Raw genomic sequence first — 71,577 nt, forward strand, 5'->3', positions numbered from 1 at the left:
GCGTAAAATGTATCAAGATCAATTGGGAGGAGAGAGTTTTGAATGGTCGATTTGAAGGAATTGTAAGTCGGAGGTAATCCGTTAAGGATATGAAGCATGAAGTCTTCCGATTCAATCTTAGATCCGGACGCCGAAATGTTGTCCACAAGAGTCTTGATACGAGTGAGGTACTGTTGAACAGTGAGTTCTTTCATTTGAGTTCTGTATAGCTCATTTTTGAGCTGGATCACACGGGAGCGACTGGTAGGTTGAAGACGACGTTCGAGAACGGTCCAGGCCTCATGAGCGGTGGAGGCAGTGAGGATATACGGTAATATGCTTTGAGATACCGTCGAGAAGAGGGCAGCGAGGAGATTGCTGTCGATGACAAGCCATTGCGCGTAGGCGGTTGAGTTGATGTCCGGAGGGGCGGAAATGGTGCCAAGAAGATGGCCAGCAAAGCCATTCACCGTGAAATGTTGTAGCAGTTGGACACGCCAAATGTGGTAGTTGTCCGAGGTGAGTTGATGAGGAGCAAGGTTCTTGAGATTTGATACAAGAAACTTGAGGGCTGGCGGAATGGTGGTGGCCGAACTGACGGTGATGGTTTGGGTGGAGGAGGAGGAGGAGGAAGGTAATGAGTCCATTGGATCTTAAGCTTCCCTAATGGCTCTTGATACCATGAAAGCTTTTCATAGAAGAACAAGAAAGGTAAAGAAGAAAGAGGAGTCAGAGAAAAGAAGAAAAGATATTGTATTACAAAACGTTAATAAAGTGTACAGAGGAAGGACTATAAATAAAACTAATGTTAGGTAAAGCGGTAAATACAGAGAAAGAACATAGGGGTACAGCTTATAGTTGCTAATAGTTCGTTTGTTCATATTTTGAAACAACATTAAAAAATATGTTAAGAATTTTTTATTTTTTTTGGATAGTTAAGCCAATTAAGACAGACTCACACACACATCACATATAGAAGACCTCTTAGTTGGTAACCGAAGCACTCAACCAACAGACCAAGATGAATTGTGTAAATATGTTATGAATGAGTATAGGATACAAGAACACATTATTAGAATTAAATACATATTAATTTATTAGCGATCGAGACTCTATAAATATTAAATAAAAGGATTGTTAAATAGAATCCCTTGAAACCAATTTTCAGCTAACCTTATACTCTAAGGCTTACATTTTATGAAGCCAAATTGAATATAAATAAGGAGGAAAATGTCTCAAATACTCTTGATATAAAATTTATCAAAACACATTCACCCTTACACCCTCTCAATAAGTTTGTAGAAGAAGAGATTGAGTTTCGTTAAACAATGGGGGCAAAGAAAAGTAAATAGTATTGGTTATTAACTAGCAATCTCACCAATGAATGACAATGGTTTGCCTTCAACCTCATAAAAAGAATAATTAAACTGAATTAATTTTCTAATTTACTAAAGATATTTCGCACTATAGACAGAATGTTATTCATAGCCATTAAAATCATACCCTAAGAAGAAAAAAAATTGAAGTATATGAAAAAGACGGTAAAAATAAAAATTCATCAAATTTCACTGCAACATAAATGTTAATATTCAAAGCATAAAATTTAAAACTTCGTTTTCTTTGGTAAAATCCAAATTATATATATGATTCAAAATTAATATTCTAAATTTTCCTTAGTGATCTAATGGGAATGTTGGAAATGGATTTAGAGAGTTTTCTTTTATGATGTAATGATGTGATATAATTGTGAGGTGGTGAGGTTTATTCAGTGGGATGGAGTTAGTTCCATCAAGATTAGGCCAAAGTGAACCAAGTGTGGCCTTTTTCCTTCATATAATCATAAAACTGTTTGTGCAAAGGTTGAAAGTATAGATGATGATTATAAATGATGTTAAGAGGATTTTAAAAGAGAAGAACAAGTTGTCTTAAGTGTTGGTAATAACGAAAAGAAATTTGTAAGGATTTAACTACCAAGCTCTAAAATCATATGTGTAAACAAAATTAATTTAACAAAATATAAGCGATATTTCATTATAGAAAATTGGATATTTTAAGCAATATAATAATACCTAAAATAAAAGTGATTTAAATATAAAACGGAGGTGGGTAGCCATATTATTTGGAAGCAATAAATAATATACCATAATATTTCACACAAGACTACATTTTCTAATGCAAATTCACCCACTTCCCAAGTAATACGTAAACCCCCTTGTATTCAATGTTTAAAATATTCAAAAGAATATAGTTTCAAGAAAAAAAAATACAATAAATCACAAAATGGCTCTTTATGAGTAACGAGCTTAATATCCTTCTTTCCTTAATTATCTTGGGATTTGGTTTAAGATCTAGTATATGATCTATATGGGCATCTTTTTTGCTCCCTTGGGTCCACTCAATCATAATCTTACATGTAACATCCAAAACTCTTAATTATCAAGGTTTTTTTTTACTTTGGCCTAATGGCCTCACAAATTTCTCAAGATGATATTATTCAATGACTCAACTGACATGAAACCTGAGTTCACTTTCTTATCCATGAACAACACCAGCACCACGAGGATGACATGCGATGGTTTGGTGAGAAATTTTCCTCGATCAATCATCACTTTGCCTCTATCCATCAGTTCTTTCAGCCATCACCACCTAATCAGGATCCATCATTTGACTAGTCTTTTTTGTACTATTTATTTGATTATGGGATACACCTCTTTTTGGTGATGTCAAAAGTGGGAGAAGTTATATGTCCTTAGTTGATATCTTTTCAGTTTTATATTATGTTTCTTAAATTCTGTTTTTAGTTTGTGGACTAAAATGAAATATATGTTTTTGTTCATATTTTTATGTTCTTCTTTTTATTTGAAGAAAAAAAAAGAAAAAAAAAATTATCAACGTTCCTATCAACTAACATTATTTGACATCATCAAAAAGGAGAGAGATTGTTGCAATCTGGGATTCCTAGTATGTGATTTTGATGATGCAAAATAATGTTGATTAAATTATTTTATTCTTCATTAAATATTTTGAATGTTTCTCCTAGCTGTGAGTACTAATATTTTAAGGAGATTACACACTACTCATGATAATGGAAGAATCAAGACTAGGTAGAATAGGATATGAAGGAGTCTTTAATTTTTATTTTATTTATTTTTTGTTTCTTGAGTTTGGCCACAAAATAATGTATGCAGATTGAGTAACCATGAACACTCACGGGGGGAGAGTTTTTTTTAAGAAAAAAAATTATTTTTTATATAGATCATACTATATGATTGTAAATCATATTGTATGATATATTGTAGCTTAACAGCTAACTTTTTGTGAATTAATCATACTGTACGATTTGTTTTTAACCCTAAACCCTAGCCACTAGATTAATTTAAGCAAGACTTTAAGATTTCAATTTTGAACACATCGTATTGTACAATGCAAATCGTACTGTATGATGATTTAAAAACTTACTAAAATTAACCCTCATGACTAATCAATTAAATCAATGTACAAATTAATGATTGATAGTTGTATTGTACAAATTGGATAATATCATATGATGAACTAAGGTGGTTGTTGGTTGTACCAAAGATTGTACCATATGAAATCTTAATTTTTTAACTAATTGTATTGTATGATTTATACATCGTGCAAGATGACCTGAATAATCTTAACTGATCGTAATGTACGAATAGAAACATACCGGACGATGAATAGAGATAATTTTTTGTCGTCTCATCATTCATCATATACGAACAAAAGAAGTAAAGTATATCATACTAGACAATATTTGTATCATAATGTATGATGTACTGAAAAATTATTACATGTTCTTACTCCTTTGTACCAGGACGAAAGCTATTTGAACTGATCATATTGTATGATTTGTGATCGTACTATACAAACATAAATGACTAATTTAAATTTTTAGGGTGAAGCCTATTATATACACAATGTTATTATTCATTAAAAATAAGAGAGGAATGTGGTAGCTGAAGGAACTCTAGAGAAGGAGCTTCTTGAAGAGATTCAAGGTTTGTGAGAGAAGGTGAGCTTATGCATGAGGGAGAAGTAGTGTGCGGGGATCATATAGTTTCTCCGAACTAGCTGCACACTTACTCCTGTGGCCTGGGTGAGCCTTGTGGAATCTATCTAGGGGGAGAAGCTTCAAGGTCAAAGTCCTCGAGGATTCTCTACCGTCTCTAGGAGGGAGAAAAATGAGAAGGTACGCAGCTATCACTAGGAGGGTGACATAGCGTCCGACACTCCTCCATACTGGGGTAGGTGAAAGTGAGTTTTTGTAAAGGCTTTTGTGTCTTGCTGTGGGAGTAGAAGGAGAGTTAATTTTGAATAGTGCAAATCTCAGAGTGGAGGACTCCAGGGAGTGGTTGAAGGTCAAGGTTGACCCAACCACTATAAAAAATTTTAGTGTGCTTTTTCCATTTTTCGCATTTTACTTTTTTTGAATTTAACTTTGCTATAACTGCTTGGTGAAAATCTATTTTTAGTATTCCATTATGCGTTTTAAAATTTCATCACCATTATTGCAATTATTATCAAATCATTAGCTTCTAAATTTGATTAGTTAAGTTATCTTAATAAAATAAATAAATTCAAAAAATAAAACTCCTATTTAGGATTTATTTTTAAAATATCAATTCACACCACCCCTCTTGGCGCATCTCGTAATTCACAAATCTCAAAGCTAATCCTAGCAAGGAGAAAGTTGAGGAGAAAATTAATGTTATGAAGGTCAAGAAAAGACTGCAGAGAGCTTTTCGGGTTGACTCAGCTTCAGATTCCTTAAATATATAAGCAGAAGAGAAACTCACAAACATGTGCTAATGGCAAGCAAACTTGATCATTTAGATCAAGAGGAGCTATATGATTTATTCTATGATGAATTATTTAAAATTTCTAAGAAAATACGTACTGCATATAAAAAACTTAAAAACTACATGCTAAATTGAACTTAGAATATTTAAAATTATAAAAAGAACATGAAATCCTTAGGAATGATCATGCATCTTTAGATAACAACCACATGGTATTGTTGGACAAATTTGATAATTTGAATAAGAAATGTGATTTATTGAAAATATCATATACTGATCTTGAGAATGAATGTAAGGTATTTATAGCTGAAGTGGATCAAAGAGTACATGAGTTGAAAATTAAGTACGCAGTTAAAGAAAGTGCAAACTCATATCTTAAACAAAATATGAAAGCTTTTAAGGAAAGTAAGACAACCCTTACACTTGAATAAATTTATATTCCTGATTAGAAGCGTACAATTTCAAAAATTAAGAAAAGACATTATAACTCACATAGATTGGTAAATCTTTTTTCTGGTGTTAAATATTTTTCATGTGGAATGATAGGACATATTTCTCACACTTGTATAATTCATAGTGGAACACATCTAGTATGGAGACCTAAGATGTATAAATCAAAGCATATCAAGCATGCATCTAATTTTTCATTGCCAAGCAGTGAGCCCAAATTTATTTGGGTTACCAAGTCTAAAGTTTGCTAATTTTATAAAATTTCTCTCATATAAGCCCTCGCGATAGAATTTGGTACCTGCACAATAGATGTTCAAAGCATATGACTGGAGATACAACTCAATTCATATCATTGGAAGCCATGAATGGAGGTAAAGTGACACTAGGAGATAATACCACTAGGAGAGTGGTGGGTACATATATGATTGGAAACAAGAATAGTTTCTTTATTAAGAATGTATTATTGGTTGAAGGCTTAAAATATAACTTGTTAAGTATTAGTCAGCTTTATGATAAGGACTTTAACTAAAGAACTTTGGTAGTTGAGGAGACCACACATATAGTTTTTGATGAATTGGGTATTTCTAAAGAGCTAAGATTAGATGAAGAACATATTGAAGAGATCTCTCAAGGAATTGAAAAATAAAATCCTGAAGAGAATGTTCGAACATAAAATATATTGCCTAGGGAATTAAAATATTCTAAAAATCATCATAAAGAATTAATTTTAGGTGAACCAAGTGAATGTGATAAAACTAAGCATGGATTTAACAAAGAAGTGAACCACTTGGCTTTTATTTCAATGATTGAACCCACTAGTATAAGTCAAGTTTTTTTTTTATAAATTTTTTATTTTGGCCATGCAAGAAGAATTGAATCAATTTGTTAGAAATAATATTTGGGGATTGATCAAAAGGCCTAAAAATCAAAGTGTTGTTGGAACTAAGTGGGTGTTCAAAAATAAAATAAATGATTCAGGTGTAGTAGTTAGAAATAAGGTAAGATTGGTGGTCAAAATGCATATTAAAATAGAAGAAATTAATTTTGAAGAAACTTTTATCCTAGTAGAAAGACTTGAAGTGATAAGGGTGCTACTTTCCTTTAGCTATTTTAAAGGTTTTAAATTATTTCAAATAGATGTTAAGAGTGGCTTTCTTAATAGGGTGATATAAGAGGAACTTTATGTTGAGCAATCAAGAAGTTTTGAAAACTCAAAATTCTCTGATCATGTGTTTAAATTAAAAAAGGCTTTGTATAGATTAAAATAGGCACATAGGACTTGGTATGAGAGGCTAAGCACATTCCTACTAGAAAGATCAGTTGTTTAAGAAAGTGTGGACACTACTCTCTTCATAAAATAGGTAGGAGATGATATACTCATTATTCAAATATATGTTGATGATATCTTATTTGAATACACCAATAAAAATATTTATAATAATTTTCTAAAAATAATGAGTAGTGAATTTGAAATGAACTTGATGGGAGATTTGGGTTACTTTCTTAGTTTAGCATAAAACAGAAAGTGGATGGAACATTTCTTAGCCAATCGAAGTATATTAAGAACATCATCAAGAAATATAAAATAGATAAAGCTAAACCAATGAGTACACCAATGAGTTCCTCGATGTAGTTAAATAAGGACTCTAAGAGAAAATTTGTTGATCAAAAGAAATTTAGAGGAATAATTAGATCATTACTTTACTTAATTGCTAGCAGACTAGATATCAAATTTAGTATTTATTTGTGTGATAGATTTCAAGCTAATCCAAAGGAATCACATTTAACTATTGTTAAAAAAATTCTGAGATATCTTTTGGGAACTTAAAACATAAGGATATGGTATCCTAGGCATAGCTCTTCTTTTGAAATTATTAGATATTCTGATTCAGATTTTATAAGATATAGTGTTGATCATAAAAGTACTTCTGAAACTTGTCAATTCATTAAAAATTCTTTAGTTTCCTGGTCTAGTTGAAAATAGAATTAAGTATCACTTTCTACTACTGAAGCAGAATACATAGCATTAAGTAGTTGTGTGACACTGGTTCATTGGTTAAAATAACAATATACTAATTTAGAATTTTTAATTGGTACTATTCCAATTTTCTATGATAATATAAGTGTCATATATATTTCAAAGAATCCTATTCAACACTCCAGAACCAAGCATATAGACATAAGACATAACTTCATTAGAGACCATGTCACTAAAGGAGAAATTAAGCTACTAATTATCAACTTGCATATATTTTTACAAAACCAACTTGACTTTTTAAATGTTTAGCACCTTAAGAACTAGATTAGGTGAGATTGATAGTCATGCTTAATAATTATAATTCTATAAATTGCATTTGTAATGTATTTCGTGTATGTTGCTATATATGGTTTGTTCTTTGTTTGTATTTTGTGAATGGTTGATTTTTCCTCTATGTTGTGTTTATTTTTTATTAGTATTATTTTTGTTTTCATTTTTGCATCACACTGATCTTAGGTGATTTATTTTTGGAAAAGAGTTTTGTTTACCATATCTTAAGTTACTTTTTCATTCGTACTATACGATCCACTTTCATTTTATACAATATTCAATAGACTGCACATAATATTTTTCCTGAGTTGAGTAGATGAATATGATATTTTTGTAAGCAAATCGTATTATATAATGACATCATCATATGTACGATCTATTAATTTTTTCTTTGAACGAATGGGATAAGTTTTCCAATGACAATTTTTTTCAAAGATCGTACGTACGAAATTATATTTTATCTGTATAATCAAGTTGTCAGTTGTCATGAGCATGATCTCAACCATTTGGCATGAAAATTATTACTAATCATCCCGGATGGACACATGTTTGTTTGTACGAATTATTTGGTCAAAAAGTCATATGATATGACTCCTCAAGAATTTTGTATTACGAAAAGTTATTTCATCACATTAACTATTTTGACTATTTCTATTTGTATGTACAAAAAAATTTTCATCCAGTATGAACTTATAATCGTATATATGAACCTTATGTCATATTATACGAATGTTCTCGATTTTATTAAATTGAAGGCCACTCTTTGAATTTTTCATCATCCCTTCACTTTCAAACTTTCTTATGCTCGATCTTTCAAAAAATGACAAGCGGTAGCAAGCGGATAGACATTCTAGGGGTTCTTCATCTCGGTCCAATCAACCATATAAAAATTTTCTTTCTAGAGAGAATGAATAAGCATACCAACATTTCTTCGAAGCAAAGATTATTCTATCTCATCTTTTTATTCAATAATACATCAACTTTTCCATAATGCCCCTTTTTATTTATACCCAATTGTCTTTCATTCTCACTTTGATCCATGCCTTTCATTCTAATACCTTCTATTACTTTCTTGCTAATCTTAGAATGTGATAGGAACACACAATCATGTCTTCTTTTGTTCTTCACCAAAGGATAGAGATAACTCAGACATATTTAGGCATATATTTACACCTTAGAACTGAGGGTATAAGGGCACACACTATGACATCAAGAGATGATTTTGACTTGTCTACCACAAATCAAACCCTTTGAGGTGTACCTTCAATTAATCACTTATCTAGTGTGCACACTTTAAATTAAATGCAAAGATCATCCAGCATGTGCTGAGAACTTCAATTATTTCTAAAGCTCGTGATTATATAAATCTTACTCCTTTGCTTTATATAGTCATTTATCTTATTATGTCGAACACTCCAATTAATGAAGCCCAATTAATTCTGGACAACATCAATAAACCAACGGACATTAGACTATCTTCCACTAGAAGGAAGAAGAATGTGGCTTTAGGACATCTAATTACATATATCCTTGAGAAGAAGTACAATATGATTCATCTTGAACCCCCAAACAATTTGCCAATCTACTTTACTGATGCTTCTTTCCATGCTCTTTCATTGAGACTAAGAGGATGAGGGAGATGAGATAGGAGGAGAAGAAGATGCTTTTGCACCTGCACCTTCTCTTGGACCTAAGCAGCCTTTCTATCAAAAAATGGTCTAGAGATTTGCTCGACTTGAGTCTTACTTTGTTCAACAATTTGATCTTAATGAGACTTGCCTAGACCAGCTGGATGCTAGATATAATGAAGATATGAGCTGGATCAAAGGATATTTTGACTCAATCAGCACTCAAGTAACTTCCATCTATTATTATTTTAGATGTATTTGCATTTGTATCTTGAATTGTTAAAAAAAAAAGTGGAATGATATTTGTTTTATTTTGAGGTTAATCTTCTTGAATTGTTTTATGTTTTTATAGACTAATAAAATATAGTTGATCTATGGAATGAAATTTTAAAATATTTTTCTCTATAACTTAATTTCCTTATGAAATTTAATTTCTCAAAATTTTAAATTAAATTATGATTAAATGTAGATTAGAAGATCACTTTATGTTTATATAGACAAATATTATTTAATTATAATTGTTGCAAAAGTGATGTTTGATTTTTTTAAATTTCTTGTTCAATGTGATTATTTTTGTTAATTATTGGATTTTATTTTAAGATTTATTGATATCGGAAAGACCAAAAATATAAAAGGATACCCAAAGTGTGTCAAGCTTGAAAAGGTGCATAAAATATGCCACAAGTTAAAAGATGTGCAATGTTTGCCAAAAATGAAAAAAGTCACAAAATTAGTCTAAACTAAAAAGATGCATAAAGTGTGCCAAAACTTAAAAAGATGTGCAATGTCACCAATCGAAAGTATCATACAGTTCTTTCCTTTAATTATCTATTTCTTACACAAATCTATTCAATTAAACTAATTGATCTTTATTTCTTCATTTTGCAATAATTATTTTATTTAATAGGTCTAGAATGAATAGTCAACCTGGCCGACTTTTCTTATCTTTATTATTCTTGGATTTAAGATATGAAACTTTCATTTTTCGAATAAGGAAGTTAATGTTGTCTTTAAAAATAGTTTAAAATCCTCTTCTTCATCATCTATTAGATTTGTCAATAGAAACTTTTTCAAGAGGAGCTTTCCTTTTTGATGTTATCAAAAGGGGGAGTCATTGTGTATTATTTATTTGTTTGATTGAATTAATCGTGTGTGTTTGTTGTGTTTGTTGGGTGTGTGATTTATTTTTGAATTCGTGTGTTTGCTATGTTTGTTGTATATGTGTTTTATATTTTTTTAATTCATTTTGGTCTTGTTTTTTTCAGTAATCCCTTATTTTTAATTGAGCATTTATTGATGGGGAGCTTAGGAGAAAAAGGACTTTTAATGTTAATTCAAATAATAATTATTTTTGCCATCATCAAAAAGTGAGAGATTATTACAACTTAGAAATCAAGATTGAGTTTTGTGTAATGTGAATTTTTTATGATAATAAAATATTATTGTTATTATATTATTACTATTTTTCCTAATATATATTGGATATATATCTATTTATTTTTATGTGTACTAATATTTTAGAGAAATCATACTCAAGATTGCTGAAGACTTCAAGACAGAGTAGAATATGATTTCATGTAATGAAGTTAGTAATTCTTTATTTTCTTGAGTCTGAGAGAGTGTGATTGTAATTGAGTAATTATGCACACACATACTTAGGAAGAGAGTTAAAATTGAAATTAAATTTTTTTTTACCTTATTTGTACTGTATGATGTTAGTTCATATAAACGACTAATAGTGTACGAAATAAGCTTCATACCAAATCTTCCAAAACAATTTTAACTATTCCCACAAATAATTTAAATATCATATAGATGACTGATACTGTATGAAATTCATACCAGAGCATCCAGTCAAATTTTAACTATTCGTACATAAGATCTAAATATTGTACATATGACTAACAGTGTATCAAATAAGCTTCATACTAGATCATCCTGATAAACTTTAACTATTCGTATAGACGATCTATAAATCATATAGATGATTGACAGTGTATGAAATAGTGTTCGTACCAAATGATCCAATGATTTTTAAATTTTTCGTACAGACAATCCTCAATTGTACTGTATGATCTTACTCATTTTCACTTTGAAAATTCAATTTATGAATGGTTTTTTATATGTTTTCTATATAATGAGTCCTATAAATTGACCTAGGGATTTATTTACTATGAATTTTTCTTGAGAGTAAAAAAAGATAGTGATTTGAAAAAGTGTTTGGGAGCAGAGAGTGAGAGATATTACGAGAGGAAATTATGGGGATTCACAAGTTTGCCCAAAGGTGAGGATCTCTTAGTTGTTTTTCAAAACTTTGTCCTACTTCTTTGAAGACTCTTGAGAGTAGATCTCCAGAGTAGATCGGGTACTCTGCCTTAACTATGAGGGTGAAAAAGGATGATGGTACTCTGCCTTTACTAGGAGGGTGAAAAAGGATGACGGTACTCTGCATTCACTAGGAGGATGAAAAAGGATGATAGTTCTCTATCTCACCAGGTTAGTGGAAGAGAGGTTTTGTTAGTGCTTGTTCGCCTTGTTGTGAGAGAAAAAGGGGAGTCACTTGTGTTTATAGCAATACCTAGAGAATGAGTCTCCAAAGAGTAGACGTAGGTCTAGTTGGACCAAACCTATATAAAATTTGGTGTTCTTATGTTCGTTTACTTTTTACTACATTTTTATTTTATGCATTTTATATTATTGTGGTTGAAAAATATTTTGTGAAAATCTATTTCTTCAAACCACTGCATACTTCAGGAACATTAAGTAAAATTTCTTAAAATGGTTTTTTTAAATTACCAATTCACCCCCTCTTGGTTAGCAATGGGACAGTTTTATTAGGTCTAACAATATGCTCGAACTTTCAAACCATAGAGGCTATTTAGTAATTTGGTTACCCATTGTCAACTAAGCTTAACTTAGGTATTCCCCTAAGTGTCTTTAAAATAGATAAAAGTCACTTATGATCAAAATTATGGTCAAAGTAATGAGTTTAGATGCTTAATGATCAAAAATTGTGTTTTAAGTTTTTTGGATAAATTATGGGTTGACTATGGTCAAAGGGCTTAAAGTATGGGTTAAGTATATTTAGACTTAATTCCCAAGTTAAATATAGGTTAAGAAGATGCACTCTTTTGGCCATAAGTTAGCCCCAAGTCAATAAATTTTAATATGGGTTAAGAACATTTGGACTTAATTCCCATGTAAAATAAACATGATTAAGTGTTTTTATTAAGTTTTTTTGTTAAGGATTTATTTAGGCCAAATCCCTTTTATTCAAGACTTCTTCAACTATGGGTGAGTCCAAAAGAGCACAATCTCTCTAAGATGAACCATAGGGTTACCTATGGGTAAAACCCAGGGCTTAGTGTATTAAGGTAATTTTAGGCATTTTTGGGTTTAACATAGGGTTGATGACTTAGTGGAGTACCACTACCTAGATAGGGTCACTTAGGAGTATCGTAAGGTCCATAAGAGGCTCTTTTATCAGGTATGGGTTGATTGGGGCTATGAGTGGACTAATCAAACCTATGAGAACCACCTATGTGCATAGTTGAATTTTAAGCTTTGGATTGGCTTCAATCATTCATAAAAAGGCTTGTAAATGATTTGAAGTACTTTCAAAATGACTTTAAGGGTAATCTTTTACACCTCGGGGAAGCTAGGATTCTCCTAACTTAATACCTCTAATGGGTCTTTTAAGGAGGAATAGGTTAGGATTTTGAGTTTGCTAAAATTGGTCAAAGCTAAGTCCTTAGGAATTCACCTAAGAGGGCCACCCTACAAGAGAGGTCTTGCACATACCTTAGTGTTAAGGCTAAGCTCAAGAGGATGAAGTTAATCTCATTAAAAAATGATGTCCATAATTGAACCCCTAGTAAGTTTCATGGACCTACAAAAGTACATCATATGTATGTGTGTTGACCAAAGCAATCAGAAAAATCTAAAATAGATAATCTGATGATGTGGGTCTCTAAAAGGATTCTGCTCACGGAGAATAAAATGCAAAGAGTACAACCGCACTATCCCATGGGACAAAATGATCACAGACCTTTGCATTCTATGCAAAAAGGCCAGAGTAGATGTAGTCATACATATGATTAGCCATGGAAGATAGTGGCTTCCGCCTACACACCTCGATGGATAATAATATGTATAACCTAAAATATCACGAGATTTCTCTCATTCGATACATCAGCTCAAATGAGATTTATTTGATATGGGGATCAGTTTCCCATATATGCAAGCCTCCATGGTTAATTACATCTTAGGCCTCAGCCTAAGAAAACTCTTGATTAAAGATGATATATTATTTTCTTCTTAATTTGGTGCATAAAGAAAGTTCTTAACTTCTATTCTAAAGAGGATAAACTATTCTCTTTATCCTTAGTGATGAATAAATCTTTTTAAAAATATAAAGATGTGATTAAAATTTTGAGTTTAAAAGATCAAAGATGAAATTCACTATTTTAGGAGAAATGACGGATTCAAAATCTATCAGAAGTGGAAAGAGACATACTGAGGGGTATACAATCTGGGCTTATGCTTACCTAGAGTGAGCCGCCGGCTAACATCCTAAACACAATCAATCGTCATATATATATATATGCATGATAAGAAGGCTCTATTCTAAGAAATTAATGATTTTTAGTTCTGAGGTTTAAATCAGCGATACATAAAATATATAAATAAATTTATCTAATGCCATGTATGATGCATGAAACGGATGCACAAATAAAAATATTATTAGGTCAGCTGAAAGAAAAGGTGGTCAAGCTCCACAACAACATGCTTGGATTTCTACACCTATAAATGGAACAGGCTTAAATGTGGCTATTTGTTATCTTCTAGCTCCAAGTCTATATTATAGAATTCTAAAAGAGAATATCTTCCAAAGAAGGAAGGATTATCTTTTGGAGTCCTATACATGTGCATAAATACTCACATTTAACCTTTTACAAGTCTTTGAAACTAAAATATACATAAATACGATGAATACTTCACATGAAGTCCTAGATATATTCTACATTGAATCTTCACTTTTATAAGCAACCTAGATACATTCTACTTTAGCATTTTTACTTGACAAATGCTGATATAATGCATGTATGTAGACAGGGTGCACTGTGAAGTAATTGTATAAAAATGCATGCATGACATCTAAAGTATAGAAAGTAATTGAACACACCAAGGGTACCCTCCAAGCAAGGTATTCGCATCACACCAAAATAGAAAACCATCATAACGGTGCCCGGCCACTTCATATGGGAAAGCAGTGATGTATATGGCACAAATAGGTGGCCTACACTATAGGCCTAAAATAACCCTAATAGTCTCTAAGGCTCACAGAAGGGGGCATATCACACCCAAAATAGAAAAAGGGAACATCTTAATGGTACCCACTTAATATGGGAAAACTGCAATGCACATAGCACTAGTAGGTGGGCCTACACTACATGCATAAGGTGACCATAAGAGTCTCTAGGGCTCGCAGAAGGGGGAAAGCCTTGACCCATAAGGTCAAGGCTTCGTTAGTGCACTAATCTATGACCAACTAACTAAACATTCTAGAATATATATTAAATTAAAAGCGGTTAACAAAGTGTGTGTAATATATAACCATTTCGACATACAATACAGGGATTTTACAAGTAGCAAGGATTATACTTGACTATGGCGTGCCCTCTCAATAGCTCCCAAGCAAATGATCCCATTGATTCACCTATATAGGATATATTGTACCTCGTAAATAATAAAGTAAGAGCAAACATAGGGTGAGCGTAGATGCCATTCAGAAAGAAATATAGTTAAGTAAGAATTAACTTAAAACAATTAGAATTTATAATTTTGAAAGTCATCTAAAGCATATGGAAAGAGAGCATGTACAAGTGAATGGGGCAAACAAGTAATAATAATAACATATAAAATTCCACACGTTTAGATTAGTGCGTATGAAAGCTCACTAACATGAGTAAAAAAAATCATATGTGAAACATGTGACAATTTCCAAACATAAAACATACACCCATACATGGAACACTTAAGGACTTGTTAATATATGTATCAATCTCCATACAATGTAATTTCAGGTACGCATGAGAAATTAACCAACAAATTTACAAGTTCTATTAAATCTAGATGACCACATAACATTCAAGTTTAATCTTACAAATAGAAATTAATTTAGCATACTTGACATCAACATGATGAATAATGAGCAAACACATGATTTGATCAAATACAGAATGATTATTAACATAACCTACACATAAAGTTCCAACAAATACAAAAAGAAAGAAACAAATTTAGAAGAAAAATATGTAAGCATCTCGTTGCTAGGTATGCCTTTTCAAAGCTAGACATGCCTTCGAAACATCCTTCGCTCCCATTTGACGTTTAAGCCAAATGTATGTGAGAGGAAGGGGGTTTTGATGCTAATTATTGTTCCCATGTTTCAAGAAAGTGCTCGAAATATTTGACACAACTACTCACATCAATCTCCACATAAAACTCAAAGTAGCGAAGAAGAAACAAGTCCCGAAACTAAAACCCAAACAAGTTCTTCCACTCTCAACCCAAATACACTTCTACTCTCCAATTTTTTAAAACTCATCTCTAGAATCAAGTGCAAATAAGAAAAAGAAAATCATCCGTGAAAAGAGAACTAAAAGAGTCTTTCAACATCAAGCTTCCAAATTATAAAGCTATTCATACAATCCTCATTCCCCAAAACAACTTATAGGACCTCTCAAATGAAGCGACACATAAAACCTTTCTCACATGACATCTACTATAAATCTTTCCGACGCAGAACGAATGACAAACCTCATCAACGTGGGATAAATTCATGAAAATCCTTTCAACAAGAAAGTTTCGTAAAGCCTTTCGCCATAAAACATTCGCACAACATATAGTATAATTTTTTGAGGCAAAATGATTCACGAAGCTTTTCCAACACAAAAATCATTCATGAAACCTTTTAACGTAAAATAGCTCATAAATCCTTCCAATCATAAAGCAAATCATGAATCTATCTGACATGAGGCAAGTCATAATTCTTTTTCAACATAAAAAAACCAAAGATCTTTCAAACATAAACCAAGCCACAAATCATGAAATTATATAACGAAAGGTATGCAACGTTGCAATTGAATTATAAAACAGATGAATTCATCTATGTGATTATAAGCCCATTCCTCATGTGATGTCAAATATGCTTCTAAGTATTTCTCATAAAACAGTAGTATAATGCTAACAAATGACTTTCAACATAAACAATTTCTCCTCCATCAAACTTATTTTGTATATATCATGAAGAAAATGATAGTAGTAAACAGACAAAAGACGAGAATAATCACATTATGTATGTATTTTTATTTCACATTTAAAGTCAAAGCTCTTTTGCTGACATTACTTTAAATGGAGAATATCTCCCGTGCTTAAACAACCAAAAAGCTTCCCAACACTTCCCCAAAGCGTTTCAAACCACTATTCTTTTTCATCCATGCAAAGAGATGATCCAACTTTCAAAAGAAATATGCAAATCAAATCACTTTACTCCATAAAGTCAATCGCTTTATTTTACTTTTTCTTATATAATACTTTCCAACATAAACCCTCCATAGCTGTCTTTCACAAATGCACACATCTTTCCAACATGCTTAAATTTTACTTCTTCAAATCACACACATAACATCTTCCAAACCATACATATAACACTTTTCCTCATCATACACATGCTAGTGCAAAACATTTTCTCCAAACTCTAAAATCATAAAATAACTAAAGCAGTATAAGAAAAGAAACTTTCAGAAGTTATGAAGGAAGTTACAAAACATATGCCAAATCATCTTTCATATTTCCACTAAAGCCATCACAATAAAACCATATACATTTGATAATGGAAGAAACTACACTTTCATATCAAGCCATCCAATTAACATTGAAATACAACAAAGCCGCTAAGCCACAAAACATGACTCCAATTTTTATTTCTCGAGATGATTTTTAATTATTTGGTTGATACTTTTTTAGATAATATTTGTTGTTAATAAAATCATGCCAAATATTAATAATAATTATTTTAATCATGTACTTATATTAACAATATATAATATTTAAAAATAAATGTGTCCCATAAGTTAGAAGAGTAGTGTTTGATCATTGTTGAAGCCTTATAGAATTCTCTTTGAAGATTTCAGCGGAGTGAATATGAAGCTCAAAGTGTATGCCAATCGACTATCGCAGCCGTCACGAGCAGTCATAATCTTGTGCAAGTATGTATTCGAACCCTAACAGATTACTTATTTTATGCGATCGAACTTCTACCACGAATGAGTTTTTATTTTATATTATTTTACATATTTCTTTTCAGTTGGTTATTTTCAGGGTAAATGGAATTGATTTTGAGGAGGTGCGGATAGATCTCATTAAGGGCGAGCATCAGTCACAGAAATACAGAGGTTCCTCTTCAGAAACTAAATTTGCGCACAACTGTATAGTATGAAGTAGAATTAACAGAATTAGTAAATAAGAAATTAGATATTGGCTGTAAACATTGTTTAAAATTAGAAATTATACATTTTTCAAGGGTATATTTGCTGTAAACGACGTTTATGAAGTATATGTTGCTGTGAGTATTCAGTGAAGAGTTCTATTTGTTTTGGTGAGATGTAGGAAAGCTAAAAAAAAATTTTGTGAAAGATTTTTCTGCAATGATAAACTCCTGATTAGTACAACCAAAGTTATCAGTAACTTGGTATACATTTTAATTTCATTTACGGATTATATTCTTTGACACTTTGTTGTTGATTCAAATTCAAAAGAAAAAAAATTGAGTGAAGATGTCCTGAAGCAAATCACATTAGGATGCGCTTGGAAGCCTTCCATTACGTGTTGAGATTAGTGCAACATATACGCTCATCTCAGCACAAAATGGATGGCATTAATCAAACTCATTTTGACATAATTTGTTTGTGTCAGGACATCCTAGCACATTTTTTTATTATATTTCAAATGCTTTGTAAACTTAAGGCATTTTCTCCATTTTTTTGGTATGTCTGATTTTAAAGCATATATATATATATATAAATTCTTGAATGAGAATAAGATTCAAGATGGGCTATTGGCAACATGCTAAATAAATAGATCAATCTTTATATATCTTTTTTTAGGAAAGCTTCTATCATAATATTAAAATGATTCACCAGATTCCTCGGAAGGAGATCTTTTCAAGACTACCTACATTGAACCTGAAACTTGAGGAAATAAAAAGATTACCTGATTTGATTAATAGATGGGTAATCGCATCTGGCCGTTTCATAGGGTTGTAGAAGGACTTTATATAGGTTTGTATGTTTGTAAATTCCATCACATAGGTCCGTAGACTTTATATTACCTCTTCATATAGATCCTACCATCTTATACCTTATTAGTTGTTAATGAATAGTAAAAAAATTGCCGTAAAATGATGAGCATCAGTATCCTGCATTTTTTTTTCTTTTCTCCATTAGTTATCTTTTGAATACTTAAACCTTAATTTTGGGTGGATATTTAGGATTTCTTTGAGAACTTGGATTTTTCTTTATTTGGCTCAGATTTAGGGTGTGCGAATTGTAGAGGAATTAAGTTAATGTGTCATACATTAAATTTATGGGAGAGAGTTCTTATGCCTAGGTTATAAAATGATACTAAAATTTCTCAAAATTTGTTTTGAGGTTTGATGGAGAAGTATAGAGCGAGTAAGGAGGATCTGCATATGATATTTATTAATTTAGAGAAATCTTAAAGTAAAGTTTCAAGAGAAATACTCTAGAGAGTTTTAGAAAAGAAAGTAGTTAATAATACTTATATTCAACTCATTAAGGATATGTATGCAAGAGTTATTACTTATGTTCAAATGCAAGGTGGTTTCACAAAGTATTTTCCTATTTCAATTGGATTACATCAATGATTAGCTTTAAGCACATATCTTTTTTCTTTAATCTTTGGGTTCTTACTAGACATTTACAAGAGGATGTTCCCTAGCGTATACTTTTTACTAATGATAATCTTATTGTTGATAAGACTACGGAGGGAGTTGACGAAAAATATGAATTATGTAGGTCAAATTTAGAGACTAAAGGTTTTTGTTTAAGTAGATCTAAAACTAAATACATGGAGTGTAATTTTTATCACAAACTATTTTGACCCACCTCAGTTAACCTGAGATGTAACAAAGATGAAAAATTCGGACAAATACATTTCTTACCAGCATACATCCTAAACTGCATTCATCAAGATCGAGTGAGTAGTAAATTAATCTATTCAGACTATCCCAACATAAATATATTCCAGCTATAAAATTATATTTCATGATTATATGTTTGGAAGCATATACAATATTCATCAAAATAAAGTACAGAGCTTTACTAAAAATGTTAAATAAAATTTTACATATAAAAAAACTTTAATTTACACCTTATTGATCAATCTTCTATCTATACCCAAAATTGAATAGCCAAAATGACTATTTACACATTGTAGTTAATCTCCTTCCTAAAGCCCCACTAGCTCCTTCCCCTTTCTTGCAATAAATCAATTGAAAGTTCAATTTATAATTTTTAAACCACTTGAACTACAACAACATATCAAAAGGGGGTAAATTGGTGTTTCAATTTTTTTTTTAAAAAAAATTCCCTTTTTTGAAAGTTTAAACCAAATTCACAACTTAAATCAAAATCAGATTTTTTTAAAGCAGAAGCAAATAATGAAATAAAAGCATTTTTTTTCTTTTGGATTTTTGTAGAAAAATAAATATATATTTTACTCTTTTTATTTTCTAATTTTTATTTTATAATTTTTATTTCTTTTTCAACTAAAAAATAACCTAAATCAATCACAAGTCTTGCATCTTAATAATCACAACACAAATCAGATTGCATGAAAATAAATATGTAAGGAATGGATGCAGAAAATAAAATGCGAAAAATAAAAGATCAAACACACCATAATTTTATAGTGGTTAGGTCAACTTGACCTATGTCCACTTCCCAAAGTCCTCTCCGAGTATTTACTAAATTTTTTAGTTTCTCTCCTTTTGACCCCACATCAAAGCGGAGGAGCCCTTATAAGAATCTCTTCCACCAACCTGGTGCAGCGGCATAGCTGAATTCCTTTAACTAACGGTGCAGCGGAGTAGCCGGTGGCCCTTTGACTCCAAGAAGTTCTTCTCAGAGTTTGCCTCAAGTAAAACCTTTACTCATGGAGGAAGAAGATGGATGTTGGCCTAAGCAACCGTATGTAAACTCTCTCTCACACTCCTTTGATCCCACAAGGCTATTCTCTCTCTCTTTCAATAAAACCTTTATTTCACTTGCCCAAAGCTCTTTTTTCATATTCTCTCTCTTAAATGACTCAAGCCCCTTAACTGTCAAAGACTCTCAAACAAAGTAAGCTATGTTTAAATAATTGGCTAAAAAATAATTCTAATTTTCAATTTAACCGTCTTTGTTCGTATAGTATGATCTGTAGATCATATAATTCTGTTAGTTTAATTCTCCCTTTCAGTATTGCACGATGAATATTAGTCTGTACGATCAATTCAAATTTTTTTACTTATCGCCCATTAAGATCTCATGGTCGTACAATATGATTAGTTCAATTGAATCATAGTTTGTCCAGGACAAACTCTTGGGCGACAAAAAACTGTCTCTGTTTATCATCCAATACACTCTGAATCGTTTCGTACGATCTTAATGGTTAATTAAGCCTGATTCGATTGATTAATTTTTGGTATTAATTTAGGCAAGATTTTTAAATATCGTAAAATATGAATATGTTGTACAACACGTATTAAACAATTTGCAAAATTCAAAATGTTGCCCAAATTTAATTGTCGGTGGGGTTTCCTAAATACAGCTGATCGTCCTGTACGATTAAATTTGTATAGTATGATTAATTCAAAATTTAATTTACTTTAAATATTTTAATTAATTTCTGAACACACATATCATATAGTACGACTTATATCGTACAATACGATATTGAAAAAAATTAAAACATTTAATTTCACTCCCGGTGTGTGTGCATAGATCCTTAGGATACCCGACTTGTTTTTCTTTATACACAATATAAATAAATCATGATTTTCATAAAATATAAATAATCTCTAATTCAAAAATCCAATTTACAAAAAAACCTCAAAAATAAGATTTTACCTCGATTAAATTTCTACTCATTCAAATTTCTTATTCCTACAATCTTAATTGAACACAATAAAACTTTCACGCAAATTTTCTTCTTCCATCTTTTCCTTTCTCTTGTTTTCTCTTCGTCTTCTTCGCATGCTACAGTAACATCGCTACATTGGTTCGGCTACAGTACCTTAGCTGAGGTGCATCTGATAGCCGCTGCTGCTTCAGCTCCAGAGGTCAATTACGGTAGGAGGAAGGAATTGAAATGGATTCACTGCTTATCTAATGTACATATATAGATATATATGTTATAATATAACTAATATTTATGTGATTAAATTTCAGCCCTATGGCTTCAGATCAAATCCATGCATGTGAAGGTAAGTGAAAAAGAATTTCACTAATAGCTACAGTAATTTTAATGAATGAACAGTAAATAAGAACTTTAGGACAAAAAGTTACTATCTTCTATGTTGTTTTTCTATCTTCTATTGTATTTGTTCTAATTAAATCTTTTAACACATATATGTTGTTTTTCTTTTTCGTGCATATTCCACGAGATTATTTTGCATCATAATGTAACTTTTTGATAACTTAAAATATTTTTGCTTATGCTCCTTGTCTTTTTTTTGTCATATTAGTTCATTTATCTATGAACATTTGTTGTCATCATTTTCATTGTTTAACACCTTTATCAAATTATTTTTTGCAGTCATGCAATCTTGAGCTACATTGCTTGCTCATTCCCCGGAGTTCCAGACCACTGGTAATTCAATCTTGTCGTATCTCTAGATTATAATTGCTATGCTTCTCCCATGATGATTTATGAGTTGAAGAACGTATACATGTCCTAAATAATCTAGTGTATTAAGTAGATAATTACTTTTAGATGATATTTGTGAAGGTCTTCTCTTGGGGATTGGGTGGTTTAGGATTTTTATGAATATTAGCAAAACATCCTTGAGCATGAAAATAAGTTGAGGTGAAGTCATAAAAGTATAAGTTTGATATAATTCTCCATTGGGATCCTGTTAAAATAATCTTGAATTCATTACCAAAATCTTTCCATCTACAGCAACCCTACAACATGTGGACAATAACTTTCCATTTTAAACAATCCTACAATCGGTGGATGACAACTTTCTATTTCTATTTTGTAGATAATTCTAGATTCTATAATTAAAGATTGATTTTTATATTTGTTTCTTTCCTTGATTGTTATTTATTACATATTTATATTCAAATTCTCATATTATTTTTCACACAGAACAAGAGAATAAATTAAGACATACAATTCCCATTTTCTACTCTCTTCTCATCTCATTATAATTTTCAAAATTTTATTATAATCCTTAAAGTTCTACTTGTGAGACCGAAGGGTCCTTCAATATGGAATTTCTTCTTCATGTCAATGGGCCCTTCAGCAGCACTCAAAGCTAATTTTCATCCAACAAAAGTGATAACAATATATGGGAAGGATCCTTTGGAAAGAACGTGGTGGAATCTATCACTAAGAAGATGGTGGCAACTACCACAAAGAAGATAGTGGTCAAGAAGTTGATAACTCAAATGTTGGAGATCAATTTCAAAATAGAAAACCCAGATCCAAAACATGGAAAATCTATGATGAAATTTTGGACTAAAAATTTCAAAGAGAGAAAACAACAAAAACAGATCGCAGCGGCTTTTTCTTTCATATTTTAGCACTTGGACATCAAACTTAAGACAATCAACTATTCTCTCAATAAAAACTTATTTTCGAACATTACTAGGATAAGCTTAGTCACTTAAAATAGTAAATTCTAATATTTTTCTATTACAAACATGAAGAAAACTACTACTTGCATATTAGACTTAGGAGATTCAGTTCATATGAGCAGAGAAAAAAAAATATTCTACAATTATAACTTATGTCATGAAAACTATAAGGTTCATATTGCAGATGGGTCACTATCAATAGTGTTTAGAATGAGTTTTGTCATTCTCTCAAAAGATTTGACAGTTGATTATGTGATTTTATTACTTAACCTAAATCTTGGCTTGTTATGGGCTGCCAAATTCACTCGACATAAATATTATGTTAATAATTTCTCACATAATCTAAGTAACTTTGGACTTGAACTCAGGGAGGGTGATTGGTAGTGCAAAGATTTAGGACTATAGCTTCTAAAGAATGATTCCTTAAGATATGATCTAAAACAACTGGTTCCATATCTAGCAAAGATTCAAAACCCCTACTTTAAATTCCAAATACACTTCAAATAATGATAGTGATATTTGACTTTGGAATTATTACATTGGACACTCAATCCGTACTTTTCTTTAAAAATTAATTCCTTCTCTATTCATTAATAAAAACTCAAAGGACTTTTAATGTGAAAATTATCATCTAACTAAGCACACACATATCTCCTATTGCAATCAAACCTGCAAACCTTCACAAACTTTTGCTTTAATCCCTAATGATGTATGGGGATCTTCTAGAGTCAAGATGTCCCTAAAACCATATGGTTTATTTCTTTCGTAAATGATCATACTCATCTTTCTTGTGTATTCTTAATAAAAAAATCCAAAGTAGTAATGCTTTTAAATATTTTAACATTATGTTCCTGATAGGACTTAATGATCAAAACAACACACAACAATATAAAAAAATAACTTACTCCAAATAGATCCATAAATAACTCCAAGAAAGCCATTTTTATTAATTTCCAAGCAAAGTAAGACAAGAAACAAGTTGATTCACTATTTGAGAGGTGAATTGTCTCTCCTATAATTCCTAGCAGTTACTAGGAACCCAAACACCTCATAAAAACAACTACAAAAATTCAAAATATAACATAAAAACCCTAACCCTCCATAATTTACCCCCTTAAACAACCAAATCTCCTAATAAATGTCCCTTACATCTTTCCCAAAGAGTTCCTCCCTTTCCCAAAGAGTTTCCTCCTAAATTCTCTTTTTCTATAGGTGATAAAGGAGGTCCTGGGCCCCACCTGGGCAGCTGGACTGTTGCTGCCAGCTGCTTCAATACCCCCTCCTAAAAAGCCATCTTGTCCTCAAGGTGGGAAAAGGGAATCTGCTTCAGAATAGTACTGTAGTGCTCCCATGTCGCCTCATAATCTGGTAAATCCTTCCACTTAATCAGCACCTCCTTGATCCCCTTGTCTCCTTGGCGCACCCCTTTCACCTCCTATGGTTCTAATATCACCTCCATGTCTTCTAACAGTATGGCCAGTAGTGCGGGCGAGGGTGTATTGTTTGCAATGGCTCGTCTTAATTGCGATACATGAAATATGAGATGGATGACTGAGATCGGTGGCAATCGTAGGCAATATTCTACTGAGCCAATGCACTCCACTACCTCGTAGGGCCCAAAGTAGTGGAGGGAGAGCTTCTCATTCCTTTGTCGAGCATAAGTCCTCTGTTTGTAAGGTCGGATCTTCAAATAAATCATGCCCCCCTTAAACTGCACATCTCTCCTATGTCAATCCCCCTACTTCTTTATGATTTATTGTGCTCTTTGTAGATATTCCTTCAATTATGTCAAAATCCAGTCTCTTTCACCCAAGTATTGCTCCACTGATGACATTTGTGTGTTGCCATGCCCATAATGTATCAGATGAGGTGGATCCCTCTCATATAGAATTTTAAATGGCATTACCTAGGCCGTTGTCTATGATGCACTGAAACTTCTCCTCAAAGAGGCGTGCAGTGTCGGATAAGTATCTGACACGACATGCATCCGACATGTCTCCGATACATGTCGGACACACTGAAAACATGTCTGATTAAAAAACTATTAAATACAAATTGGGCACACATGTCCGACACGTGTCTTAAATATTTTATGAATTTTTTAAAAATATAATTTCTTGTATTTAAAATTTTTATTTATTTTAGATAAATAATTATCTTATTTCCTATCTATAACAATAAATCAATTGTCCGCACTCAACACCTCATTCATCGAATATTTTCATTTTCATTTCTCTTTAGTGGTCACGACTTTGGTTTCACAACAATGCCCGATGTCATCTCAATATGGACGGCTAACGTCATTACAACATCAATATTTCAAAACCATCTCAACATCAAAGTCTAACACTATCTTAACATTGATGTTTGATGTTAATAATTTCTACACTCACAACTTGACAGCTCATCTTTGTCCGACATCATCTTAATATCGATGACCATGCCCTGTCAACATTGATGGCAGACGTCTTCTTGACATCGACGCCCAATACTTATAGTATGACTTCGATGCCCGACTCTCGACATCATAATATTAATCATTTTAAACACAAATTCTAGTTAAATGACTTATTATTTCTATATTATTTTTAATATTATACTTATTTAATTTTAATGCACTATTTTTAAAATATAAAAATTATAATATCATGTCCAACCCGTGTCCGCTTCCTATATTTTCAATAATTGACGCGTCTTGTGTCCGTATCATGTCGTATCCGTGTCACCGTGTCCGTGTCTGTGCATTATAGGCTGTTGTATGATATGAAGTGTTATATCAATATTCAGCCCAGGCTAACCATTCGACCCCCCATCTTTGGTGTATTTTATTCAAAGCAACGAAGATAAGTCTCCATACTATGATTCACCACATCTATCTGACCATCTGTCTGGGGTTGATAAGTTGTACTCCACTTCAGGATAGTCCCCTGCATCTTGAATAACTTCCTCCAGAAGTGGCTCAGAAAGACCTTATCCCGATTGAAAACATTGGCCTTGGGTATGCCATGCAAACAAATCACCTCACTAATGAATGTGGCTTCCACTGACACTGTGGTGTAAGGGTGGCATAAGGGAACGAAATGAGCATATTTGCTCAATCTGTCCACTCCTACTAGATTCATAGTAAATCCGTCTGATCTCGGTAGTCCCTCAATGAAGTCCATAGTCACCTCTTCCCACACCTTCTCGGGTAATGCTAAAGGCTATAGAAGACCACCTGGAGCCATATATAATCATTTGTGTCTTTGACACATCACAACTATCCACCAACTCCTCTACATCCTTTCACATGCCCACCCAGTATAGTTTCATTGTCAGTCTATGATGTCCTCTGAACTCTTGAATGTCCCTTAATAGTTGTGCCATAAACTCATGCAATAAATGAGGGATGTGTGGAGATTTCTTTGAAAATACAAACCATCCCAGATATAGCAGCTTCTGACCCATCAATGAATAACTAGAATCTTTATCCTTGTCTTGTAACAAGTCTCCTCTAATCTTAGCTCCTCAACCTGCTCGCTCTCATACTTTAAGGCCTCCCAATCCACCACCATGGGAATAGATAGAGCCATAACCTGAGGGTATTCACTATGCCTGAAGAGACCATCTACTGCTTTATTTTCTAACCTAGGCTTGTACTAGATCCCGAAGTCATAACCCAACAACTTGGAAAGCCATCGCTGATGCTCTTATGTCAACATCCTCTGTTCTACCAGGAACTTCAAACTTCTCTGGTCGATCCTAACTATGAAGTTTTGTCCCAACAATGCCACTTTTCTATTGTCAATGCTATCACCACCAGCTCCCTTTCATACACTAATTTCAGCCTTGCCCTAGTGGTCAATACTTGGCTAAAATAAGCTATATGTCTCTAACTCTGCATAAGAATTGCTCCCAACCCATAACCTGATGCATCAATCTCCACTACAAATGACTGGTTGAAATATGGTAGTGCTAATACAGGGACATTCGTCATGGTTTTCTTCAGCTGCTCAAATGCCTAAGTGGCTGCCACCCCTCATTTGAAAATATCCTTCTTTAGTTTCTCTGTCAATAGTCATGCTATAAAACTGTATCCCCTCACAAAAATCTTGTAGTATCTTGTGAGTTCCAAGAACTCTCTCTATCTCCTTCAGGGTTTTGGGTAAGTGTCACTCCAATATAGCCTCTATCTTGGAAGGATCTGTAGCTACTCTTGATTTGGGCACCACATGTCCCAAATACTCCATCCCCTGTTGGGCAAAGGAACACTTCTTCAAATTGACATACAGTTGATACTCCTCCAATGTTATTAACACTACCCTGAAGTGCTTCACATGCTCTGCCTCAGACCGACCATACATCAAAATGTCATTGAAGAAACTAATACAAACTTGCTGAGGTAGGGCTGAAATACCTTGTTCATAAACGATTGAAAGGTACCTAGGGCATTAGTAAGCCCAAAATGCATCACTAAGAACTCGTAGTGGCCTTCATGAGTCCTAAAAAAAGCCTTTTGGATGTCAACGGGCTGCATTCTAATTTGATGGTATCCCGATTTCATATCAATCTTGCAGAACATCATCCCTCGATATAACTCATCCAACAACTCATTAATGACCGTATAGGAAACTTATCCAACATTATTTCCTTATTCAGAGCCTGGTAATCTACACAAAATCTCTAACTACCATCCTTCTTTATCACCAACAACACAGAATTGGAGAAGGGACTAACACTGGGACGAATGATCTGGGCCTCCAACATCTCCTTGATCAGTTTTTTAATTTTATCTTTCTGAACCTATGGGTACCGATAGGGTCGAACACGGATAGGGGATATCCCCTCCTTCAGGATGATGGCATGCTCATGCTCCCTTGGGGGAGGTAGGCCTTGAGTCAGCTGGAACACCTCATTGAATTGTTGGAGTGGTTGGACTATCTTTGTAACCTCCTCCTCTTTCCCCATATTTCCTCCTCCCTCGAGGCTCTGGAGCTCCACCAAGAATCCCATCCTTGATCCCTGGATTGCCCTCACCATGGTCTTGAGAGAAACCCTGATTTTGGACAGATTAAGACCCCCCTGATCCTAACCTTCCTCGCTCTCACTATGAATTCCATAGTTAATGCTTTCCAGTCCACCTTGGTTTTCCCCAATGTTTGTAACCACTTCATTCCTAAAATTACATCTGTGACCCCTAACTCTAAGGGAAGAAAATTTTTATTCACCTGGATCTTTTGCAATGCCACCATCAACCCTGGGCAGATGCCTCTACTCTTCTCCATCTTCCACGTTCCTATCATCACCCCAAAACATCCCGCGTTGATTAGCTTAAGCCCTAATTAGTCCACCACCTTGTTAGAGATGAATTTGTGGATTGCCTCACTGTCCACCAGAATTATCTCTGATTCTCCTCATATCTGCCCCCTAACCTTCATGGTGTAATTTAAGGTAAATCCCACCACAAAGTTTAGGGAGACCTCCATCACATTTAAGTGCAAATGCTCCTTCTCCTCAACAACCTCCTCTAGAGTCTCCTCCTCATCACAGACTATAAGTACCTGTAGCAAACGATCTTTGCAGTGGTGGCCCGACACAAATTTCCCATCACAACGGAAACATAATCCCCTAGCCTGCTTCTCTTGAACTTCTGCCTTAGTCAACCGCTTGAAATTTTCCCTTGTCCATGCTCCCAATCCCCTAGCCTTGGGTACTTCTCTCTAAATGAGTACATGTTCTACCTTTGGTGCAAAAAAAGTAGTTGTCATCCAGTATGAAGCTCCCAAATTGTTGCCATTGCTGCTTCTCTCCAGTGAGTTTTTATCCTCAACCAGCTGGGCTAGCTCTATAGCCTCCCCCAACCTTCGTGGCCTCAATAACCAGACAGCAGCCCTGATCTCTGGCTTCAGTCCTTTCATGAAATTCTCCTCTAACACTATCTTAGAAAGCCTCCCCAATCAGCTAGAAAGGTACTCAAACCTCTCCCGATAATCCATCACTGTCCCTTCCTAAACTAGAGCAAAGAACTTCTCATAGAATTATTCTTCCTGACTGGTTTGGAAATGTTCTAATAAACTATCTTTGAACTTCCTCTAAGATCGGATTGCTTCTCTCATGTCTCTCCACTGATACCAAGACAAGGTCTTTCCCTCTATTGAATAAAGCTGCCGCTGTGAGTCTCTCCTCCATCAGCCCATTCTGCAAAGTATTTATCCACCCTATAGATCCACCCATGAGCATCTCCTCCCTTAGAAAAGGGCATCTTCAGTTTTCTCACTCTCAGATCCCCTCTACTCCAACTTCCTCTTCCACCTCCGGCTCCTATATAGCTATTGTTGTGATCTCTTAATTATTCTCTCCCACCCCTCCTTTTATAGATATTATCTTCCACAAAATCATCCATCATTGTTTCTTCCTCCCAATTTCTCCTCATACCATATCCTTCAACCATTTCCCTCCTGGTCATCTTTCAAGAGGTGGCATATTTTCCCTGTCACCCAAGATTTATACCTCCTGATCATCCCCCATTGTGCCATTGGCCACCCGACTATGCCATCGCCTTCGATGTTGTCAGTTGCGTGTGAAGCTCTAATATGTTTTTCATCATGTCCTCTTGGTTAGGCCTTGGATGAAATCCTTTCATCAACTTCAGATTTGAATTGACCAATATCTTTTTCTTATTACTCTTCCAAAGCATCCACTTTCTTCGGCGCCATAGGTCCCGAATCTTGCTCTGATACTAATTTGATAGGACTTGATGATCAAAACAGTACACAACAATATAAAAAACAGCTATGATGCATCGACACTTCTCAAAGAGACATGCAATGTTCGACACGTATCTGACTCGACATGCGCTTGACACATGTCGGATGCACTGGAAACATATATGATTAAAAATATATTAAATATAAACTACACACACGTGTCTTAAATATTTATGAATTTTTTTAAATATAATTTCTTGTATTTAAAATTTTATTTATTTAAAATATAAAATAAAATTTCGTATTTCCTATCGACAACACCAAATCAATTGCCCACTCTCAATACCTCATTTATCAAATATTCTCATTTTCATTTCCCTTTGGTGGATCGCGATTTTGGTTTCACAACAATGCTAGATGTCATCTCAGCATTGACATTTTAAAGTCATCTCAACATCAAAGTCTGATAATGTCTTTACATTGATGCTCGACGCTAGTAATTTTTACTCTCAGAACTTGACAACTCATCTTTGTTCAACGTCTTCTTAATATTGGCGACCAACATCCTCTTAACATTGATTACAAACACCCTCTTGATGTTGATGTATGATACTTACTGCATAACATCGATGTCCAACTCTCGACAACATTGTCATCTCCGCTCTCAATGCCTGATACACAACATCGACGTCCGACTCTCGACATCCTAATATTAATCATTTTAAGCATAATTTCTAATTAAATGACTTATTATTTCTAAATTATTTTTAATATTATACTTATTCAACTTCTATACACTATTTTTAAAATATAAAATTTTTAATACCATGTCCAACCCGTCTCCGTATCCTATATTTTCAATAATTATCATTTCTCGTGTTTGTGTTGTGTCGTATCTATGTCCTCGTGTCCGTATTTGTGCATCATAGAAAAACAACAACTTACTCCAAATAGATCTAGAAATAACATCAAAAGAGCTATTTTTACTAATTTCCAAGCAAAGCAAAATAAGATACAAGTTGATTGATTGTTCAAGAGGCGAGTCATCTCATCTCTCCCACAATTCCTAGCAGCTTCTACGAACCCAAATACCTCACAAAAATTGCTGCAGAAATTCAAAACATAACATAAAAATCCTAACCCTCCATAATCTTCCCTTTTAAACAGCCCAAATCCCCTAATAAATGTCCCTTATATCTTTCCCAAAGAGTTCCCCCACTTTCTCAAAGAGTTTCCTCCATAATCCTCTTCTCGTATATGTGATAAAGGTCCTGGGCCCCACCTAGTCAGTTGGACTACTATTGCTAGTTGCATCAGTTCCACACTCAATTTTAGTCAAAAATCTATTTTAAAAACTAACAACGATAAAAAATACTTTGAATTGATCTTAAAAATTGTCTTCAACATCAAGGGATTATTCACTACAGTTTCTTTGTTGACACCACTTAATATAATGAGGTTGCTTAATGGAAAAATCAACACCTCTTAGAGGTGGCTAAGTCACTCATATTTGTCATATATATCCTTGAAAGCTACACACCACCACCCCTCTAAAAATTTTAGAGTATTACTCTCATTTTTATATTAATGACAAATATTTATGAAAGAGGAAAATGACTGAAATAAATGAAGAAGCAGATTGCGAGGTATTGAACTGCATATGATAAGGTAGGGGAGAGGCCAATTTATTATGATGAAGACTAAAATAAAAACCCACTTAGTGATAACGGTGCAAATAATTTCTGAGTTGCTGCCAACTATTTTAGCTTTCTTTAAGAATTTAATGTGGATGAGTAGGAAGTTGAGAAAAAAGAAATTTAGAGTTGAATTTGATATTGTATATTATTTTTATATAATTCCTATATTTTATATTATTTTGTTCTTCTAATATTTGAATTTTAATTCTATTTCATATAATTTATCATTTGCTATTTTACGTCTTGTGCAATTTTTTGTTTCATATGTATATCAATTTGTTACTTTATAGTTCAATAAAAAGAAAATATGTTATTCATTAACATATTATTTATGTATTATATAAAAAATCACTTTTAGCCTTTATTTTTATTTTACATGATTTTTGAATTTTGTTACTTACTCCTCGCCTCACGAATGGAAACTCCTCGATACCCAATTTAACAATTTTAAAACTTGACTAATACGATAATAAAAATAAAAATATCTCTTTTTATTTAAGGTGTTGAGGTCACTAAAGTTAAACATATTCTTATATTCTTCATTAAAAAGTTTATCAAAATAGCTCTTCCACTTGTGTTAAATATCTTCCTATAAGAAAAATACTTTTTGATCTTCATCCTTAGTGCACTTCAATTGAACTATGTATTTATTTCTTTTCTCTTTGTTTGACTAACTTATATATACTTATTTTACCCTCCATAGTAACTAATCTATTGTATAAATCACGAAAAGCTAAATTTTTTGCTTCAACAACAACAACAACTACAATAAGTCTTTATCCCACTATGTGAAGTTGGTTATATGAATCATTTTTTTCTCCATTATGTTATTTTAAGATTCAAATTCTCATCTAAATTTAATAAAGAATGATCATTTCTAATATTTTCTAACAAAATCTTTTTAGGTTTACCTCTACATTTCTTAACAAAAGTCATATCTAATGCATCTACATTCCTAACCGAGTCATCAGAAGGTCACCATTTTATGTGACCAAATCATCTAAGGCGACTCTCTCTAATCTTATCTTCCACTGGAGCTACTCCAACCTTTTCACGTATATGCTCATTTGGTATCCTGTCTCTAATAGTAAAGACACTCGTCCACATGAGCACCCTCATATGTGCCATAAAGCATTGTGATGCATTCCTCTTATAGAATTTTCCCTTAAGTTTGAGAGGATCTTTTCTATCACACAACAAGCCCGATGCTTCCTCCACTTCATCCATTCAACTTAAACTCTACTAATAATATCCCCATCTATTTCACTATCACTCTGAACAATAGACCCAAGATATCTAAAATGTTTACTCTTATTAATAACTCGATCACCCAAAGTCACAATCTCCCTATTAGATATATTATTATTAAAATTACACTCTATATATTCAATTTTAAATCTACTCAAACAAAAGCCTTTTGACTCTAAGGTTAACTTCCATAATTCAAGTTTACCATCAACTCCTTTACTCTTATCAACAAGAAGAATATCATCAGCAAAAAGCATGCACCAAGGTACAACCTCTTGCAAATGTCTAGTGAGAACATCCATCACTAAAGCAAAAAGATATGGGCTTAAGGCTAATCCTTGATGTAATGCAATTGAAATAGAAAAATACTTTGTCAAACCACCTTTTGTTTGATCACAAGTAATAACTCTTGCATGCATACCCTTAATGATTTGAATATAAGTATTATTAACCCATTTCTTATATAGAACTCTCCATAGCATTTATCTTGAATTTTTTCATATACTTTCTCTAAATCAATAAAAATCATATATAGATCCTCCTTATTCTCTCTATACTGCTCCATCAAATCTCTCAATAAATGTAAAGCTTCCATAATAGACCTACTTGGCATGAATCCAAATTGATTTTTAGAAACATTAGTGTCACGTCACAACGTATGCTTCATAACTCTCTCCCATAGTTTTAAAGTGTCACATTAACTTAATTCCTCTATAATTTGCTCAATCATCTGCATCATCTTTTTTCTTAAAAATAAGAATCAACACACTCATTCTCCACTCATCTAATATCTTTTTAATCTTCAAAATAATATTAAAAGTTTAGCAAGCCAAGAAATTCCTTTATGTCCTAAACATTTTCACACCTTTATTAGAATATCATTAGGTCCAACAACTTTTTCACACTTCATTTTCTTTAAAGCCTCTTTAACTTCGATTTTACTAATACGTCGATAAAACCAAAAATCTTTATGTTCATTTAATGATGTAGACAAAGGGGGGGTCAACCCTAGTCCAAAATAAATCATATTTTAGCTTCCCTTGAGTCTAGTAGTTTTTCACATTTGAGCTAAACTTTTAGTTCATTTATGAGCTGAACTTTAGTTCATTTATTGAACTAAGGGTTAGCTCATTATGAGCTAACATTTTAGTTTATTTATTATCTTTTAATTACTATAGTTTTGTGCTTTTTATGCTTGTTTAATGTTTGTCTCTTGGAATTCCAAACCGGCCTTTTTTTTTTTTATTTGGTTGTTTTTTAAAATTTGAAATATAAGAGTTTGTTCTTCCCTTTCCTCGTTCTTTTCTCATTTTAGTCGATAGAAGTCCGTCGTGTCCTTTGTGGGCGAAGGGTATAGGCTCCCTGTATCTTTTGCCCGCATCATTTAAGGTGCTAGGGTCATTAAAGTCAATCATATTATCATAATCTTCATTGAAAAATTTAGCAAAATATCTCATCCACCTTTGTTGAATATCCTCTTCTAATAAAATAATTTTTGATCTACATCCTTAATACACTTCACTTAAACTAAATCCTTATTACTCTTATCTCTTTGTTTAACTAACATATACATATATATTTCGCTCTCCTTATTATCTAATCTATCATATAAATTATTAAAAACTAAAATTTTTGCATTGCAAATTATTTTCTTAGACTCCTTACATGCCTCTTTATATCTTTCCCAATTATAATTATTTTTACAACTAAATTAATTTTTATAATAAATCTTCTTATTTTTTATATTTTCTTACATATTTTGATTCAACATCAACTAGTTTTACTATTAGTAACTTTTCCCTTTGATATTTCAAGCACATCTTTTGCAACTTTCTTAATATCATTTGCTACTTTTTTCCATATAACAGTAGCTTTCTCATGCACAGATAAAATCTTAAGATCTAGAATCTTACTCTCAAAAATATTTTTGTTAAAATTCTTTAAATGTCACCATCTAATCCTAGAACAACGATTTACTTTATTTTTTATTTTCTGCCCATTCATCTTAAAGTCCAAAACTAATAAGCAGTGTTAGATACATAAACCTTCTCTCAGAATAACTTTATAATCTTTGCAATCTAATAATCTATTTTTCTTAAAATAAAATAATTAATCTAAATTTTATTATATACATTCTTATAAGTGATGAGATGCTCATATTTTTTCTTTAATAAGATATTAACAATCACAAAATCATAAGTAAAAATTTTTTTAATATGGTCTTACCACCTTCATTAGTCGTTTCAAAGCCATAGCCACCATAAATGCTTTTAAAATCATCTATCTCTCTGCTAACATATATATTTAAATCTACTCCTATAAAAACTCTTTCTTCGAGAGATATCTTTTATATTATTCTTCTAGATCATTTTAAAATTTTAATTTTGACCATATATCCAAACCTACGTGTAGAGCATAAGTGCTTATAATATAAACCTATATAGGTCTTTCTATGTTGAACTCAAAATTTTAAGTTTTTACATATAAAGCAATTTTTATAACAAAAATGTCTTATTTTTGGATTTTTTTTTTGTACATTTTGATTCTGCCATCAACTGTTTTTATTATTAAGAGTTTTTCTTTTTGATTCTCTAAGCACATATATTAAAATATTCTAAATTTCACTAGTAATTTTTTTTCACAAAATATTAATTTTCTCATTAACAATTCAAATATTAAGTTCTTGATTCTTACTCTCAAAAAATATTTTTATTAGTATTCTTTAAATACTCAATCTAATCCTTGGATAATATTTTACTTTATTTTTTATTTTCTACCCCTTCATCTTAAAATCTAAAAGTAATATTAGGTGCATAAACTTCCATTTGAAATGACTTTATAATTTTTTAAATCTAAATGATCTATTTTTTTTATAAAAAGATAATAAATATGAGTTTTATTTTGCCCTTTCTTTTAAATAATGAGATGCTCCTATCTTTTCATAAATAAAGTATTAACGATAATGAAATCTAAAGCCAGAGCAAAATTTAATATAGTACTATCACATTTATTAATCACTCTTCTCCATACTATCATGAATGCTTTTAAAATCTTATATCATTTTATCAACATGTCTACTTAAATCTTCTTCAATAAAATTCTTTGTTTTAAGATATAACCTTTGTATTAATTCTTATTAAGTCATTTCTAATTTTTTTTAATACATATATCCAAATTAACTTGAGGAGCTGAGTATAAGCACTTGTAATATTTATAATCTTAGCATCAACATCAATCTTTTAAACTATAATTCAATTTTTTATTCTATTAATTTCTATAATGTTATCTTTCAAATTCTTATTTGTAATCAGACATACACCATTTCTAGTACGATTCCTACTTGAATATTAAAGTTTAAATCTTAAACTGTTAATCTCGTTAGCCTTCTTTTTTCAAACCATTTAGTTTCCTAAATATATGTAATATTTATAATAATATCTATTAATTCTATTAATTTACATGTAAGATTACCTATATTCTAAGTTCTTATCATAGTTCTAGTTTCATGACTTGCTGTTTTTTATTATATTCGTCCCTGATGTGAGAACTCTTGTGTATTTAACATTACACTCGGACGCCAGTACAATGGTCTTTGCCCACTTTTTGTTATATTCAAGTCATACACCTTGTTGTTTTAGGAAACACTCTAACATAAACACTATGCATTAAATGATTCATGTCATGATTGTTCAACAAGTTTTTATGCTTGCTGTCGGCTACTTAAAGCATCCTCCACATATCTTAACCAAGGCTTAGGATCCGATATATAATAGTAGTGCTACTCATCTTTTTTTATTTCCTAAGAGGTTGTTTGATTTGTTGAGAAGGAATGTAGAGTAAAATGAATGCATTGTATAAGGAATGTAGTGTATTTGAAATGTTTGAAGCTGTTTAGATGAATGTAAAAGAAATGCATGAGATTTTTTTTTAATTTGACTTGAAGTAAAATGAATGCAGTGTAAAGTCCAAAATTGTAGTGGTCAGTTGACAACGGAGGGTGGTTGATGATGGTGGTGGCCATTGGTAGCAGGCAATGGGCAGTGGTAGCAGGCGAGCGGTGGCCAATAGAGGTGATGACAATATAGCTTGGTTGCAGTAAAACAATTTTCACTTAAAATTAAGTGAATTTACTTTACCTCAAAAAAATAAATTATAATATTTTGCATTATATTTAGAATATTTTACACAGTTTTCTTTTTTCATCCGACAAACACCAATATTTTTAAAACCCTGGCAAAAGTAATCTTTACACCTATTTTACTTCCAACTAAACAACCCCTAATACAAAAATGATTTCTTCTTTCTTCAAGTATCGTTTTGTCTTCAATCTTTATTCACATTCATTCTCAGCATAGGAGTAAATTTAACCCTAAATCTATATAGGGTATCTTTATTAAATACTCCTTAAATAAAAATGGTACAAATGTTATTCCTTAATCATAGAAAAATTTACATTTCCATTGATATAATTTTCCTTAAAAGGAACCTTATCACTTTGAACCTAAAATTTAGGAGGAAACTCAAGAACAAGAATTTCAAGTTTGAAACTTATTTGATCATCAACCATCATCTTTCATAAAACTCATGGATAACAAACATTTCACATTGCCCCTTATTTCACTATTGAAGTCTCACTAGAAATACAAACTCCCTCATCACCTTGTTAATATTCTTAACCTACGATGAATGAGCTTCACGTCAATACTAAGAGGGAAAAAAAGAACAAAAGAAAACGAGCAACAACGTATCTCCTTCACATACAAGAACCCGAACATTCTTCATGGATTAATAAAGCATAGACTAGTTAGAAAAAAATTTTGAAATTAATCCTGATCTCCATGTTCATGCATCAAGCACCTAATCTATGTTTTCATAACATATAAAGGGCTTTCACTTGGATTTTATGTTTTTGACTTTTTTTGATAAAATTCAGATACCAAATAATATTCATGAAGCTCTCAAAACTCTTTAGTGGAAGAAAATTGTAATGAAAGAAATGAAGTCCTTAGAAAGGACTGTTACATGCATCAAACTCAATATTATTCAAGGTTTACTTTTTCTTTCGGTAATTTTGATTGACGTCTACATTAATTTTATATCAAGAATGCTTTTCTTAATGGGGGCCTCGAGGAGGAAGAATACATGAAAATCCTACTCGGATTGAGAAAATAGAGAAGCATTAATAAGGTATGTCAACTCAAAAAAGCTCTATGTGGCCTTAAATAATCTCCTCGTACCTGTTTTGGTCGTACTTACAAAGATGTTGGCAATATCGAACAAATCACTCTCACTTATCAAACACTTACCTGAAGGATAAAAAGTGAGGGTAAATTATAATGGCAGGTGACTTCGAGGTTGAATTAACCAGATTGAAAGGGTTTTTGGCAAGAGAATTTGAGATAAAAGACTTTAAAAATTAAAAAAATTTCTTGATATGAATGTGCATGATCAAAGCAAAGTATTATTATTTTTTAAGTGAAAAATATTCTTAATCTACTTAAAGAAACATGAATACTTTTATATAAGTTCGCAAAAACTCTAATGGACCAAATAAAGCAAATTGGATTCACTTCTAACATTTCGTTTATTAAAGAATGCACCAATTCCTAGTCAGCAAACTCATCTACCTCTATCTCAGTTGTTCCTAGAAAATTGTGCAAGGCTGAAAATGATAATTTAGGAATAATTAAAATTGAGGGGAGTTTTATTTACTTGCCTTTTGGCTGAAAATGAAGAAACAAAGGAAGAAGATTATTACTTTTTTGTCTGCAATAATTACCGACTCTTTGATAAACATAAGGATGATATCCTTGACAACATTTCCATTAAATGCTAACCATTTTGGCATGCTAACTTTGACCCATTATTTGATTTCGTTACACATTACGAATGCTACTTGCTCATAATTCATGAAATGAGAATTGGTTTTCTTGTAAATCTTCAATGCTAATTTTTTTTTCTTGTAAATCTTCAATGCTAATTTTTTCGGAACTTGCCACTTTTTATGATCCTCAGCTTTATTTCCCTTTTTCTGCAAAGGTATCCAGCTGATCTTTCGTCTAGGGCCAAAATCAACTCTATTTTGGACTGGCATCATTCAAACCTACGTCTTGGTTCAAGTATGTATGATCCAGTGCTTTATCTTATCATTTGCAATTATATTACGTTATTAATTGTTTCGAATATATGAATATCATATAAATAACTTCATAGATAGTGCTAAACAATATATTAGGTCCCTTAAAATTTTGTACAAAGGTTCAAGAAATTTCATTTGTTGTTCAATTAAATGGCATTACGTAGTTATGCAATCATTTCCACATAAAATTGCACATGCTCTTCTAATTAAATCACAATCATCTACGGTTGTTCTAATATTTTTGTTGGATTAAAATACTGCATCCATGTGCAATTCACGTCATTTGATACTTCTGAGGAATGAGGAATCAGTAACACAGTTTAAGATTGTTATTGAAAGAAAATTACTCTGTTGAATTAAATGAAATAAGGTGATTGTAATACATTTCCTTTCTTTTGTACCACTCTTCTGGGAAGTTCGGATTTTTATTTTTGGCTTCCTTAAAAGACTAAAATTATGGTAAAAGTTATTTAGACCTATGCAATCGTGCCTCCTGTTGTTGCTATTAGCTGGTCGGAAGCTAGTATCATGCATGCTTCCGCATCTCAAGTATCTTTTGTCAATTTTCATTTGGCATTTTGATAACAGAGTAGAATATGAGCAAATAATATGTCAGCCTAGTGAAATTCCATTAGTTACTCCTACCACTTCTTTTCCTTATGATGTTACCATCTGTGTTCCTTAGTTCTACTTATGAATATTTGTATTTAGAGATTGTTAATAACTCTTAACTCTGTCCAAACTTAAGATTCTATCCAACCATTAAAAAAGTGGACGAGGCATCCGCATTGAGTCGCGCCTCAAGTCGAGGCGGAAGTCATGCGTATCAGGGATTACGCCTCGAACCATTCAGCGAAGCCTACGATTTTTTCGCACTAGGCGTACGCATCAGAGCGTAACGCCTCGAGGCAGTACGAGGCACCGCCTTGAAATTTTTTCTTTGGTATATATGTAAATACGACGTAGCCGATTCGTGTTCGCGTATAGGATTAGGGCTTCCTGTGAGAATTGAAAGGCAAACTAGAGGTGAAGCCGTGAGGGAAAGAGATGAAGTTATGAGGGAAGGAGACGAGGCCGTGAGTGCAGGAGACGAAGTCGGAAGGAGACGACGCAGGAAACGAAGCCGAAAGCAATAACGGTTTCGAAAGCAGGAAACGAAGATGAAGTTGTGAGTGCAGGAAATGTTCAGGCCTCGGTTAGGTCGGAAGAGCAGGTGAGCGGTGTTGTGAGCCTTGACTTTGACGTGCAGTAACGAAAGGTTGAATAACTTCTGATTCAGCTTTCTTTCATTCGTCCGCTCAATACAAGCTCGGTACCGAGCCGGTACATGCTCGGTACAGAGCGGTACTGGCTCGGTACCGCTCAGTGTTGAGCATATACAACAAGCATAATTTTAAAATTACTCTTATAATAACAGGTCGAACCTCGCCAGGGGGCAGCGCCCCCTTGGACCCCCGGCAGACCGGTATATTGTTGTATTCAAGTTGTCTTATTATTGGTAGTACACATAATTATTAAAATCTGTCCTATTTGATGTTGATTATTTATTTCTATAAATTATTAGCATGACAAGTGGCACAAGAAGGAAAGATCCTGTATGGAAATATGGAGCTCAAGTTGAAGTGTCAGGCGAAGGTGCAAAAAAGGGATATGTTTATATGAAATGTAATTTCTGTGAGAATTATTTTGTATGTTATTATTGTTTCATTTTAGAGCTAATGAAATATTAACTGATTTAGGAGATGAAGAAAAAAATATTATAGATGAAGAAGAGTTTGAGGATGACTTTGACATTAATTATGAAGATTCTTCTGAAGACATTTAAAGTGATGATGAGCCTGCTTTGGGTCTTGATCTTAAGGAGATGTTTTATTTTTAAGTGAGTTTATTTTAAATCTTGTATACCAGTAATATTATCTTAAAACAAATATTCAAATTCATAGTTGACATAATATTTTATTATTTTTTGTTATTATTTATAATTTTAAATTAATTTATTTTAATCGTTTTGAGGCTTACGCCTCGATCCGCCTCGAGGCTTACGCCTCGCCTTGCTTAGTAAAAACGTCTCGATTCTCGATTTCGCCTTTTAAAACCTTGATTCTATGAGAAGATTACTTAATTTAGTGGATAAAATATGTATGTATGTTGGCTTTGAAAATTTGCATGCCGGGGAGAGTTTTGAGTATTTCGAGTGAAATTTCAAAATGTAAATTAGGTTGCAGATAAGACACTACTTAGATATTTTGACTTCATTTTGTGAGTACTTTATGATATGATTTTTTCTATAGGTGCGATCCCTTATAGTTAATTACCCCTCCGAACAACAAGAGAGAACTTTCGATTAAAGTTAGTCATCAAACGCCAAATGCTTAATGTGTAGTGCCAGCAAATTCTATTTATGGTTGAAATTTTATTATGATGAATTTAAAATAGATGGGGGGAAATGATTCAGGTGAACGAATTATTTAAGATGTATAAGACCCTAACATAACAACTATTAATATGAGTGCATTGCCATTGAAATGTGCATGTGATTGCATTTTGAGTTTATTATTGCTCACATTTTATCTACTTTGCGTATGTTGCAGATTCAATTGTAAATGTCATGAGATGGAATCTCTCATATGCATGTGACTTGCATTCCTTTTTTTATGAAATTTGCACTTTGCATTAATCAAAATAATGGAAAATACAAAAACATAGAACTATGTATGGTATTCTCTATCATTATCTTTCCTTAACATAGACAAAAAAGTTGAGGAAGGCTCCTATCAAGAACATCATCCCATATAAAATTCCCAAAAACAGCAAAATGGGCTGAGCAACAATGTTACTCTCCCTAGGAATAAAATGAGACAAAATCAGTTTGAAATCATTTAAAAAGGGAATGTTGAAGTCAGCGCTATAATGCATCTTGTTATGTTAGTGCATGGATCTTTGTAGCCATCTAATGGCATTTGCACTATCACCCTCTATAATAATTCCTTCCTTGTAATACATCCATTCTTGGATCACTTCTTTGATTGCAAGAGCAGTGTGGACTTTGGCCTGGGTTATATTCTAGTGTTTTATTTGTTTGCTAACAACAAGAACAAGTTGCCCTTCATGATTTCTAAAGATAGTACCAAGTTTAACACGATTTGAAACTTGTAAGGCCACATCAAAATTGATTTCAACCCAACCTGGAGGAGGAGTTTGGATGGTTACAATTCTCTGCACTGAATCATCGTGATGGTCATGCTGAGCCGGAAATGAATAAGCTCAAAACTGTCGCCGTCCACCTGATTAGTTTGGATGGTTACAATTTTCAGCACTTAATCATCACGAAAGCAGTTTTTAAGAGCTTCAATATCCCACTAGAGGTTATTTTCAAGGAAATCCACCACTTTGGTGTTCTCAATTTCATCAGCATTCAAAATGGTAGGCCAATTAACTAATTAGCTATCCAAAATCCAACTATCATACAACGTATCAATCTGCTGTCCATTCCAAATCATCCATCGAATGCTTGGCCGCAGAGCTTTTACACTATCCAGGATAATTTTCCATGCAGTATACACCCCATATCCTGTTAACTGAGTCCAAACATCCATCCCGTATTTGACAATTAAAATCATGCTCAGAAAGGAGGGCGGGTTCTGAAGCAGATCACAAGTGAGTCTGGCTCTCAACGGTCCCTACCAGGACGAGCTGGAGTGAAACCCAAGCCCACCCTATTGCAATGGTTGGCATAATTCCTCCCGGGCGACATAATGAAGCCCCATGCTATTCATATCCTTTTTTCAAAGAAAATGTCTTCCTAACTTCTCAACAACAGTAAAGACACCTTTAGGAACCAATGTGTGGGTCATTAAATACATAGGGAGAGATAGAAGAGATGATTTGATGAGGGTCGCACGAACAGCAAGAGAGAGATGCTTCTTTCCCCATATGTGAACCTTCTCGGTAGCAGTCTTGAGTAGTTTAGTTAAATCAGTAGCTGTAAGCTTACGCATAACCTCGACAGATGAAGGTACTCCAACACAGCGACTTTATGAAACCTTAATGCATTATAGATCTTCCACTTCTTCCAATTGGGGCAATGTTTGCTGAACAAAACTTGCCATTATTGATCTTTGTCCCGTCCGACTATAATAGTTCATTAAGATTTTACTAATACAATTAACCTTAGCAGTAGAGGTTTCTGCAAAGAATTAAAATATCATCAACATATAAAAGATGGGAAACACGATCGACATTGTATGCCACTTGAACTCCAAGGTGATTTCCATTTTATTTAAAGGCTTTAGATAACAATTTAGAGCATAAAATGAAAAGGTATGGAGATGGAGGGCGCCCTTGCCGGAGGCCACTTCTAGCATTAATCCATGAAGATCTGTTATCATTAATACAGAGAGAAAATCTGAGGCGGGAGACATATTGGAGGATCCACCCGATAAACCTATTAGAAAAACCCAGAATATTCATAACGTGTTGGAGGTGTCACAAGCCATGCTTTCATAGGCTTGTTCCATATCAATTTTGAGCACTATCAAACCAACATTCATGATTGAATGCTGAATCTTGTGCATAACCTCCTGGGCCAATATTCCATGGATGGAAATGGATCTCCCTGAAACAAAGGCACCTTGTTCTTCACTAATTACATCTTATAAAATAGGTTTCAAACGATCAAACCAAACCTTAGCCACCACCTTATAGATTGATTGACAAAGGCTGATCGTATAAATTTGAAGATTCATTTGCTTTGTTAGATTTTGGAATAAGTACAACTAAAGTATCCTTCCAATTCTCCGACATAATATTAGATTCAAAGAATTCAACAATAGTACAAATAACTTATTGTTTGACAATATCACAGTAAAATTTCAGGAAGGAAGAGGTGATTCCATCGATGCCTGACACTTGGTTATTGATCATACTATAAACGACATCCTTTATCTCCTTATTTGTTATGTTTTGATCAAGAGCAACCCGCAATTGCTCCCTAATCATATGTTCTGAATAGAACTTAGAAAAATTCTCTAAAGAAACATTCTTTTCTCTCCATTTCAATTTGAAAAATTGCCAAAATTCATCCTAAATGAGGCCCAAATCATCAAGGAGCTCAACAGACTAGCTTTTAACATGAATTATTCAATTATTCATGTCTACAAGCTGAAGCAACAATATGGAAGAACTCATTAATCCATCTAACTTTTGCCCTTTGTCTCCACCGAAAGGTAAGCCGCGCCTAAGTAGTTCTTAGATCAATAGTGTTCTTACGGAGTTGAGATTCCTTTTCAGCATTCAACCCTTGATCAGAGCCATCAATCAGTTGGTGTTCAGCCATTCTACGTTCCAGAGGTCTTCAGATTCTCCAATTCCCTCACCCTATTTCTACTCCAATGAAAAAGGGCATTAAGTGTCCGTTTGCACTTGCGTTGTAAAACTTCAGCCGGGGACCCAATGTTTTGCTTCCTCCAATTCTTCCAAACCATCTTCCATGTTGTTGGATAGGACATTCAAATGTGTTCAAAATGAATCCAACGAGAGGTTGTATGGCTAGCATTATTATTCAATCTCAATAAAATTGGACAGTGGCTAAAGACAGTCTAACTAGATGGTGAACAAAAGCCAAAGTTGCCACTTTCATGGCTTCAGAATTAATCAGGAAACGACCCAAGCGCACCCAAATTTTGTTGTTGCCATCTTTGTTGTTGCACAAAGTAAATTTTGATCCAGAAATGCCCATATCGTGGATGTCATTGGTCATCATGAATTCAGCCATTTCTTGAACACCATTCATCAGTTGAAGTCCCCACCAATGATTGTAGGCATCTCACAATTCATGATAGTGCTGATTGATTGCCAAAGGCCATGACGGATGTGATATTCTTTATTAGCATAAACAATAGCAATAGTGCATCTCTTGGAATTGGGCAGATCAAGATAGCCAATCAAACACTGTTCAAAAGCAAATTTGACTTCAAATTGGGTGACAACCCCTCTCCAAAGGGCCGTCAGCCTGCCTGATTTGCCATTAGCAGGATAAAGGTAGAACTCCCATCCATTGCCAATAAGTTTATCAACATCTTTCCTCTGATTTTCTTCAATTTTTGTTTCAATCAGTTCAACAAAATACACCTCATTGTCGCAAACAAAGTGATGCGGGTAGTTATCTGTCGTCTTCTTACGGGCTCTCTTACAATTCCAAAACAGTATAGAGGACATTAAATACCTGAAGGGGACGCATCTTCATCATCCAAATCATCCACCACCTCCTTCTTCTTCTTAGGTACTGCTCAATTTGTCTGAACTATTGGAGCTTATTTTCAAAATGATCCTTGGAGACCAATTCTTACTCTCATTGTGTTTAGATTGTTTAACACCATCTATAAATAGAAGGGGTTGTGTAATTCCAAGTTTAGCCTCCCTCCTTGTTGGCTTGAATTTATCTTTCAGCTTAGCTATTAGTGGGTTGCTGATAGCACCCAAATTAACTTGCTTTGGTGTCACCACCCCCAAATTGGATTCCACACCACTTTGTACCTTCTGTCGTGATCGATTTGCCATATTCATCGAGGGGGCACCAAAATCCAAGGCCCGTATTGATTTTCATCATCATCATGCTCAATCAATTTCCCACCCTCAGCCTCAAAGCTGGCTGCTTTCAGATTACTATTATGTCTTGATTGGTTGTTTTGATCACACTCACCTGATAAGTTTCTGAAGCCATTTTAGTTCTGATCATAGTATTAGAACTAGAAGCCTTATTCACGTTACTCATCACCTGATCTTGAGGGCTACCCATGGAAGAGCCAAACACTGACCAAGATGTGGTACCCTTGCTTTCTTGAAAGCCCACTTGCTTGCCCATTCGTGAAAGACCACCAGCAAGAGGTGCATTCTTTTGGGCCACTCGAGAAGGACATTGCACATTTTTATGGCCAATTTTTCCACATTTAAAATATAGGAGTGAGATCCTCTCATGCTCCACCTTTTGAAAGAAGTAGCCATTTAACCTGTTAATCCATACTCCTGTCCGAACTTTCTTAGCAAGGTCCAACATAACACAGACACTAGCAAACTCTTGTCAACCTCGCTTGCCCGTTTGGGTGTCAATCCATAAAGTTATTCCAATCATAGAGGCAATTCTAGTAATGTTCCTCAGATCCCAATATTGTAACGACAATTGAGGAAGCTGAATCCACACCAGTGAGGGTAATCCTTCCAAAGAAATTTGAGAGAAGTTTGGTATCCATCTGTCAAGCCCGATGATATTCCCCCCAATGAATCAAGGCCCTCCATAGAATCAAAACCACAAGCAAAACAATCTTCTCCATTGGTGGATAATTGAAACTCACCTAAGCGTCCCCACTGACGTCCTAATTCTGAGTTCAAGAAGAAAGGAAATTTGATACCTAGAATCTTCCCCACGGCAGCCCGGTCCAGTAGCTGGATGTTCTTCCTAACCGACTCCATGTGAAGCTCCATGGTTATCCCATCATTTGTAATTGATGTTAGATCCACCATTTGCAAATTCTGAATATGGTCAAGTCTCTTCCAAGCATTGGCTGATCTGTTTGGTGCACCACCCCATTTCCCCATCCTTATTTTGAACACTCGAAGTATGATTGTCTGAAGCAACTGAGGCATTCAATAGGGTATCTTCAGTGTTTTGCATACTTGTGGGCAATTCAATACCATTTAGATCAGCTCCATTCACACCTGCATGGATTTCATCTCCCTTTAGACATACATTGGTTTTTCGACATACATCCATATTACAATGTCCAGATTTGATATCTGTTAGGTTAGAGATGCATTCACAAACCTCCATTGAATTGGATTTTCGTAAAGGGGCCTTGGACATTAACTCGTTTGCTCCATTCAACCCGCAATCAGCATGACCATCCCCTCAACGATTTCAATCTCCATAGATGAAATTCCTTAGAGAATGTCGGATTATGGATAATAGTAAACTTTGCATCCTACATCTCACTAATATCCTTACATGAATTGGCTAAAGATGACCCCATCTTGATTTTGCCAATATTAGCTGCAGCATTCCCCCCTTTGCAACTGACCCAACCCAGTGCCAGAATTCAAAGATTTCCCATCCATATGTTGTTCACCAAATTCGTCCACCATCTTTTTCACAAATGCCTGGAGCTTCCCCTTCATCTTGACGGATTTGCTTTTGCTAGGAGATCAAACCTCTTCAGTGTTCTTTAAACCTCCCGATCCAACACTTAACCTACTTCTATCGGCATCACCATCACTAGTTGAAACACCGCTTCCACCCCCGTTGGAGCGAGGAGGTGACCTACAATCAGCCCCGCCATTCCCAAACCTTCTCACTCAAGAAATCAAGAAGAGAGAGGGGGGATAAAGAGGGAGAGGGGGGATAGAGAGAGAGAGAGAGAACGAAGGTATTGATCACTCGACTTGCTTTCTACTTAGGTGTGGCCTATAGGGAGTCATTCTTCTATCCATGAATAAGAGCTCGTTGAAATTCATTTTCATGCCAAGTTCAATTTATTGAGCATATTCTGAAAGGTTTTGAGTATTCAGGAGTGTTCCTTAGTTCAATCAAGTGAGGTTATGTGAGAACTAGTGCGAACTTCCAAGTTTATCAAAAGTTCTATGTAAGACCTTTTTTAGCCTAGTATATGTGTTTAATTCTGGTTATCTATGCGTACTACATTTTTTTTTCTTGATATTTTATTTTATTTTTTACATTTAACTATTATATTTTCATTTTTAATTGCACTATTAAGTCTAGAAGGCATTTTAATTTTATTTTTTGTTAGTTTATTTAAAATTTCGGCAGCCTCCTGACGTTTCTCTTATGTCCGAGATGTTGGGTCTTTCCACCATACATAAAAAAGTGTGCATTGTCAGTGTTTTGCAACACCACGACCAGGGAGTCTTCTATCCAATTGTGCTTTAAAAAATGCACATGGGTCTTCATGTATCTATTTGAAGATTGGCATATTTCTGGTCCATGTTGGAGCAAAACACACAAGTACTTAAATTTTAATTTTCCCACCATGCTAAAAAAGCATGCACAAGGCTTACTCAGTGTGTGGCAAGCTTTGGCGACATAATTTCCCAAGAAAAGTGCCTTTGTGGCAATTGTGATTTTGAAGGTTTTAAGCTTTATTGCATTTTGTATCTATGCGTGAGGTTATGTCGATGAGGTGAGGCAATGAAATTGAATGAATAAAAAATCTTCTTATTTTTGTTAACTATTTTTTTTTCCTTTCTTTCCTTTTTCTTTCTTTTTTTCTATTTCTTCTTTTTTTAGAGAGGGAAAGAGGGAGAAAGAAAAGGATAGAGAAAAAGAGAAAGAGAGAGAGTGAGAGAAAGAGTGATGGGGAGAGAGAGCGAGATATAGAAATGAAGTGAGAGAGTGGGAGATAAAAAGAGAAAGAGTGAGGAGTAGAGCTTGAAATAGAAGGATAGAAGAGACCAAGAAAGAAAGATATATATAGGAAGAGAGAAAAGGAGAAAGAGGGAAAGAGAAAGAGAGAGAGTGAGGGAGAATGCGAGAGAAGAGGGGCTGTAACAATCCAAGATATGAAAAAATATTTTAAAATTTAAAGGGAGAAAGGAGAGGGAGGAGAAAGAATGCTGAGTTTTGGTGGTTTTCATGCATTGTTTCAGTTAGCATAAGTTTTCTAATCGTTGTAAGTAACCCGAATCTCATTTTAGTTTTCAATGATTTTGAGTTTGACAAATTTAATCTCCTAAATCGAGAAAATATATTTTCTGGTGATTTATTGTACTTTTACGGTGTAACTTTTCGCATATGATAGATACAGACTTATGGGCATTTTTACTATAATATTATTAAATTTTATCAGATAAAATGAAAGTTATGATTTTTTGATGCCATCTATTATTATATAATTTTTATGATTTTATATTTAGCATTTCATATTGTATTTCATGCTTGCAAGGGAGATTGATACAACTAATATGAATTAAATGTAGTATTTTTATGTAAGAAAGAAAGGATGGTTGTTAACACTATAATTAATTTGAGTTGGTGTATAAAACATAATATCCTACATAGGAGGGTGGGCCGATAGGCTTTTATTTAAAGATGGTTTATGATGTTATCCCAGTTCTAGCATGTAATTGATAAAGATGACAACTCTTAATGATTTACTAAAAGCCACTTGAAATGATAAAACAATAAAGATGCTATAATGATAATGATAATGATAATGATGAATACAAATGAAGGAATAAAAAATACTATTTAAAGTTGGATCTGCCTTGTTGAATCCTATATTGATGCAATTCATACATTGATAACATTTATAGTATTGATAGCACTGTTAGATAGATACAAAAATGTGTATGCATTACATGTACTGATTTCATAATAAATAATTGATAAGATATATATGACTGATAACTTTGATAATATTGACATCTGCATGTTCGTGCTATAGTACTGATTTATTGATTTTTTATGTATTTATGTTTTTGCATATTTCATTGATTTATGGATTTCAACATGATGTTTCTCACTTGTTATTAATCATATTGAATCATTCTAGGGATAACTAATCATTGATTATATTCAATGCTACTAATTCAATTGATTGAGATGAGCATGCATATTGATTTCTTAGATCTTGCATTCAATGTCTTAGTGAGAATTGGATTTTGCTGGGCTTATTAAGCTCATATGTGGTTTTATGATTTCAGGATAGGGAAGGGGTTATAACCGTGTGGAGTGAGACTGATTGAGATCCTCAGGTTCTTTTGATTTCATTATGTATATTCTTTAATTCTTTTATAGTCAGGAGCTATTAATAGATTAGTGATTGTTTGTGATCTCTTGGTTATTGTAGATATAATTTTGATGAATGAATATAGTAAAATATTTCTTGGTGTATGATATTTAATTGCTTTTGATAGAATTTGTACGGAGTACAAGAGTTGTACTATGGGTGTACAATAGAGTTCTACTGGCTATGCCGAGTGCATGTGCCTTTAGATGTGTTATATATAAAAGACTTAACTTTGGCTGAGATAAATAAAAGACTTGTCTGACCAAGAGAGGAATGTCTATGGTTTCCCTTGCCAAGGAGGGCGGCTTCCTTGAGGATATGGCTGGAGGTGGTCCGTTGCACTCCAGCGACCAACTCCTTCCGAGCTCTTGTGCGAGTCCCTCGAATGAACTATCATGAGGAGAGAAAATCTCCTTTTGCATGACCCGAACGTGACTATAAGATACCTGTGAGATGGTACTTGCAGAAGCAGTCATGGGTGTACATGTAAGGTTCGGGTTGATTGAATTTGAGTGGAGTTAATTTCAGGTCGAACCTAAACCCGATACGTTAACCTATTTTGACACCCTTACTCAAAGGTATTTCATTCAAAGTGGTGAAGAATACCTTACTTTTTAATGTGTTATTAATATCAAGAAGTGAAACAACCAACTCAAAACAAACATCATGGTCAATGGAATCCGTCATTCTTTTTGTATAAATTCAATTGAGGAATTTTGAGTTTTGATACAGGCTTGGCCTCAAAAAAATCTCTTTAGAAGCCATTCGTAAGCGGCGACTTTCTCTTTTTTATTCTCTTCCCTCTTGATGAAGATTCGAAGTTGATTCCTCACTTTTAGGATAATGTCTCATCAGTTATTGTAGTAGATGCTAAAGCTCTAACTCAAAAAAGTTTCCTTTTCCTTACTAGGGATACTTAGGCATTTCCACTCTAGGAGTGGTTTTCAAAATCCTCGCTAGTGCACTCTGGAATTCAATAAGTTGACGAACTGTCACAAATTCTTGGGTTTCCATGTTAACAACTTCATCTCCACCTATTTAATGTTATGCTTTTTCATATAATACTCTTATAGTTCCTAGCAATCTCCATACTTATCACATCTTTTAGGATATTGAATCTAAAATTGTTCATGAATCGCACCTAATATACCGAGAATATTAAGTAAGGAAAAGAATAATAAAGTTCAAAGAGAATAAAATTCTCTGAGTAAGATGTGACGACCGATTCTTCCGGCCGGTTCAACTGAACTGGCCAGCTCACCCTTTTAATACCCACGAACAGAAGAGTCGCGGAACAGAGCCGTTCGCGCGAACAAAGAAACGGGCGGACGATCGAGGGCTTCGTGGGAGAGCGAGGTAAGTTTCGTTTTCCAATTTTAGCGAATAATCTTCTTCGATGAAAAGAATTGATCATTCCTTTTCTTTCTCACAGTTAAAGAAGTGCTATTTTGGGATAATTTGCATTGAGAGGGAAGAAACGATCGAGAAAAAAATAAGGAAAAAGGTTTGTTGAATTTATTTTGGATTTTCCTATAAATTTCTTCTCCTACTTCGTTTAAAGTGAGCGGTATATTTCTTGAAGGATAGGGAAGAGATTGTAACGAAAAAAAGGAAATTGGGAGAGAAGGGATTTTGTGAGTTTGAGAAATTCTCAATTGTAAGTGAATTATTAATACTTGTTAGTTATGGTCATCTACTTGAGACGATTTCTTGTGGACCAGCGAGTCTAAGACCGAGTACATAGAATAATGATTTGAACTCGTTTGATTTAGCTTGAACTAGGTCAACTTAACTTAAACTTACTTTCTTAGAAGTTTGGGTGTGCACAATTTACTTTTTTTCGTTCCTTTTTTATGATGGTAGTTTTCTTTCCTCATGTAACCTTTTCAATGACTGTTTGTAAAATTTCTTCGTTTAAAAGTAAAAATTGATACAAGAATAGAAAGATATTTCCAAGGAGTCTTAAATTTTTCTTAGCTTTCCTATTCTCTTATTGTTTAAACATTTTCTAAACTGTTAAAAAATTTAAACTTATGATTGTTTTGCTTGTACAATGTATTAAATGATTCCTGTCATCATTATTCGACAAGTTTTACGTAGGTTGTCGACTACCTAACGCAACCCTCAACTTTTCTCATCCAGGACTTGGGACCTGACAACGGAAATATTGTTAGAGAATATTATAAATGACTTTTTTTATTAGATTTAAATGAGAATTTGACTCTTAACATGACAGAATAGAGAAAAAAGATTCATATAGTCGACCCCACGTAGTGGGATAAAAGCTTGATGTTATTATTATATTGTTTTGCTTGTACATCTTGATGATATCTCTGTTAATAATTGATGCACTTGAATTGATGACTCCATGGAAAACAGATACCTTTGCTATGAACACTGTCCTAGCACCAGTATTTGGACGAACGTTGAATCCTCAATCTGCGCCGTACTCGTGCACGAAAAAGGAAAAGGAAATTTCTATGGAAATGGGAAAAGGAAATCAAATGGAAAAGGTTGTACCTTCGAGTACTTTGAGACGGTGCTCCTGTGCAAATCAAATGGGAAAAGAAAATGTAGATGAAAAATTAAAGATAACAATTATTTCAAAATGATTAAAATGAAAATATCCAAAAAAGTATAAGTTAATGAAATGAAAGAAAAAAAATAAGGTTAAAAAAGGATAAAAGACATCTTAATTAATTAATTATAATGATTAATTTATATAATTCCCATTGAGTTTACTTAGTAAACTCAACCCACGAGTTTAAATGTTTCAGGTAAGTTCCTAAAGACGTAATGGCTGAAAGAGAAGAACATATTTACAGAAGGCGACGTGCAAATGACAACAGGTAATTTTTCTCGTGCTTAGTGGCTCTTTAGTACAAATGAAGTAGTATTGTTTGAGAAATTTTATTGTCCGACGGGTCGTGACAAAAGTGGTATCAAAGCCCAATTAAGATCTGAATCATACTGAAAGAGCCATTAAGATGATTACAAATGATTATAAGTTTAAATGTTTATGTTATGATCAACATGAACCAAAATGAATATGAAGAAGATGAAGAAGTGGAAAGAACACACCCAATGTTCTTGTTAATTCTGATGCATTGGCTCAAATGATGACAACTGTGACTCAGCTAATTCAAGATTCAAGAAATCAACCATCGGGGAGTAGTAGTGGTGGTGGGATGATTATGGACAAATATCTGAAATTATTTCAAGATATGAGACCACCATTATTCAATAGTCTCTAGGGCCGACTTCATAGATAGTAGCTACTAGGATTGACTGTATCAGCTTTACTCCCAGATTGGGACAAGTTATTGGGTTATGGTCATCTACTTGAGACGATTTCTTGTGGACCAGCGAGTCTAAGACCGAGTACATAGAATAATGATTTGAACTCGTTTGATTTAGCTTGAACTAGGTCAACTTAACTTAAACTTACTTTCTTAGAAGTTTGGGTGTGCACAATTTACTTTTTTTCGTTCCTTTTTTATGATGGTAGTTTTCTTTCCTCATGTAACCTTTTCAATGACTGTTTGTAAAATTTCTTCGTTTAAAAGTAAAAATTGATACAAGAATAGAAAGATATTTCCAAGGAGTCTTAAATTTTGCTTAGCTTTCCTATTCTCTTATTGTTTAAACATTTTCTAAACTGTTAAAAAATTTAAACTTATGATTGTTTTGCTTGTACAATGTATTAAATGATTCCTGTCATCATTATTCGACAAGTTTTACGTAGGTTGTCGACTACCTAACGCAACCCTCAACTTTTCTCATCCAGGACTTGGGACCTGACAATGTAAGTATTGTTAGAGAATATTATAAATGACTTTTTTTATTAGATTTAAATGAGAATTTGACTCTTAACATGACAGAATAGAGAAAAAAGATTCATATAGTCGACCCCACGTAGTGAGATAAAAGCTTGATGTTATTGTTATATTGTTTTGCTTGTACATCTTGATGATATCTCTGTTAATAATTGATGCACTTGAATTGATGACTCCATGGAAAACAGATACCTTTGCTATGAACACTGTCCTAGCACCAGTATTTGGACGAACGTTGAATCCTCAATCTGCAATGGAAGCTGAGAAACTTTTAACATCTTCACTCTCAAATATTGAATCCATTTGGCTTAAAGGAGATGCGAAATTCTTATTGGGAAATCTTGGTCCATCTATTGCAGATCTTAGCCTCGCCTGTGAAATTATGCAATCTGAGGTAAAAATATCAAAATCATCTTTGCTATTATCATTGCTTATTGTTGTCTTGCCATCTTTATTACTCTTTCACTACTCCTAGTAATTAATCAATACAAAATTATGCCAACTTTTGTGTACGGTTTTTTCATATGATCTGTTCGGGTAACTATTTCAGTAGCTGGAGAGAGGGAGTAAATGGCTTATTGGCTAACTTTTATAAGCCAATAGTCTGTATTGCTGCACGAGCCACAACAATGTGCAGAACTAAAAGAGATTTCTTCTATTTTTCTAAAAACATCAGCATTTTGCTTGTCGCCAACTTGTGATTTTATTTTATTTTCAATTGTTGCTTTGTTAAATTCCTGGAAAATATTCGTTATCTGATTGTCATTTACTTGTCAACAAAAATTTTTTTTAGCGAATGCCCATCTATTGAAATTTGATTATATGGTGAATGAAGTATGTTGTCATTTTGTTGCCACTTAGCTCAAGCAGAGTATTACAAGAAAACAGAAATTTTCCACAACTCCAATTAACTAACTGTGGGGATGAAAATAAGTTCATCCCAAATGGGAGGTTGAGTTTCATCAGGTTGAAAGAGAAGGGACATTCAAAGTAAATATGCTTGATAGTTTTATTCTCCAAGTTGCAAAACTTATATGGATGAAAATCCATAATATTCCTTCTTTTCTAGAGCATTTGCAGTTTAGGAATCCTTAAAGTTTCCTGATGCAGCCTCGATGTATTTAGCCACCAATTGCTCGTTTGGCTGGATAGCCAACCATGCGGACAAGAAAAATGAAACCACTTGATCGAGATTCAAGCTGCAATTTTGTTGGAATTCAAAAGTGGCTTACATCATTAAGTACTCATGTCAAACTAATTATTATAATTTATAAGGTCATTGGATTTGCCAATGTTTTAAAAACATTTAAGACCTTATAAGGATGATAGCTTTGAATAAGGTAAATTAAAATCCTGTTAAAAGAATATAGGCACCCGCATGGTGGGATAAATGCTGGTTGTTGTTGTTGTTAAAAGAATATAGGCTATAATTTACATTAGCTTAATATGTTTAACATGTACATGACCAAAACCTAAAAAAGTTCAATCCCTCGTCAATGCAGCGTGTTATGAAGTACAAGTATCATTAAGATGGGGTCTACATCATCTTTATTGCAATCTTTTTCGAACTACTCTTGACTGCTCGTTTTAAGTCCGCTGATGGGGGATCTTTGATTATTCCTACGACATATGGGTTTGTGGATTGGTATTCTGTGTGTGCATGTATTTGTGCTTCATCACAAAACTTCTTAGAAAAAAATTTACAACCCGTCAATTATAATCTTACTATGTACTTGCTAGGCTAGCATTTCACTTGAGGGGAAATTGAGAGCCGAGATTTAATAATTGATGAAGGGTATAGAAGTATGATAGGCATGTGCGAGATTTAAAAAAAAAAAAAAAAAAACTCCTAACAGTGCAAAGATTCGTGCAACCAATAGAAGCAACTTGAGTATTAAATTGCAGTACAACAGGGGCAACGAGAAATCATCATAGTAGAATTAATCAATATAGTATTAGAAAGAGCATTTTCCTATATTAAAATGTTGGTGGGAGCTTGTTAGCCAGTTAGCTCCGTAAGATTCTTTCCCCAAAAGGGTCATAAAGTAAAGGGAATGTGTTGGAAAAATTTGAACTTATTGACAATGGTAGATAGCTTTTTCCATATGTGGAATAAATAAGAGATAGGTCTGAGCCAAATTTTAGTACACCTACACTTTCACTAGTGTTCAAGTGTATCCATAGAGCAAATTAAATTCCAATTAAGTCTAACCTTGTTAGCAGAATTCACGACTGATAGGGATGGAATCCTAAGTTATCTTTAGGCATTTTGAAATGTGTTAGCTTAAGAGTTTGGATGAATTTTTTAGATGATATAACTTGGAACAAAATGGCATTACTCAAAAAGCAATTAGATTCCACGTCAAGAATTTGATAAGTTGAAATTTGATAACAAATGAAAGTCTTTTCCTTTGAACTATTGAAGGAGAATCCAAATTTTATTAAGTGAACATTGATAATTAGATAACCTTGATCGAGTACATGATAGAAGAATGCTGAGATATTTGGATTACTAATGTCATAGTCTAGGCAACTACTAGGAGAAGCAAGGTATCTTAAGTTCTTAATTAGGAGATTTTTCCTAATTGATGATAGCATATTTGGAGGCTGATTTGGGGGCCGATTTAGAGGGGATTAATTAAGAAATATTTTCTAATTGAAGAATGTATATTTGAGGGCTGATTTGGAGGGGATTAATTAGGAGATATTACCTAATTAAAGAGGGAAGATTTGGGGGCTGATTTGAAGGGGAAATAATTAAGGAAATAGGAAAATTTTGGGAGGGAATTGGTGGAGGGCTGTTTGGGTATTTGCTATTTATTGTTTGCTTCAAGTAAGAGATTTTGCTAGGGTTAGGGGAGGCCATTTTTGCTGAAATTGTAGTGTTTTTAGGGATCTTTTGGCTCTAGCAGCATAAAGATTTGGGAGAGCCGGATCCTCCTCTCCACTTGAAGATCAAACTGAATCTTGTCTTTTATAATCCAATAAAAAGTGTTCTTGAGTGTTATTCTTCTTTGTTTACTTGTTATCGATTTCTGTTTTGCTGAAATTATAAATTCAGCCAAGAAATTTCACAGATTCTGCATCTACTTCCTTTCAAATTAGTATCAAAGTTGTTCAATCTGGGCACCCATGGCTGAAAGAAAAGGAGATCAAACAATTGAAATCAGATTGTGTCGAAAAGATTTCAGATTTCAAAAAGCTATTTTTCAGCCATCAATGAGAAGATTGATGAGAAGTTTGCCATCATAGAGGAGATGAAAGAGATGATGAGAAAGATGCTCGAGTTTCAAACCAAATGGTGTCGTCGGAGGCAGGGGGAGCCACCAATGACCAAGGGAGGGGAGGGAACCCTAATCCGGTAAGGAGAGGGAAAGATCATGAGGTCGAAATATTGGGGGAAGAAGAGAAGATGCCATCTTTGGAGCCACTTCCAAAGAGAGGAAAGGGTAAAGGACTGAGACTTTTAGTGGAGCTGCATAATTGGAAGGAGAAAAAGATGGGGAGAAGAAAGAAGCACCAAACATGATTCTACCTTCCCTACAATAGTATCGAGGGGTGTTCCAGCAAGTTCAAGGGTTGAATCACTCGCAAAAACTCAAGCATGTTATCATCTTGAAGGAAGGAGTCCCACCCATCATTGTTCATTTATACCATCATCCCTAAATCCAGAACGAACAGATTAAGAGATTAATCAAGGAGATGCTTAAGGCAGGGGCAGGGATCATTCGACCAAGTGTCAGTCCATTTTTCAATTCAGTGCTATTAGTCAAGTGCTTCAGTAGTAGTTTCATTCATTCCACCTTGAGGACAAGATGGCACTTTGAGAGGGTAGTATTAATGGACCAGTAGATTTGATTGAGAGGGAATTAAGAAATTTTATAATCTAGGAAGGTTTTTAGTCAACTAGAATTAATTAGGAGATGTTTCCTAATTGAAGATAACCTATTTTGGGGCGGATTTAGAGGGGATTAATTAGGAAATATTTTCTAATTCAAGAGAGCAAATTTGAGGGCTGATTTGGAGGACATTAATTAAGAGATGTTGCCTAATTGAGGGGGGTTGATTTGGAGGGGGAATAATTAAGGAAATATGGTAGATTTAGGAGGGAATTGGGGGAAAGCTGTTTGGGTATTTGTTGTTTATTATTTTCTTTAAGTAAAATATTTTACTAGGGTTAGGGGAGGGCTTTTTTGCTTAAATTGTAGTGTTTTAGGATGCTTTGAGCTCTAACAACGTCTAGAGATTTTGGAGAGCCAGATCTTCCTCTCCAATTGAAGATTCAACTGTATCTTGTCTTTTCTTTTATATATAATCCAATAAAAAGGATTCTTGAGTGTTATTCTTCTTCGTTTACTTGTTATTGATTTCTTTTTTGCTGAAATTGTAAGTTCAACCAAGGAATTTCACAAAGTTTGCATCCACTTTCTATTAGTTGACCGCCCTTTTTCGTACATACATTTTGGGTGTATATAGAGCTAAGAGTAGAAGTTGTGTAGGCACTTTTGGGTATATAAATATTCTTTGATGTTTAGTAAGCTCTGTATTTTATTTGATGTGTTTAAATATGTTTGAATTTGCTTCCAATTATGAAATATTGATTCTAGTCTTAAGTTTTGAAAAACTTAAGATTTTGGGAGAATTTGGATTGACTATTTCCTACTCACTTGGTCCTAATAGAAGTGTTTCAGGATGAGTGCTAGTAAGAGATAGGTCTATTCATATTCATCCTTTTTGTTATACTCTAGATTGACCATAGGGGGTCAAAATAAGATGTGGCAGTGTGTAGGAGTGAATAATGAATGGAGTGCCATAAAACCCTGAGTTCATGATGGTGCATTAAGAAGCTTGTTTAAAGGGATAAGGTTTCCATCCACTTTGTTAGATTTGAATATGTTGTAGTTGAAATCCCCCGTAATGATCTACTAATCTCAAAGAGATCCAACAATGTTGTCGATGGCATGCCTTATACTTTTCCTATCACCATTAGAGTTTGTTGCATATATCATAGTAAGGAGAAAGGAGTGAGAGCCACCACAGGTCACTCTACCATGAATCAATTGTTGGTGAATGAGAACAGGGGTAAAATAGACATGTAGTTGTCTCCTCTGATTCAAATTCTGCCACTATTGTATATGAAAATTAACTTTATTATTGAAGCTCTTAAGGTTTTGATAAATCCATGATCGTTATTTTTGGATGCTTGGATTCTAGTCTCCAAAAAATAAATAAGGTCAAGATTGTGGGAATGCCCCAGAACTCTTATTCGTGCACCTTATCAATCCCATTGATACCCCACAGTTCCCAAGTAGCTAGTGTCCGGTATTACATGGGTGATGGTGGTATTATACGGATGAGGTTAGGTGTATACCGGTTATAATTGTCCCTGCATAGATGCGTGCAGAGTTAAGCTCACTTTCCCCTCACTTGGCCTTATCACATTCTCCTGTGGCTGAAATACTTGTCTTGTTATTTATCTTTACAAGCCTGATTTAATGTTTTACTTCTTTCATTACTTTTATATTTATATACGTTGTGAGTTCCCATGCAACAGTCAACCAACTACTACATTGCATGTCCATGCCGTAGTTTATCATTTCCCTTATCAACTCCTCAAGCAACCAATGTAGTACACGTAGCTCATAGAAGCCTCAATGGCAAAGACTTTCTAATCCCTCAGTAATCACATCCAACTCAAAATTGCTTCAACCATTTCGCCCATGCTTGCAGCAATAATAAAATTGGCTTAATGAGTTGAAGAAATTTAAAAAAATGATAAGAGAGAGAAGAGTTTTGAAGTTTAAAACTACCTTTTATGCTTTCTAAAAGTGCATAAAATCCCCAACATCAATACATTATTTGAAGAGCATACCTTGGTAAGAAACTTTTTTATTTACAGAACTACCATAAGACCGTTTTAAATAATTTAATTACCACAAACTGTATTTTATTATCAAAATGAGAAAACAGAATGATAGAGCTTTTATAAAATGACATGCAGAGCCGCGGCTCAAATGAAAATACAAAATCACATTTTCTTTATACGTTTATGGAAATTTTAGTTGTATTAATTATTCCCATTGAAAGATGGTTATCAAAATTTCTCTGAATATCCGGGATGTTATATTTGACTTAGGATTCATTTGGGATAGCTTTCTTAATGTTTTTTAAAGCAGAGTTTTAGTAAAAAAAATTTTTGAATTAGAATTTTTGTACTAAAAATTCATTTTAGAAAGTAATGAGAAAGTTGTCCCAAATGAAGCCTTAGACTTTGTTTAGGACGGCTTTCTTATTGCTTCTGAAGCAGTTTTTTAGTTAAAATTTTTAATTTATGTACTAAAAAAATTGATTTAATAAGCAGTAAGAAAGCCGTCGTAAACGATGCCTTTCATTTAGGACGGCTTTCTTACTGCTTCTTAATGCTCTGCTTTCTAGTACAAAAATTTTAATTTTTTACTAAAAAGCTGCTTTAATAAGCCATAAAAAATCATCCCAAATAAAGCCTTAGCAATGTTATATTTTACCTTTCAATGTGTTGCATTTTAATGGAATCGATACATCGAATACTTCAACTTTAAAGTTAAAGCGTATTAGTTCCTTTCACGTGTGTATATCCATGCTGCAATTGTATTTTTTAGAACACAGATTTTTGTTATTTGTGAAAATTAAAAGCTAGTATGAAGATCCTTTGCTATTGACACCTCATCTCTCTATTTCACAATTTTCACTCTTACATTAGCTTTGGTACGACAAAGATCGTGAGAGAATACTTGGACCTCATCCGAAGATATTGCGATGGGTTGAGAATGTGAAGAATGCAACTGATCCTTATTTTGAGGAAGTTCACGGTGTGCTTTACAGAACGAAGGCAATGTTACACAGCCCGCAAAGCCCAGCTAGTAAAAATTTTTCAAAACTTTGATGAACTTGGTTGATATGTTGTTTCCATGGACCATTGGTGCTACAGTCATCTGTCAGTCGTGTATTGTAGGAGGTAAGATCATTTATTTCCCTGTTTGAAATTACTAAGGTAATTCTGTTCTAATTGTTATACTGCTAGCATGCGACTTGTCACACCTAAATAATTTTTATTTTATGACATTGCAAGATTTTTACACGAAACTGATTCCTGTCATTCATTTTTTTAATTACAAATTGTAGAATCAAGCGTTCAAGATTATTCATTCTGTTGGATAACGTGATGCGCATCCATGTAAACACAAAAAAAGGTGTAGAATTAGAATTGTTTTGTGCTGGAACACTTGTTGTGATAAAAAAAATAAAGAGTTTAATATTCTAGCTTTTCATGTCTGGCAATATAAGAGAGGAGTGAATGAATTATAAGAGATATCAAAAATTTTAAGTAGAAAAATCACGGGGTTTGATCCAACTAAAATAATTTCAGTAGTATTTGTATTTAATTATAAGCAAAGCTCTTCCTTGCGAAAGGCATTGATATACTCTAAGGAACACACTAGTTGGTTGATGTTGGAAGAGTCTTCTGGCAGGAGTCCGCATAAATCAAAATGCTATAGTTAGGAGTAGGAAATAATGTTGATGACATGTATCAATCTTGTAAGTGATGGCGGGTGTTGGCGTCGTTAGTGATGGTAGGTGATGAATTCAATAGGCATTGGAGCTACCATGTGATTAGAACAAAATCCGACTCAAACCCGACCCGAAAATTTCAGGTTAAGGTCAACCCAAACCCGAAAAGGGTCGGGTTCGGGTTCAACATTTCGACCCGTTTCAAAAATCGGGTCGGGTTCGGGTTAACCCTTTCTGAAATTGACCCGATTTTGACCGACAACTCGAGATTGACCCGATTTTGACCCATTTTTTACCCGAAAAAGAAGAGATAGACCCTTTTTTTACCTGAAAACTAGCAATTCTTTGTTGGAAACGGATCATTCGGATTGTGTCGGGTTGACCCGGACCCGATTGACCCGGACCCGAAACGGGTCGGGTTCGGGTCAGGAAAACTGACCCGTTTTCATAAATGGGTCGGGTTCGGGTTGACCCGAATAGTGTCGGATCAGTTTCGGGTTCAACTCGAACCCGACCCGTGACCCGAAATTGACACCCCTAAACAAAATATTCAGTTTGGTCAATGCATCAATAAGTTGTTGGACTCTAGAACGTGGTGTGTACATTATGTTTTTGATGATAACATATATTAATAGTTATATTAACATAAATTACAGTTAACTATGTTACTTAATTTTTAAACTAATATTTCAAGACAAAAGTAACAAACTGTCGCACAAGAGACGAAATAAAAAGAGAACAAGATTAAACGCAAAATTATGAACATGAAGATCGTCAAAGATTAACAAGAACTCAGAAAGTAAAATCTGTGTCAAAATTTAAACTTTTTTCTTTTATTGAATCTTCTTTTGTATGTAGAGTTATATTGGATAAACAATCAAGCACACACATATCAGAGTGGAGAATGTATTAAAGATAAGAAAATTTTAAGGTTAATTGAAGCATTTGATTTCTGTCAAATAATACAGTACAATATTTTATGGTTATTTTCGAAATAAAAAAAAATCAAATTATATAAATTAACAAAAATAAAAATTTATACTCTATGATTTACATTGTTTTGTACGATCTAGTATTTTAAATTACTGTACTTTTCTTTTCGTACAGTTGAATCAAATAGAGACAAAATTAGGGTTTACAACTGATTTATGCTAATCATATTGTTTGATCCATATAACGTACTATACGATCAACCCATCAAAATCATTAAACATTCTATTTTACGGTTTCTTTGAGAAGCATTCTTATACATAGCTTATATTAAGAAACCCTACGAAGTTTTTTGGTCATGTTGAGTTTCTTTGAGAGCTGGGTGTTCCAAGGATTTTTGGAGAGTGATTGGAAAGACTTGTAAAAGCTCATGGAGAAGAGCTCAGGGAAGTTTCGATGTTGAGATTTGGTCCTTGCTTCATGGATCTAGTAGGAGGCTATGGATAAGTGACTTCTTGAGGAACGAAGAGTTTTGTGTGTCTTCGTGCATGTGAAGGAAAGAAATTTTGTGAGAAGATAAGTGTTTGCAGGGTTTTCTCTGTTACCAATGAACGAGAGTGGCTTCTCCGTCTTGATGGGAGCAAGTGAGTGGTAGTGAAATTCCTGAGTAGCATCTCAGGGAGTGTATGTAGATCAAGTGATCGAACTACCAAAAATCCAATATGCATTTTTCTTATTTTAGTTTTATTTACTTTTAATTTAATTTCTATAATCTTCTTGGTTATATATATACTATAGTGAAAAATAGTTAGAGATATAGTTTGAAATATTAAAAAAGAAAATTCAATTATAATCACATTTTTTATTTTTTATAAATAAAATTAAAAAGAGAAAATTTTCTTGCTTCATTAGTTTGATCTTTATTTTCATTTTATTATTCCCGGTTTAGTTAGTTTAAAAATATAAGCAAAAATTTTCACATTGGAGTTGCTGTAAATGCTTTTGCACAAGTTTAAAATTTTTAATACATAAATTCTCCCCCGCCTCTTCGGTGTGCCATAAAGTTTATGACTTCGTTTGGGACGGCTTTCTTTCTACTTCTTAAAGTGGCTTTTTAGTACAATAACTAAAATTTTTGTAATAAGAAGCCGCTTTAAGAAGTGGAAAGAAAACCGTCCCAAACGAAGCCTATAATATTAGCTTTAAACTGCTTTGCTGCAGATGAAAACCTGCTCTAATCCATACATTTTTATATATAAATAACATAATATGTAAATTAAAATTTAAAATAAATTTAAATAAAATATTAAAATTAATAAATAATTAAAATAACTTATTATTTTAATAATTAATTAAAATAAGTTTTTACATTTTTAATAATAAATTTTTAATTTAATAAATTTTTATATTATTAAAAATACATTAAAATACTAAATTTATATCTATGAATTTGATCATTTATTTATTTTTTTAATATATATTTATATACATATTTATATGAAAATCTAACCATCGTTGCAGCACTAAGATCTGTGTTGTGGTGCTCGTACGTATCAAAAATCATAGTACTTGTATAGTTATAAAAGGACAAGTTTTGTCAGTTTTCTTTTTCTCTCTAACTTTGTGAGATTCCTTCCTGGGTTAGTGTTCTTATTGCTCTCATCCTTCATGGGCTTCTAAGATAATTGGTGGAAAGAAAATAAAGCATTCTTCCTTAGAGAGTGAAGAATTTATCTCTAAGAATGAAGATTAATTTTATGTTCTAAACTTTTAGAGTTCTCCAATTGTTGACAAACTGAAAAAACTCAGAAATGAAGTTTATGAAGATACAATGATTTACAATGCATAAATGAAGAATTACATGGGTTTGATGTTCTCAAATATGAACTTTCTCAAGGTTAAAATGTTTGGCTTTTTTTTAGAAAGAAATTTTATCATGAAAAACATAAGTCTTGGTGGATTGGCCATTTAATGAAGAAATTATATATGTGTGAGGTTCTAAAAAACTTAAGTACGAAGACAATAAAAGGTACAAGACTCCACTAAAATAATAGAACTCTCCTAACAAAAGAAATTAAAAATTATTTATACAAGTGCAGAAATGGATTTAGGCGTCCCGACACTCAACATGGTTGCGCCGTAATGGTATAAAATGAACTAGCACCTCGATGTTGTAATGTTAGCTCTATTGTAGCACTATGCTGATCTGGCACGGTTAATGGTTGAATTGACATATCTTTTGGCTAAGTCGGCATAACACTTAATTTTGACAACTGCTTGGTTGCAACGCTAAAAAAGTTGCGTGTTGCAAGACTTAAAAGTGTAATTCAGCACTGTGACGTTGTGATCACTGTAGGAAAATCACTCATTACTGGCAAAATTTGGTGATGGATTTCTGGTGAACAATTTTCCTGTAATTTTTAGGCAATTTTTTTATGGAATACGTACGATGAAATATTTCTGACTCACTTGCAAACAACCTTTAAGGCGGCTTTTCCAATGGATTTATTTCCGATGGATTTTAACTGATTTAAATAAAATGACTAAAATTTAACTATTTATATAACTTAACAAAAAATGATTATAAATGATATTAACTAATTTAAATTAACTATTCACCTAATTTAACTAAAATGATTAAAATTTTAACATTATTATTTAATTTTTTATTTATTTTAAAATTTTATTTTAATTAATTAGTAATTTTAGTAGTTTCTTTTAATTAATTATTACTATAAAAATTTACTAATTTTTATTTTCTTTTTAAATTAATTATTAATTATTAATTTAATTTTTTTAGATTAATTATTAATTTCTATTTTCTTTTTTAGATTGAGTATTGATTTTAATATAATTCTAATTTAAATATAAAAAGTAATAATTAAAATGTATTTTTCTTTGCAGCGAAGTGGTTAGGTGTTTGAAGACTTTCCCAAAGAGTTGAGTTCAAATCTCACAGGGGCAGTGCTCGTGTACGGGCAGACGAGGGGTATTAAACCCTAAAGAACTAGTCCCGAGACTAACTAAAAGGGGGTGAATTATATATTTAAAAAAACCTTCTTTCAGTAAAAAGAAAATTCCCTTCTTAAATCTTTTCAACATCTAAAATTACATTATCAATACAACGTAATATAAATCACAGATTCTCAACCAAGCTATTATATCCAAAAAATAAATGCAGAAAATAAAGTACAAAAAAAAATCAGAAAGAACACACCAAATTTATAGTGGGTCGATCTAACCTAACATACGTCCATTCCCTAGAACCTCTTATTCTAGGTATTGCACTAAACCTTTAATGACTCTCCTTTAGCCCCCACAGCTAGGTGTAGAAGCCCTTATAAAATCACTTCTACCTTCCCTGGTGTGGCGGAGTAGTTGGGTCCTTTGACACCAAAGAGATCTTCTTCTTTCCATAACTTTCCTCAAGACGAACCTTGAATTTGATGGTACTATGATGCAAACTAGTTGGAGCAATCGTATGAAATCCCCTCCATACTCTCTTGAAACCCATTCTATGGATATTCTCCCTCTCAAACTCTACCCTTTTCTCTCTTCCTTTCAAGTTCTCTATTCAAAATTTCTCTAGAAGAATGAAGACATAATGGCTGCCAAAGACACTTATCAAGTGCCTTGACAAAGATTAAATAGAGGGCTTTGAACAATCCTAAAAATTAATTCTTATGGTACAGATTATCCAGTATGACCGCAGGATCATTCAGTACGATGTACTTAAATATAGGGCATCAGAAAATCCTAAAGACTCAATTCTGGAAACAAATATCATCCTATATGATCTCATGATCATTCAGTATGATGTGTAGAATTTGACCTAATAGTTCTGGATGATCTCCGAATAGCCTATGACGATCAGTTCAAATTTATAGATATCATCTAGTATGATATTAAGGATCATTATGGATTATTATAAGAAAAATTATGGTATTTCATCTAGTATAATTAGGGGTTATCCCATGATATGTCAAAGATCATCAAGTACAATCGTAATATTGTCTTGTATGTTCTAATTGAGCAATTTAATAATAATTAGTCCCCTAATCACATGATTAACTTAGGCATGATTGTCATAGATCATCCAATATGATTTAGATCATCCTGGATGATTAGAATAAAAAAATAAATTCAAAATCTTGCCTAAATTATGATTGGCAGCTATTTTTCATGATCATAACTGATCATCTTAGATGATCTAAATTATCTAGTATGATTATTTAGATTAGTTGATCGTAAAATACAATATAAATGGTATAGTATGAATAGTTCAAAAATTGAACTTCTAGTTTTGACTCAATCTCACTCCCCCTGAGTGTGTGTATGTATGGTCACCAAGCAAGCATACACCCTTACAGGACTTGACTCAAGAAATCCAAAATACATCAATAAATATTATAAAAATCTACATCATAATCTATTCTACCTAATCTTGAGCCTTGAATATTAGTTAGATGGTGCATGGTGTTCTTGGAAAGTTAGTACACACACAAACAAAAATATAATTCAAATATAAGTATACAATAAGATATGAATTACAATGATTATTATCATCAAAAGTATAAACTCGTGAGCTCGAGTTGCAAAAATGCAAGCTCGCGAGCACCAAGATAAGGCGGCTAGCAGGGAAAAAAATTATGGGCAATTTGGCCATGGCGGGATCGCGGGCTGGATGGGCTTGCGACCAGCAGGGTGGGTCAGGCAAAGCGGGTTGGCGAGCAGGGTTGGGTAAATAACTATAGGCAGGGCTTGCAACTTATTTTATTTAAATAAAATGATTTTTTTTTCAAAGTCTCTTTTTTTTTAAAAAAATTCCTATGTGATTTATATTGGCAGAATATTTCTGCTTGAAAATTAGTAATTTTTGACATGAAATTTTTCATGTAATGAGCAATTTTTATGTAGTGGATGATCGATGCTCTAGCCCTCATTTTTCCGAGACTCTAGTATTGCGGTGTTAATTTTTGGCATAAAAGCATTGACCTTGGCTCTAATTTTTTTTCCTTTAGTTCTTGAGAGGCTAACACTATAATATTAAAAACATGCGTTGGGGTGTTGTATATAACAATGTTTCATCGTTGAGTCTATAAGCACTGTGGCACTTGTTCAGCACTTGTAAATTTTTTGCATTCTCTTGAACATTATCTGAAGAATTATAACAAAATAGAGAGTAAATATGGTTTTAAACTGAATTGTACTAATCATATAATATAAATCATGGATCAAGTATGATCAAGCCATTAAAATCATTAATATTCAAATTTAGAGTTTTGTCGGCTAGCATTATTATAAATAGAATAACTTAAGGAAGCCTTAAAAAAAATTGTGGCCTTGTTTAATTTTTTGAAAGCTTTGGTGTTCCAATGATTTTCTAGAGAGAGATTGGAGAGACTTCTGAGATCTTTTAAGAGGGCCAAAAGAGTGAGGTGAGTGATTCACTGTGGTTATCTAGTCCAATTTTAATCCTTAAATCCTATAGTTTGGTTATAAAAGATAATATATCAAAAAAGTCTTAGTGTTGAGACTTGGACCTGACTATGTGGATCTTGGAGGAGGATTGGGAGAATGGCTTTTCAACAAAAGAAGAGGTTTCAGTGTCTTTATTATCCATGAAGGAGAGAAGTGTTTGTAAGATTTCCTCCATTACCCGTGATGGAGAGTAGCTTCTTCACCTTATAAGGAGCAAAAAAGAGAGTGCTTGTGAAATTCTTGAGTATAGGCTTAAGGAGTACAATACATGAAATGAAATAATTTCCAATAGACATATTTGTCAAAAAACCTAAAAAATCTATTAAAAATATATGTTTTTGATCGATTTTCGATGGAATGTAATCCGCTAGAAAATTGAGGGTTGAAAATGAATTAATGAAGGAATATTTTGTCAGAACTATTTCCAATAGAATTCTAACAGCTTTGGGAATGAAAATAGCAGCAATTTTGGGGAAAATACCAACTAAATTTTTCACCATAATTTCTAGCTAAAAATTTCACTAGTATTCCATTGGAATTTTTGGCTGAATTCTCCGCCAGTATTTTGACAAAAATGTGACAGATTCTCAATACAAAATTCATCGTATGAATTTTTCTGCATAAAATCTATTAAAAATCCATCAAAAATAGTTAGTACAGATAAAAAAATATCCCATCCTTTTAATTATACTACAATATAACATAAACCTAACAGGAGACTATTATAAATATTTAACTAGGCTAATATTTTAACATTGCACAAAGATTTTAGTCAAATATTAATTTCATAATGCTCAAACTATTTTTAAACATTACAACAGTTTTACAATTAACAAACAGTCTCATATTAATTGTAGAGTTCTTATACATTAAAAATAAAAAAAAAAATATTTACAATCTCAATCTACTCTGAATTCATATTCTCAGTCTCCTTGGTCAATGCAGGCTACTTTCAACTAAATGGCTCCCTAATTCTCTGAAGCTCCTCAAGTATCTAACTTGCCACATTTACATGTCCACTTATAGTTGTTAAACCTTTTCTATCTCTACTATCATCTGTTGACCTCATTTTTGTGTGAGGTCATAGGGACCCATCCATTTCCCTACCCAATTAATATGATGGTTGATTAAAAACTCTAGTTGTCAACCATCTAAATTTTAACCTATTTAAACTTCAAATCAATCCAGACCCTAGATCAATCCAGACCTCAAATCAATCCAGACCCCAGACCAATCCACCCTCAAATCAACCCTGATTTCAAATCAATCCAAATCTCAAGTCAATCTAGATTTCAAACCATTCCAAACTCTAAGACAATCTTGACCTTCATTAAACCAAACTTATTCAAACTAACTTCCAACCTAGCTTCAATCTTATATAATCATTAATAATCCTTTAAATGATTACAAATAATATGCATAATTCAAATTCAAACATTTAGATCCAAAATCTAGCTCAAATCCCAAAATCCATACCAAAATTAAAGGCTAAAAAGTTATGTCCTGAAAGCCTTTTTCAGTAATTTTTAAACATTTCAACTCCCAAATCATGATCTATAAATTGCATATTGATTAGGAATGTCTCTAGGGTCAACCCTCCAAATTTGAGCTTAATCTGAGATCTCTAACTCCAAAAACTAAATTGAAATCCAAAGGCTATAAAACCTTCAAATATTTATGGGCTATGCCACTAGACCCTCTACTATGTGGATTTTGACCTTGCAGCCTCATCCAAGACCTTTGATCATGTACAAACCCTTGATAATGATATGTTAAATAGTAAACTATATTTTAGTGGATCCACTTTGACCCCCAGTTGACTAAGGGTCAAAATGAGCAAAATGCCCCTTAAGGACAAAATTAAAGTTTCCTTCTAACTTCAACATGGCCTAGTAAAATCAAACCTTGAAACCTCTTCCAATGCATCTAAAATATCATTAGGAGTGCATAGAACTCAAACCCAGAACCATGGTTAACTTGGTTGACTTGGTCAACTAGGGTTGACCCAAATGCCCTATAAGGATCCAATTGAACATTTTCATTAAAATGACCAATCCAAACCTTGGGACCACCTACAATGGTTTCTAATTATCAAACCAAACTTGTTGAGCCCAAACTCAGACCCTCGGTCAACTTGGTTGACCAAGTCAACTTAGGTTGACCAAACCAACCCTTAAGCTATTTTTGCATTGAATCAAACCTTAAATCTATTAAAATATCTTCAAAACTCCTTTAGACACTCCCGTAGTGGTTTAGGGCTGATTGGACCCAGTCATCAACTGACCTAGTCAACCATACACATTTTTGGTCAAATTTAGTCAACATAAGGTCCATTCACTATAAATATTTAAATTCCATTCAAGTAAACTTTTTAAACCCTCAAGACTACTCAATAATATATCTTAAATCCATTCGAACCTAGCATGAATCACATTAATGTGGATTTGACCAAGTCAACACTTTAGACTTGGTCAAATCCATCCATACAACCAATTAAACTCCTATCAAGCTTTCAACCTCATCTTTTATCATAGCTTGAGTGTATCTAGCTCAATATGAGTCAAGTTGTTATTGATTTGACCAAGTCAACCAATTATGACTTAGTTAAATCTCCCTTTATCCATGAATATGCACTTAAGTTCTAACCTCAAAGTATCAAACCCCTTGGAGCTCATCCTACCAACATTCAAGACTCTCCAATCTCCACCTCAGTAACCCTTGACTGTTGACTAGTTAACTTAGTCAATAAATGGGCAAGGAAGGAGTTAAGTGGTCAAACACCTATATAATTCAATCTCCTACTCTATTCCAAATCACTCCAGCAGCTATAAGTGATCTCTAAAAGGTTCTTAAGCCATGGTTAATCTAGGGATTAAGTTAAAACTAATCCAAGTGGTCCTTTCCCCCATGTGAAGCCAAAATGCCTTTACACCTAGGCGTCCTTGAGCTGAACTTTCTCTTGCCCTCAAAACCGTTTTGGACACTTGGCATTCATCCTAGGAAATGTCCAAAATGATCTTAGTCGTTCAAACATCCCAAAGCTTTTGAATTGAGAAAAAAAGAACAAATAGAGCTTATTCATTCAAGCTACAATACCTCGCCATCTTTAAGCCCCCCAAACATATACTCGAGTCATTTGAACTCTCCAAAGGCTCCTCTATATTTCTCGAACCAAACCCGGCCGTAAATAGCTTGTGGGTGGTGATCCTTCGGCCACCTTGGACTTTAGTTCATCCTATGCCAAAAGCTTCAGATCCAACATATTTTGGATTGTGAGTTCAACAAGGAAAAGATACGTGGACAATCTATAAGATGAGAGTCCAATATCTCAAAAAATCCAATGATTGGATTAAGTATAATCTTAAACACTAGGATAGAACACTTAGATTTAAATAGCTTTCAAATAAGTACTTTTTGAACCATCAAACTTCCTCCCCTAAATCTCTATTCATTAACTTAAGCTAAGTTTAAAATTTTAGGCAAAATGACTACCCTGATCAAGAAAATAAGCCATTTTCTTTGTTTAGGGCTTTCGTTTAGCCGTGCATGAACTGCATTTTTTTTTTTGAACATTGATCGCTCGCTCAATGATCCATATCAATTCTTTCCACGGCTTTGTTCGACAATGCGTTTGATCCCGCATTTATTTCCTCAGTTCGGCTCGATCTGAGCCATTGATTCTAAAACATGTGTGATCCAATGTGGGCAGTAGTTGTTGACGCAGATAAGTAAAACCGTGTCCATCACAATCGCCATTTGACATTAATGATTAATGACTATAACATTGCAATTATTGGCAATTAATTCCACCATCGGCCAATGATTTCAATAGTTTGGCTTAGCAAATCAAAGCGTGCCATGTAGCTTTCACCACTGCCACCACCACCAGAATCATTATTTCGATTTAAGTTTAATTTTTAATAATTTTTAAAAATATATTTCTTTAAAATTTTATTAAAATTTAAATTTAAATTAAAAATCTATTATTATATTTATTTTTAAACAATTTTAAAACATTGAATATTTAAGTATAAAACATTGAATATTTAAGTATTTAATTAAATAATAATTTAAATATTTTAAAATTTTAAAACTTTATT

At 33.3% G+C, this 71,577-nt stretch overlaps 1 protein-coding gene across 1 annotated transcript; it reads left to right on the forward strand.

Annotated features, from left to right (window-relative positions):
* Window positions 1-17,304: 17,304 nt before the first annotated feature.
* Window positions 17,305-60,640, forward strand: LOC110113601 (glutathione S-transferase T1-like). Its single transcript, XM_020846241.2, has 8 exons — window positions 17,305-17,461; window positions 17,574-17,685; window positions 17,776-17,828; window positions 20,357-20,461; window positions 22,071-22,124; window positions 38,787-38,866; window positions 53,707-53,912; window positions 60,258-60,640. Exons 1-8 carry the CDS (start codon window positions 17,397-17,399, stop codon window positions 60,438-60,440), a joined length of 858 nt encoding a protein of 285 aa, XP_020701900.2. The 5' UTR covers window positions 17,305-17,396; the 3' UTR covers window positions 60,441-60,640.
* Window positions 60,641-71,577: the final 10,937 nt, after the last annotated feature.

This window comes from Dendrobium catenatum, unplaced genomic scaffold (genome assembly GCF_001605985.2).
Source record: "Dendrobium catenatum unplaced genomic scaffold, ASM160598v2 fragScaff_scaffold_621, whole genome shotgun sequence".
NCBI lineage: Eukaryota > Viridiplantae > Streptophyta > Magnoliopsida > Asparagales > Orchidaceae > Dendrobium > Dendrobium catenatum.

What these genes read in the sequence shown, in the direction of transcription:
- LOC110113601 (XM_020846241.2), top strand. Translation starts at nt 17,397, where the DNA reads ATGAAGCTCAAAGTGTATGCCAATCGACTATCGCAGCCGTCACGAGCA. An exon ending in AATTTGCGCACAACTGTATA is followed by an intron (nt 17,686 to 17,775) that starts GTATGAAGTAGA and finishes ACATTTTTCAAG; the next exon opens with GGTATATTTGCTGTAAACGA. An exon ending in GGATGTTGGCCTAAGCAACC is followed by an intron (nt 20,462 to 22,070) that starts GTATGTAAACTC and finishes TATTTTTTGCAG; the next exon opens with TCATGCAATCTTGAGCTACA.